The sequence below is a fragment of the Megascapheus bottae genome, chromosome 22 (assembly GCF_031878675.1).
Source record: "Megascapheus bottae isolate mThoBot1 chromosome 22, mThoBot2.hap1, whole genome shotgun sequence".
In the NCBI taxonomy this organism is placed as follows: Eukaryota; Metazoa; Chordata; class Mammalia; order Rodentia; family Geomyidae; genus Megascapheus; species Megascapheus bottae.
Genome location: NC_143530.1, coordinates 4,771,321 through 4,843,409, shown reverse-complemented (window position 1 = coordinate 4,843,409; position 72,089 = coordinate 4,771,321). Strand labels below are relative to the sequence as shown.

The following is a 72,089-nucleotide window of genomic DNA, read 5'->3' as shown; positions in this document are numbered from 1 at the left end:
CACTGGATGCATTTTCTAAGCCCAAGCTGAGAAAAACAAGACTAAGCCAAACTCAAAATCAGGAGATGGAAAGAAATCATAAAGATGAGGGAAGAAATGAATGAATGGAAACTAAAAGAACAATATAAAGAAAAATAAGAGTTAAGGCAGGGAGATTGGCCTAGTGGTAGAGTGCTTGTCCAGCATGCACAACGACCAGAATTATCAGACTCATAATTATGGAGATTAGGAAGTCCAAGACTGAGGAAATATCGCTTTGCTATAACGTAACTCTAGGCATCAGATAGTGGAAGGGCAAAGAGAAATTGAGAGAGAACTACATGCAAAAAAAACCCCAAAACAACAACAACAACAAAAAACAAGTGGTAGAACTCTAGCCTTGAGAAAGTCCAAAGACAGTGCTCAGGCCCTGAGTTCAAGGCCAGGACTGGCCAAAAAAAAAAAAGAAAGAAAGAAAAAAGAAGAGTTAGTTCTTTGAAAAGATAAACAAGATTGAAAAACCCTTAGCCACACTAATTAAAAGAAAGAAGACCCTAATTAATAAAATTAGAGATGAAGAGTGAGGGTGGATTACCACCATTGTCAAAGAGACTCAGAAGACATACTTTGAAAGCTTATGCTTCAACTGGGAGGGCTAGAAGAAATGGCTAAATTGCTAGATATATACAACCTACAGAAACAAAACTGAGAGGACACAAACAACTTTAAAAAAAAAAAAAGTCTATGACAGGGACCAGGAGTTTGGCCTAATGGTAGAGTGCTTGCCTAGCACGCCTGAAGATTGGGGTTCAATTCCTTGGTACCATATATATAGAAAAAGCTGAAAGTGATGCTATGGCTCAACTGGCAGAACTCTACCCTTAAGAAAGCCCAAGTAGAAAGTTCAGACCCTGAGTTCAAACCCCAGGTCTGGCAAAAAAAAAAAACTATGACAAACAGTGAGATAGAAACAGGAATAAACAATATCTCTAATAATAAAAGTCTAGAGCTAGATGGATTCACTACTGAATTCTACTAGAACTTTAAAGAACTTACCCCAATACTTCTTACATTATTTATTTAAAAAAAGAAAGAGAAACACAGAAATTGAGCGAAGAGAGAGAGAGAGAGAGAGAGAGAGAGAGAGAGAGAGAGAGAGAGAGAGAGAGAGAGAGGGAGGGAGGGAGGGAGAGAGGGGGGAAGGGAGGGAGAAACAGAAGAAGGAAATAGGGAAGAGAAGGTAGAGGGGGACGAGGAGGAAAATAAAAAGAAGGAAATTGAAGGGGACAGAAGCAGAGGAAGAGGAGGAGGAAATAAAGGAAAGGAGTGGGAGATGCAGAAAAAGAAGGCAGAGGAAGAATAAGAGGAGAGAAAGGAAAAAGAGGAAGAGTAGAGGAGAGAGAGGAAGAGGAGGAGGAGGAGGAAGAAGGAGAAGGAGAAGGAGAAGAAGAAGAAGAAGAAGAAGAAGAAGAAGAAGAAGAAGAAGAAGAAGAAGAGGAGGAGGAGGAAGAAGAAGAGGAGGAGGGGGGAGGAGAAGGAAGAAGATTATTGTTGTTATTTAATAACAATTCCAATGTATTTCACAGGCCAAAAGCAAACAACTAAGGACACAGACACTGGGAATAATAGGAGTGCAAACAGTCTTGATGATCCAAGAGTAATAATGCACTTTGAGGCACTGCTACTGGAATGCAACCCATCCTAAGCAGATCACGTGGGATGGGGTGAAACAGAGAGGCCCTGGTAAGAGAAGGCCGAATGCTCAGGCCATCAGTACTACGTGTGTGCACATGTGTGTGTTGTAAGTTCAGTGAAGAAGTCCACTGCCTGAACCTGTTTATGCTGCAGGCCTTAAGGAATTGCAGGAGCTGTATGTTCATCTAAATAAAGTTGAAAAGAAGACCAAACAGACGCAATGGTTTTCAGGACCGCACCGGGCCTGAACTAAAAGTTGGGACGTTTTGACCAATCAGCATGCGATTCTTTTCCAGGGATGCTCAGAGCTGTACAGTTCTCAGCCCTGGTGCTTAGGAGCACAATCTGGCCCTGCCCAGCTCTCCAGGCACCAGAGCAGCTGCAGAGCCCTGCGCAGCTCCACTTGCTGAGCCCCTCCACCAACATGCACTTGACTCACCGCAGAGGCTGGCCCGCCCCGGGGGAGCTCATGTTCTGTCTGTAGGGCAGGGAGGCCACGCCAGGCCATTGAAATTGCTTAACTTCTTAGTCAGATGTGGGAGAAAGGCTTGGATTACAAAGGGCACTGAAAAATCTCCAGAGGATGGAGAGGGTCTGTCCTTTTCTTCACTGGGAAGCTTGAGCACTTCACAGACAGTACTTTCCACCCTTCCCTCCCAGACAGGTTTTGAGCAGACATCAGATCAACACCAGGCCACTGGGTCCCGAGGGCTACTGGCAGCAGCAGGAGAGTGGTGTCTGGAGGAGTTTGGAGATACTGTCCAGGCCCTGATGTAGCAACAGCCATTACTTTTGCTTCTCATTCCAGTCATGAATATTTCTCCAAGGAATACAGTCATACTTGTTGGAATGTGGAGACAATGCAACATGCAATTGTGGTACCCCCTGTCCAAAACCTTGCAACATTTCAAGACGATGTAGGGGCCCTGTCTAGTGCAAGGTTCCATGAAAAGGTGCAGGCCGCGGGTCCATGCAGATGGTTCATTACTTGCTTGCTGCTTGTCATGAAATAGCTAGAATTTAAACCATATGTGCAGAGCCCTTCCTCCTTCTGGGCCTTTCCATAGCTCTGTATCTATCTCAGACTTCCACCTGGAGGTCCCAAGGCAAAGAATAGGTAGTAGAGAGAAGAGGTTCATAGCGGGGTTGTCAGGCTCTTCAGAGAAACAGAACCAGTAGAATGGACGGAGATGACACAGGTTGCAGGTAGGTTGGTAACTAGGTAGCTAGGTAGATGATGGATGTATGCATGCATGCATGCATGCATGGATGAATGCATTTAACAGCTAGGTGAGCAAAGGGCTCGCATAGTTGAGAAGTATAAGTCCTGTGATCTACAGGAGAGCCCAGGGAATCAGATGGTAAACATTCCAGTTCCCATCCAAATCCATGAATCAGGAGAAGATACTGGCCAGCCTGCCAAGTCTTCCTTCAAAGGAAGGAAAGGATCCACGTTCCAACTCAAACTCCTCTTCTTCTACCTTTTGTATATTTGCACTTCCAATGGATGGGACTGGATCCACCAACCTAACTGAGGCACCATCTGCCTCACTCATTCTACCAATACTAATGTCATTGTCCCCTGGAACTGTTCACAGACAGTTCTTAGAACGATGTTTCTCACGATACCGGTTACTCCGTGGCCTCGCCTGCCAATAATAATAATAATAATAATAATAATAATAATAATAATAATTAATAATAATAACTGGTCATCACTAAGCTCTTCTCTCTTCCCTCTACCCAGTGCTATAGCTCCTGTGGTTGTTTTGCTTCCTCTGGCAGTGAGACCCAGCAAGACTTTCCACCAGAGCCACGAGGTCTAGGAATAAAACTTGCTGCCAGTCTCTGGCCTCCAGTATACCCATTATACCCAGGAATTGCCACATTGATCATCTATCTACACTCTTCTGGAACTTTCCTCCGATCTTCTGAACTTCAGCCCTCTCACATCAAGGCCAGGCAGGCAGGCAGGGCTTTCCCTGAACCTAACTCCCTGAGGCAACCAGCCCAGCAGACAAACTCTCCACCTCCCCACTTACCACACGTAACCCACGGAATAGCAACTTCTTCCTATTCCTGCTAACAACTTTATATCTTTCTGTGATAGTGAAGATCCAGCTTATGTGTCAGGCAAGAAGTGCCATGATAGGGCTGGGAGTTTGGCCTAGTGGTAGAGTGCTTGCCTAGCATGCACGAAGACCCGGGTTCAATTCCTTGGTATCGCATACATAGAAAAAAGCCAGAAGTGGTGCTGAGGCTCAAGTGGTAGAGCTCTAGCCTTGAGAAAGTCCAAGGACAGTGCTCAGGCCCTGAGCTCAAGCCCAGGACTGGCAAAAAAAAAAAAAATGCCATGATGAACGGCTGGAGTCAAGCGGAAGCAGATGGAGTATTGGAACAACTGGACTTACATTTCCATTTTTACTCCTCCTCACAACAGACCAGCAAAGTGGCTTCCCCCACGTGCCTCTTGGCTGAAGCAAGAGAAGGAGACTTTTCTCGCATTTATTGCTCACTTTCTGGGCACATTCTGGGCACGTTACTAAATGCTTGCCTCTGGGCTCCAAGGACAGGGCCAACGCCTTCAGGAGGCTGCCATGAAAATGGTAGATAATGTCTAAGGAGTTGGCACATCGTGGAGGCTCTAAGACCAACTGTTCCTACCCCACCTCCGCATCTTTCTGCTCAGCTCTGCTGATTCACTGGGAAGGAGGGGAGAGAGGGAGTGTTTACCCAAGGGATGTGCCAGGTGTGCAACACATCTTCAAAGGAGAACGCTGGGGCTCCACTGGCCTCGTTTTGTCTTTCTCCAAATCACTTCCACTGTTGACTTCCATAGCTAATAGCAACCTGGAACCATCACTGGAGCTAGCTACTCCTCCCTCCCTAACCTTTATCTCCTCCAGAGGAAACATGTCCACACTTGGGGTTCAGAAATCCAGTTTCGGGGCTCACCTGGCAGTCACTGCTCACAAAGGAGCAAGTGGCCTGGATCCATGGTTGGCGATCAGAGTACGTGGATCTGCGTGGCTGAGATGCATGAGCAACAAAAATAAAGCTGCTTTCTTCCCACCTCCATGAATTTGCCAAATGTTGCATGGAATTACATCATAATTACATGCAAAGACCATTGTCATTTTTATCCCCAGTTCTCTCTGCGTTTATGGATTGAACGCTCAAGCCTCAGGGGCAATTACCACTGATTTCCCCTGGCTCATAAAAGTTAAGACGCCAAAACTTCCCCACAGTTTCTCCAGGGTCATTCAAGGTATCGCATTGGCTGTATTTAATAGACACCTAAGACTTGGCTTCTGTTCTCTTACCAGGCCCGGGACCATCCAACAGAAGCTTTAATCAGCCCACTGCCCTACAGTCCACCCAAGCTCTCCAGGGGCCTCAGTGTCCATGCTGCTAGAGCAAACATTGGAAAAGGCTTTCTATACAGGGTTAGCTAATAGGAGCTTTGTGAGCCTAAGAGAGAGAGAGGCGGGCGGGGGGGGGGGGGGGGTAGGGGGGTAGGCTTGTCAAAGCAACCCAGGCAGGAACTCTCTCTTCTCAACCATAAAGATGTCAGCGCTGTTAGCTCTTCCCTGTGTGACTGGCTGAACTAGCTATGACCTGGATTTAGGCAGTTTTTCCCACCAAGATTCCGGCCACATTCCACTCCCTCTACTCCTGGGTAGTCTATACTATTTGAGTACTTAATGTTTATTGTTTCCTGGCTAAACCAGTTTTCAATGTTGATATTTAATATATCTGCTTAAAAAAAAACTCAGAGGGAACTTTCACTTGTAAAAACAAAAGCAAAAAGTTGAATAAACGAGCCTTATGACTTCCACTTGAGTGAGTTCATGTCAGTAGCATGGCTCGCTGTCTCCAGGTCCCACACCGTGAGCCTTCGCTTCTAAAGCCTTCCTGGAGATTCATGTTTCTTCCCGTTACCAGAGCATATTCTTAATTATTTAGACATATGCAAACCTAAAACCTACCATGGCCTCTACCTAAATCAAGAAGCTTCTTTTGCTTTCTTTTTTCTTTCTCTCTCATCCTTTCTGTTTTATTTTTCTTCTTCCTTTCTCTTTCCCTTGCTTTCTCTCTCTCTCTCTCCTTCCTTTCTCTCATTCTTTCTTCACTTTTTTCTTCCTCTTTCTATTTCCTTCCTCTTTCCCTTCTTCCTTCCTTCCTTCCTTTTCTTTCTTCCCTTTCTTCTTTTTATAATCAATCTGATGGTCAAGCCCAGATCGTCACACACACTAAGCAAATACTTTACAATTTATCTATACCCTACACACCTATGATCAAATTAGTAAATCATCCTAACTTATAAAGATATAATACATAGTAACAAAATTAGCAAAATCATTAGAGTAAAATATGATAAACTCAACAGCTCACAGGGAACAAATTGTACAGACTGACCTGGCATCCGTTCTGTCTGGAAGAAAAGTGAAGAAATCCTTGAGATCTGAGCATGGTGTACATACATCTAATCCCAGAATTCAGAAGGCTGAGACAGGAGGATTATGAGTCGAAGGCGTGAAGAAGAGCAGAATATGATGTGGCTTCTGTTTTGGTACCTCAGAGTAGTTGTGTCCACACTTTCCATTATAAGAAGCCTATGTAGCCCCCAGATTAATCTATAGTAATTGAGAAAAATAATCTCAAATGCAAGCCACAGTGACAGTCTAGGGTTCCATTTTCATAAGTAGGAATAATGGGAATCAAATTAGATTGTGTTTGGTCCCTTTGTTTTATGACTTAAGCAAAAAGAATAAGTGGACAGTAACATCATTATAATGATCATTTTAAAAAATCATTAAGTCAGAATTGCTTTTGAGAGAGTTCCAAAACACTGGATGCAGTCAGAATCAAGAGCCCCTAGTGCCTAAGAGTTAGAAAAAAACGAGCTGCCCAGCTAGAAGTTACCAGCTTTAAAGCCTTAAAAAGGAAGTTACTAATCTTTCTCATTCTGTTTTCTTTCCTCCAAAATGAGTGTAAGAATGTAACAATAAATACATAGCAGATCTGTTTCACTAATGTCCAACCCTGAATCCTTAGGGAATGCCAAAATGAATTACACACGCACACACACGTGCACGCACACACACACAGAGGAATCTGTGTCTCAAAAGGTAACACCACTCAAAGAAAGCCAGAAATGATTTCTAGCTGCAGAACAAAGCACGCCTGGCTAAACGGAAGGGAGAAAAAACAAATCTAGTCAGGAAGGACTGTATGAAAAAGCTACAAAAATATCTGAAGGTCCACTGAGTGCAAGTCCAGTGGCTATCACCTCATAGATCCAGACAAGGACAATGGCGTAAACACAGGGCATAATTTTGTCTTAGGGAACTGACCACAGTTAGAATAAATTGCTGCATGACCTTGAATCTGTTTATTCATTTCTAGAGCAAGATCAGCAATCTGTCCCTCACTAATTGGTTGTAAAATGTAATGTAATTACATGTGGTGACATGTATGAAATGACATTGTTTGTCACAGATGTCCAATAATGGTCCAACTGAGTCTCAATTTGGCCCTACTTTATAATTAAAGACTGTTGACTTTGTATTGAATTGGCTTTACAGAGGGCATTATTGATACAAAAAATAGAATAAAAATGTATTAACTCATTTCAAGATGAAATCTGGCTTATCAATGCCATAAGAATGCTGTACTGCCTGCAATTTTTTTCCCCCGGGGAATTCTCATTGTACTTCTGAGGGATGTCAGAGAAATAGCTAGTGTTTATTCAAATGGCAGCATTCAGGCCAGCTGCAGACTCCTCAGATGTTTATAACGAAAACTTTGAAATCCCCTGAGAAACTTCCTTTTGGATTCTGTCTCAAAAGATTTTATCTGGTTAACAAGCAGTCCAAAGGAGTCTAGAGGCATTTCAGCCCTTGTTTTAAAATCAAGGATCTGCCTGGCAGCGTAAACTGCAAATGGACTCCATGTGGTTTCCCAGATTCACGCCAGCAAATACCAAGTGGCTGTGAAGTGAGTGGAGGCTCCACTCAGGAGGTGTGGTCAGAGCGTGGAAGGTTTCTAACCCTGGGAAGCAAAGTGAACAGCCAGGCCATCCATAGGAAGCAAAGGTTGGGGCCTCATACCTCGCAGGGAGCCCACAAGGGCGTGTCTTGAAACTTTTCTGGGTGAGATTTGAAATTGGAAATCAGATCTTGAGGTTTGATAAGTCTGGACAAGGAAGAGGCTTATCTGTCACCTGGAATCTTATCTACAGATTAGGACAGGCCTTTTGTTTACAGCCCCATATCTTTTCCAGTACTGTTCTCTGACTCTTGATTCTTCTCTCCTCCTGCTACTCCCGGGCCAAGGAATTCAAGTAAACCCCTAAGTTCAAATAAGGCAATTGTCCTGGGTTCCAGGAAGTGAGGGCGTGAACCAAGATTAAAAAAAAAAAAAAAACACCCTGAGGGCTTCTATGTTGAAAGTGCAGCTCTGGTAAGTGAGGAAGGGAGACAGTTTCAGATGCCTTTGGTCTGCTTGGCGAGAGATTTTGTTTTGTTGGGGCTAGGGGCTTTCTAGAGTCATAGAAAGTCACGTGTTCCCAATGGAGCACTGAATATTTGCTCTTCTTTCTCCTCCACCCTCATCCCGTCTTTCACTTGTTGGAGCTCCCAGACTTATAACAGTGCCTTCTTAATTGATTTCATACATGTCCCCTCCAGGGTTCACGCTCCTTAATGGTGGACAGCTATGATTTTCTTCTATCATATTTGACTCCAATTTTCATGGGCCTTCCAGTTCATCCTCTGGGTGTCATTTTCCTAAGACTCAAACTTGAATGTTACACTGCCTGTTGAAATCCAACTCAATGTCCTCCATAACCAGCATGATCATTCATACCACTCACGGCAGGTTAGACATTGTTTTAAATATTTAACTGCATTGCTGCAGATGGGGAAAACTAAAGTGCAGAAGATGATGTCCCTAGCTCAAGAATACTAGCTCATAAGAAGCAGGAGGAGGATTTGAACCTTGATCATGAGGGAATCATACCAGAGGTCATGACACTTGAATTCAGGCTCTGGGTTTGACAACTGTTGTGCTGTCTAGCCATTCCGTGGACACTACAGGTGTAGGCTTTGAGATAACTAAATCGATGCAAGGTCTAAGCAGGCAGGCTAGGGACTGAGACTGAAGGCAGAGTGGATTCCAAGATCCTGATGGCTTGAGCATCGGGCAGGAAGAAAGATCAGCTCAGTTATGAAAGGCTTATATTCCACATTAAGGGACTGGATTCTATGTTCAATACGGGGTTAAAATGTACAGCCTCTAGAACTGTATCTACAAGGCTCAGAGTTACTGGCGGAGCCTGCTTCTACCTACTTCCTCACTCCCCAACCCCAGCCACATACTGTGCCTTTCCAATTCGTCACCATCTTTCTAGTCTTCCAGTAGCTACATGACCTGCCCCTATGGTTTCTCATCCAGAGTGACTCATGCATGGTTCACACTGCACCAGCTAACACATAGCAAGTACTAAGGGAGGAGAATGGCTCAAAATGACCAGTATTCATCCAGAGCTGCCGAACTGGACAGTGGTTAAAATGTTGGGGAATAAGGAGACAGGGAAATCTTCTAGAGGGAAATCAGAACTGAGTGAAGACCCAAAGGTTAAATAAGAGTTATTTGGATTTAAGAAAGGTGCAATATCTGCTTGCCTACAATCCCAGCACTTGGGAGAACAAAGCAGCAGAATTACAAGGCCAGCCTGCGGTACATAGCTAGAATTTTTCTCATATAGGATGGACAGAAGTGTGATACTGAGGCAGATGACAATGTGTTCCTAAAGATTTAGGGTGAGACGGGGTAGACAGAAAAGAGGGACGGGAAGAGAAGGAAGAGGGTGCTTCAGCAGCTAAGGATGAGGATGTGTAAGAATGCAAGGGTAGACAGCGACAGGGTTGCCAGACGGGAAGTTAAGTAGGGATTTGAGAGCGCTCCCAAACTAGTTTCCTCCATTCTTGGCTGTTTTCCCTATGCTCCCTACAGCATAACTTATCGAAGCCCTACTCATTTCTGCAAGACCACATCAAATCCCGTCACATCTTGACCTTTCCTGTACTCTGACAGGCCAGTACCTCTGTGCTGGAGAAACCACCTGTTCCCATCTTCCTGACCACATGGCATGGCCTTTGCACAATGGTTATAAGAACTTCCTCTCACCTTGTAATCTAGTTAATTACACATACCTGTATGAGTACACAACCTGATAACAGTGAACTAGCTAAGTACGTGTTAGTCATTGTAACCTCTGATCAGTCCCATCTAAGGGCAATGGCACCATTGTCATTGGAACTGAACCCCATGGACTGTTCTATGGCTTGCATGGCTGTAAACATGTGACACATGACACAACTGTTCTCAGCATACAATGATTTATAATGGTATTTATTGTGGGAATGGAAGATCTTAGAATTTGCTGAAGCCACCTTTAACTCACTACTTTTCACACACGTTGCCTCCTCTTCTAAACTTTACAAGTCTTTTTGTCAGATGGTTTCATTCAGTAGGTATGAACAGATCTCTACCAACCAGCTTTGTGAAGCAAGTGAAACAACTCACTTTTTCTTGAAGTTCAGAGTCTTTAGGTAGCAATGCATGAATGAAGCCAAGTTAACTATTCACTCACCTTTCCTTTCCCAAAAACCAACCTACTGGGTTGTGACACTGAGCCCAACTAGAAAAGAAACATCAGCCATTTGGGTTTATAAGGCATAAAACCCAAGGGAAAAGTCACATTCTTAAATTCCATGAGGAAGCTGGGCAAGGTGGCTCAGGTGTGAAATCCTAGCTACTCAGGAGGCTGAGATCTGAGGATCGCAGCTCAAAGCCAGCCCAGGCACAAAAATCCATGAGACTCTTATCTCCAATTAACCACCAGAAAACTGAAAGTGGGACTGTGTTAGCCTTGAGCTGAAGAGCTCAGAAACAACGCCCAGGCCCCGAGTTCAAGTCCCACACCAACAATAACAACAAAAAAATTCCATGATGATCATGGGGATAGAGCTGGAGACAGAAAGAGAAGACAATAGTTACAGTCAGAGATAAATTTACGATGTTCTGAAGTAAAAGACTTCTAAGATGTTTCAAAAAAAATTATCACTGGAGAAATGAAGGTCTCTTGGATCTATAATTACTACAGTAGAGACACTATTTGAAACATTTCTCTTTTAGTATTTCTCATCAATGTATTTCCTGACTCTTCTGTAATAGAATCTGGACTTCTGTCACTCCCTTCATACCCAGCAACCTTTTAAATACCAAGCATCGAGGTATTCAACTCATTCCTGGCCCTCGCACTTGAAGTAAAGCACAAAGGTTCATTTCTTTGTGAAAATCAGTTCGAGGGAACTATTCCTAAGAGTTCCTTTTTTTATGAAACTGGGGAGTGGGCTCCAAAGTGATCGCTGTACTGCCCATTTCGTTCCCTAGGCATGTACTTGTGCTTTTAAAATAAGAGGGACAACATTGAGTCCACCCAAATTTATTAGTCGCTGAAACACTTTCTCGTGCTGATGTTTAGTTATCTGTTTGTTCCATGAGTATACAGAGCCCAGGCTGTGGGCTGTAGCAAGGTCTGAAGCACCCTCAGTCTTCATTAACCATGGACTAGGGCTCTTGTGGAACAGACTAGCACCGAAGAGGGTCAGGCAAGACAACAGGGGGAGGGCAGGTGAGGACTGATGTGGTGATTACTGCAGACATGGAGCATCTTTCCCCTCAGCCTGGTCTGCTTGAAGGACCTTGGGAGGTGCTCAAGGACGTGAGGGAGAACATCCACGGCTTGTGTTCATGAAGGAGGTGGAAACTGAACCCATCCTGGCTGGAGTCAGAGGGACTGAGTCAGAGTCCAGGAGGCCCAGGGCGAGTGTCCGTGTGTTTGTACACAGCACGTGTGCTCCCGGGGTTCCTGCAACTCGCTTCTCCCTGGCTAGACCTGAGAGTCCACCCAGACCAGCGCCCTGAGATGGAGCAGCTTCCTGGAGAACCGGGGTGCTGGCTCGGGAGAGGATGTGCAGGGCAGGCTGTCACCTGGGCGCACATGCAGAACTGGAGCCTGGACATGGGGCAGCGCTTGGCCCGTGGGGTGAAGGATGGAAGCATGGCAGTTCAGGTGCCCCTGACCTGCCTGGGGGTGGGGCACACCTGCCTGCAGGGGAGCTCCTCCGTGACCGCCACCGCCAAGGAAAGGAGCCACAAGGAGACTCGCTGTCTTCTTAACTTGCCGTCCTGGGCTTGGCAGCACACGGTGTCTTTTCAAACTTTGCCCCTTGGCCCAGCAACAGAATTTTTCCTTGGTGGCCTCACATGAAGGAGTCTGAAAGGGGTGAGGAAGGCTCATGCATGAACAGGCAGAGAGCCAGGCTACCTGGAAGGAGATGGGCACCCAAAGGGAAGCCAAGGTCGGTCGTGGCCCTAGGACCGGAGCTAAGCCAAGCAATGCATCTTCTTCCCACTGCAGGGAAAGGAAGGCGGACCAGGAGGGTCTGCGCATCACCCCTGAACTCCCAAACCTGCGTGGACTAACACTGCTGAGAAATCTTAGCTGAGCAGACAACCAGAGACAAGGCTGGCAGGGGGAGGAGAGCCAGGGACAGACAATAGAAAGTCCAGCTTTCCCAAGCAGGCTGCCAAAGCTGCAGGTGGGAGCCAGGTGCTAGTGGCTCATGCCTATAACCCTAACTACTTAAATGCCTGAGATCTGAGGATCACGGTTCAAAGCCAGTCCAGGCAGAAAAGTCCATGAGACTCAGCTCGTTAACCACCAGGAAACAGGAAGCAGCTCCTCTGTTACTCTGAGTGGTAGAGTACTATCCTTGAATAACCAGCCCCCTGCTTGTGGCTCTGCAGGTTGGAGTCTGAAGAATGGATGAACAGTTCCTCAGGGATTTGTCAACCTTTGGTCTGAACCTGCCCAAGCCCACAGCAACTGTGTCTCCTGCCAACCTAATCCTTCTGGAAAATACTTTCATCTCAACCCTCGCTTGGCTTCATGTTGCCTTCTACTTCAGGCCTGAACAGTTCACTGTCTTGTTGCAGGCCCCCAGGGTCCAGTCCCTCCCCATGCTACCCTTGTCCCCTCCCCTCCACATGACTTTACCCTGCACACCTCTCCACTGTTTCCTGCCTGCTCTGGGCTCATTCCCGGCCCTGTTGCCTTTCCCTCTTCCCTTCTCACAATCTTGTCTTTTTCCTCCGTCTTAAAATAAGCTACTTGTCCATCAAATTGGGACTGCATTCCTCCACAAATCCTTCCCCATCCATCCATATTGATCTATCCATCTCAAAACATCACTTAGAAAAACATTTCCACCTGTTGGTAGAAATGTAAGTTTGTTCAACCACTCTGGAAAGCGACATGAGGTTCCCTAGAAAAATAAGCATAGACCCAGCAATCTCACTCCTGGGAATTTCTCCAATAGAGCATGAACAAAGTTACAAGAAAGCCAACAGCACAACCATGTTCGTTACAGCACGATACCATAGCCAGGATGTGAAATCAGCCCAAATGCCCTTTACTAGATGAAATGGATCCAGAAAATGTGGTGTATATATACACAATGGAATTTTACTCATCCATCAGAAAGAATGATAATGTAAGGAAATAGAAAGACTTGAAAAAAAGATATTAAGTGAAGTAAGTCAGACTCAGAGAAACAAAGGTCACACGGCTTCCTTCATTTGTAGTGGCTGGAAAGGCCATATAAATCTATAACTAAAACAGACTGCATGGTATACAAATGGTTATTAATGAAAGTATATAGACTCTGGAGAGCTCAAATAGTGTCATTTTTAAGAAAGATAAAATCAAAGCCCAACAAAATAAGTACCAGGTAATGGGGCACATGCAAGAGGGGCAGGAGGGCTAAGGGGAAAAGGGTGGATGAATGTAGGTGCAGGGAGAATGCAGTCAAGAATTCATTGTGTATAGCACAAAATTAAGACAAGTGTTAAGGGAAGAGGTGGGCTGAAGGAGGTGAGAATGTTGAAGAGTGTGACATTAACACTTTGTTAAATAGCAACTACTTAAAGACAATAAAAATATTTAAAATCCAAAGCAAAATAAAACAGGACACCGATGGAAACTGGGATCTGAGGATCATGGTTCAAAGTCATCCAAGGCAGAAAAATCCAAGAGAATTAGCCAACAAAAAGCTGGAAATGTAGCAGTAAAACATACTAGCTAATCATGTCCTAGACTACATTTTGGATAATTTGCATGCTAATTCAGTTAATCTTCCAACCATCCTATGAGATGAGTATTTTGATTATCTGTTTCCCATCTCTGAACATAAGAAATGGAATTTATCCTGATTATGGCAAAGTGCTGTCAGACTTGCTGGATATTTTAGCATATAAGGGGTTCTCAGAGGTGAGGTCACTGGCGACTTTTAACATCTTCCCCGAATCATCCCTGAACAAGGCCAGCTTTGAGAACAATCAGGATTTCAGCTGAGGAGAAAGAAACCAGCATGAACCCAAGGAGGATGAGCCTTGTCAAGTGCCTTGTCACGTGTCTGACACATCCTTTGTGTGCATCACATCTTGTTGAAGTCACACATAAACACTCAGTTCATATTTAATGGCCTCCCCTGGAGAAGAAAGTTCCCCTGATGATTTATTTTGTATTTTTTTTTTATTACAAGGACTTTCAAGCACACACAAAAGTAGAAGCGTTTCCTAAACCCCAGGGTACCTGTCACCCAGATTCAACAATGATCAGGCCAGCCAGACTGTTTTCATCTACATCGTGCTCTCTCCCTGCCAAGCCCAAATGGTTTTGAAGCCCATCCAAGACCCTGTATCACATCATGATGACTATATTTCAAAAAGAAAGAGAAAACATATGCTTTCTGTAAGTTTGCTTTTCCTTAAGCAGGAGAGATGAGGCCTTGAAAAGAACCAAAGACCCAGTTTCAGGATGGAAAAATAAAAATAAAAAACAAATGATTCTATGCTGTTTTGATTGTTTCTCCACCTTATACTTATGCACTTCATTCTTTATCAATACCATGCAGGTTCTCCTTTAATGGTCTCACATGGCTTGATCTCAAAAGCTCCAATTAAAGTGGTGCTCTCTTCTGACCAGGTTCAGCGTTGCATGTTCTAGTCTTCCATGTGACATCTGGCTTATTCTCCTCTCGCCCTTCCTTCTTCCTGTCCTGCCTTCTTTCCTAACCCGTCTAACTTCCTCTGCAGTGATTCCCAAACATATAGGAGTCACAGCTCCCGGGTCACACCCCGTGCGTCTGACCGAATCGAGGTGGGAACACCTGGAAATCCACTGGGAAGTAAGAGCTGGTCAGAAGGCATCACAGAGGTAGTGGTGGCACCTCAAGTCGCATAGAGTATGAGTGAAGTGGGGAGCAGTTGGTGGAGAAAGCGGCACTTGAGACAGAGAAACAGGCCCTAGAGGAAGCCTGAGTCTGTTCAAGGAACTATACAATGGACCACATGGCTAGACCAATGCATTTCAGCAGTTAGTGGGGCTAAATAAAAATATGAGGGGAAGAGGTTGAAAATGTAGGGTAGGCACAGACAGACAATGCTGATTGGAGTGGGAGAAGTGGTTGCAACAGAGCTGGTAGAAAGAAACCAAGCTGTGATGATGGATGGACAGAATCACTTCTCACCTCTGGACATCATGTCCGATGGGAATAGATTCTCCCCAAACTAGTATATATGTCCTGCATAGTAAACTGAAGACTGGTTCCTCTCCCAAAGATGTGTCCTTACAGGAGAACCTAACTGGCAACTAGGTATATTCCCCTTGGTGTGTATGTTCGTTCAGTTTGCAAACATTTACTTTCCCACAGAAGGTATCCAAAGAGAAACTAGACCAGACCTTATTTCATGTGCTTGTTATTGCTTGACACAACAAAGCAAATGTAAAACAAGGATGAGATGAAAAGATGGAGATAAAAATATTTGTAGTAGGGTGGATTTTCCCCCCGAATTAGGTTGACTGTATCTATATTAGCCTTGTAGAAATGTATTTGGGAATGTTGTTTTCATAGTGAAAGGACAGAAACTTGCAGAGATCGACAGGTCTCAAGATGGAACCCAGGGTTTTCAATAGCTTGGTGAACTGGGGTTGTCCCCGAGACAATCACCGCTACACACCCTTTTCCTGCCTCTACTTGCTTGGTGGAAAGTTCTACGTTTTTGAGTTGTTGCAGTTGACTGGCTACAGAGCTTAAGGGCTTGATGGGTGATGTTTTCAGTTCTAGGGGTCATGAGTTTGAACTGCAGTCAAGTATGTACTAGAAATCTGCAGTGTGAAATAATATTTGCCTAAATGACCTCTCAGGGACCTTCCAAGGTCACAGAAAAGTAGAGCTATCGAGTATATAATGCTTTTTTTTTTCTGAGCTAAAAATCAGTCAGTGGATGACTCAATGACACATTGGATCTAGTTCCATACTTTGTAAGACTTCAGTCCTCCTCTAGACTTGTGTGGTTTAGCTTCAGGCTCCAGGAAGAATCTCATCCCAGCACAGGACAATGCCGCGTCCCAGCTTCCAGATGGAAATTCGTTTCTACTCACTGGGAAATGGGTTCCTCCGTTTTCATCCAGGCTTCTCTCACCTGTTGTTTTCCAACTTTGCAGCCCATGGCTCGCCAGCTTCTTATGACATGAGCTCCTCCAATCCCCCGCTTCATCTGGAAGCTCAGGTGTGGTCTTGCGAGGAAATGTGTTGGGTGAATACTGAGGGCCTGGAATCCTTGTCAATTCCCTTCCTTCAGACTTTCTACTCTCTGCCTTTGGGCATGGTTATGCCAGGACTATGGCTGGGTTCTAGACAGGGCTCGTCTCCCATTCTCCATGGATTCCTCTCTAGATTTCAAATGCTAAGACCTTGGAAATGGACCTTACAGTGGACAAGTCCTGGAGCCCCAAAATACAGCCCTACTCTGGAACTTGTCCCAACGTTCGCCCCTCCTAGGCTCCTGTGTGGACTTCAGACTGCCCACCCCAGCTCTGCTGGGCTCGCTACTCTGCTCCATCTGCAGTCCACGGGCTCTGGCAGTCAGGCCCAAAGCTCACCTACGTCCCTCAACTTGTTTTGCACCCAAAGATCAAGTAAAGGTAAAATTTCTAGCCTGGCTTAAGCCTGCTTAAGTCCTTAGTCATCGATACCACATTATCATTGTCTAATTGCTTTTCTCTGGCACCAGATTTCTTCCTTGTATGTCCTGTGAATTGTGACCTGGTGTTTGCTTGACTTGACCTTGGTAACAATGTCTGTCTCGTGACCCTCGGCTCACAGATACATGTTTGCACAGAGCAGCAGTCAATGAAGTGTTTCTAACAAGCTCCCTTGAGCTTGGATCCCCGGCAAGGATCTAGCTTTCCAAGTGGAGTCCCCCAAAAGCCAGTAAGGGAGGCTCATTCTGGATTGCACCTCCAATTGTCTGGGAATCAGGGGACAGACTGTTGGTCCTGTTACTTACCTAGAAGTCTGTGCACCATTCACTGATGCATGGCCAACGTTTTCCCAGGGGAAAGGCCATCCTCTCGGTGGAAAGCAGCCCCATCTAATTGCATTTAGACAGCATTTGCCTAGAGAGAACGATTTCACTCTAAACATAAATTGAGGTGTTGTTTTTTTCCCTTAGCCCTTCTAATTACTAAAGCTAGTCTTTCTCCTGCCTACATAATCTAGTTTGGCTTAGCCAACCACCACCGCTTCTTTCCGTTACACACTCCCCTGCCTGTCCATCCATCATCACTCTCCTTCCTGTTACGCACTCCCCTGCCCATCTATCCCCTCCCTGGACGCCTTCCAGCCAGCCTCACTTCCCCAAGGAAGACAACCTGCAACAGAGATTGCCAAGGTACAGATGAATTCACCATTGGCTCTGACTGGAAACTTTTTATCACTTTTAAAATTTTTTTGACAATTATTACTTTGTTTTCTGTTTATTTCTTTGTTGTTTTCTGTGTATCTTGTTATTTAGGCCAGGCTGTCCTTTAACTCTTGGTTCTCAGCTTCCTGAGTGCTGATTACAGGTAGGTGCTAACACACCTGGCCTGTGCATTCCAATCACGCAGCTCGAGGTTGCACTTGCTTCTAGAAAAGCTCCATAATTTCTGTATTATCACAACTGCCTTGGGGCAGCTACACCGACCACCTGTTCCCAATACCCACCATTTTAGCCATAAAGGCCTTCTGGTTGCTGATCTTAAGCAGTATGAACAAATCTTGGGTTCAGATACTCAGAGATCCCAGATTCATGTCTGTCTGGCTGGCTTTTTTTTTTTTTTTTGGTTGTTGTTTTGTTTTACTTTGCTAAGAGACCTCAAGCAAGTTTTCCGTTTGCTTCGATTTGTATTCTGAAGTAGTCACGTTGTAGTAATTCATGTGCTAAAGGTTTAGTGGAACCTCTGAGAAGTGACTGGATCATCTTCATCATCAGTGACTGCATTTGAGGAGCTGGTTCTACGTGCATGGGCCTCTAAGCAGCAGGGCTCGGTGGAAGTCTGTCTTGGGGGCATGCTTCCAAAGGGATATTTTGCCCCTGGACCTTTCGCCTCATTCTGTTCCTGGCCACCATAAAGAACACACCACCTGTCCTCCACCATGCCCGAGAGCCATGGAGCCAGCTACCCACAGACAGACGCCTCTGAAAGCACCAGTCAGACCAATGCCTCCTCCCTTAGGCTGGTACTCACTCTGATGTTTTGTGCAGGACCCCTAGCTTTGTAGGTCTACTGTCTGCACAGCAGGCATGATAACTATACCCTTTTCTCCACAGTCACGTGGATCTCATAAAGTAAGTGGCACGGTGCAACATGAAACTGTACATGTGGTTTGTGAATAAAAGCAGCCGCCTATGAAGAATCCCTCATCGCCACGGTAACAATCATTTCTTCATTATGCTGCCCCGTCCCACAGAACACTGGTGCAGTCTTGACGTCCTCAGAAAAGCAAACTGTGGCCCCGCCTGACCACCCCAATTCCCGTCTCCTACCCACAAAAAGGGAAACTTGTGTGAGAAGCAGCAGCCAGACAGAATGTCACAAGGGTTCTCTAGAAGCCAGCCATGTGGGAGAAGACAAAACCAGAACACGCCACGGTTGTTCACACGGCTGTCCAAGGGCACAGAGGGGGCACTGTTCCAGCTTCTCACCAGTTCCAAAGGAAGTGAGAAATGCCGAGGCGGCTGGAATCCTCCAGAACCAGAGCTCTGAGTGAAGACGAGGGGTCACGCGATGCACAGCGGCCGACACCTCTGGCCTCTCCTCCACTGACCCCTCGAGCTACTCAGGGACAAAGATGTGACATGGAGCCTCCCAGAGGGGCAAGTTTCTTAGCAGGAAATGAGTTACAACACACTGCAAGGCCTACTTGTTACCTGCACACGTCTACCTCCAGGTTCTCAATTCTTAAAACAGGGATCAGTCTCAAAAATAGGAGACTGAAAGTTTAAGAAAGGCTTGGTATTGTCACCTAATTCCTTCCTGAAGAACCTCAAGTACTTTTCCAGACAGGACTTTGCTAACTTGCACGGTTCACAGATTAAGAGGGTAAAGGTTTCACAATACACATACTTTTCTAAATGACTAATCATAGGGTTATAACCAGAAGACATGTACAAAGAATGAGTGTTAGGGATTAAATACACCCAAACTACCCAAGTAACAAACACCTAATATTTATTAATAAATTAGTACACTTGAAGGCATTTTTCTGATCACCAGTCCCTCAGAATTACACGCAAACCCCACTCACACAAAGCTAATCCACACCATCTTTGCATGAAAACCTGACTGAGCACTGGCGGTAAGTTCACAAATGGGAGCATAGTTGTAAATATATCAGACAAGAGTTCTTACAGCCGCAGCCATTTTTAATTAAAGTGATTGAACGATGAAGGAAACCCAGCAAGGTCTCGCGGCCAGGCTAGACCTATTGACTATATGTGTATAAAAACAAAGATATCTTTGAAAGCAAAGCTGGGCAAATTTTCTAGGGGAAAAGGTACCATGGGCACACTATTTTTGTCTTTCCAAAGTGCAGCAATGTTTTCCAGAACGACTCGTTCCCTAAAAGATGAAGTTCAAGTTCTTTGGTGGCCCAGGTGTCAAGCCACTGAAAGAGCAAGTAAGTCCTGATGGCTTAAGGATATTTCATTTCACCAGCCCAGAGCGCATTAGCGTTAAGAAGAGCACAAGTAGTCAAGCATTCTACACAGTGCAAACCATACAATCAGCAAGTATGTCAAGTGTCAGCCATGAATATGAAAGAGACAAGGCGTATCGAAAGATAATGCAACATCTAATGCATTACAGCAACTCAACACGGTCTTCCGTTTGCGTAGTCCTTAAGAACATTTGTCAAGGACGAATAATAGTATGAAGTCTTATTTAAAAAAAAAAAATAAAAGGTATGTATGGATGAAAGACAGGATGCTTAGAGAATTCACAAGATGCCATTATTCTTTGAAGATGAGCCCCAACAATCCAGTGTGAAAGAAAAATCACACTGCACTGAAGGCAAGCTAAGTGAATTTAAAGTGCACAGAACAATCTTAAAAATACATCAAGAAGGCAAAAACAGAAACTATGAAACTTAAAAACTTTAGTGATGGGTATTTTGCAACAGTTAAATCTTGAAAAGGCTTATAAACGAATTTCCCATAAGGAAAAGGAGAAAGGAGCCAAGAAAAGAAAAGAACCAAGAAAACAAAGACTCAAGCACTGTCCATATACTCCGTTAAACATACACACAATGCACACACACACATTTAAAGGGGGTTAAAGAAATAAAAAACAGAAACAAAAGAAAGCCACCCTGCCCCTAAGTTGATTTCCAGAGTGCAGTGTCTGTGTGCTCTACAACAGGTCGGGGAGATGGCTGTACACGGAGTCCAGCAGGGTCTGGCTGGCTTCTTGGCTCTTGACTCCGATGATCTCGAAGAGCCGGTCCAGCTTGTCCTCGGCCTGGGGGATCTCTTCGATGATGCGCAGCTCCTCGGGGTTCAGGATGTGCAGCATGTCATCGAAGATGGGCTGCAGGTCACAGGGGTCCAGGCGCACCTGCCGCAACACTGTGTCTTTCTTTTCTGCAGCAACAAAAGGGAGGGGAAGAGGCCGTGAAGAGGGCCGTGCTGGGAGAGGGGCTTCCCAAAGGGGAGAGGGAGGGGTGCGGGGAGAGGACCCGGCTGGCAGAGGGGCTTCCCAGAGATGACCTCTACCCTCTCACCAGCCTGACGAGTGTGGGACACTCAGGCACAAGTTACCTAACAGGGTTTTACTTGCTCTGCACATTAAGACAGCAAACAAGGCCTGCCTGGCCTGAGTGGGTTGTTAAGGTGGCATCTGGCTAGTCTTGGGTGGCTTCTCCATCTTCCTGATTGCCAAAGGAAAGATGCCAGAACACATGTAGAATACATACCCACATCTTTTTCCATCCGTCATGCAGCTACACACACTATGGCCCTCTCTCTCTTAAAAATTCCAAGCCAATGTAGTTTGTTTATCAAGGCTTTATGACTACACTGCTATACTTAAACACCTTTTCATTAAAACATAAGTGGAATTACTTAAAAACTGGAGAAGTGCTAACGCAAATCTAGTGTCCACATGGTGTGTACGCTAACTCTCTACTTTTTAGTTAATATCTGTTAAAAATTAAATGTGCTGGGCCGGGAGTTCAGCCTAGAGGTAGAGTGCTTGCCTAGCATGCATGAAGACCTGGGTTCGATTCCTCAGTATCACATATATAAAAGAAAAAAAAGCTGGAAGTGGTGCTGTGGCTCAAGTAGTAGAGCTCTAGCCTTAAGAAAGGCCAAGGACAGTGCCCAGGCCCTGAATTCAAAGCCCAGGACTGGCAAAAATAAATTAATTAAATTAAATATGTCCATTTACTAAGCATCCAATCCATTGTTTGTAAAACACTATTTGCTTTAAAGGGATTTTGTGTTGTACCAGTAACGGGCTCCAGCTCAGAGCTTTATGTTCTTGTGCTTTTTAAACTCTGGCATACAACCATGGGAGCCACATCTCCAGTCCCAGTGTTTGGCTGGTTAATTGGAAATAGTCTCAGCATTGTCTCCACTGGCTGACTTTGACTCTCAATCCTCAGATCTCAGCTTCCAGAATAGCAAGGATTACAGGCGTGAGCTACTGTCAACAGTTAACGGCAATTTTAGAACCAAGCTTACTCACTTACAGTATTACTCTTAATTCAAGACGGATTATTCTTGAAATTCTTGGGGTTAGTGAGCCTGGTAAATAATTTTCAGAAATCCTGCCCTACTGGTTTGGATCACCTGTCCCCAGAATCCACAGCAACCAGAGGACAAGGGTGACACACACACCTCCAGGCCCGCCCTGCGGTGAAGATTTCCCAGGTGGCATGGGTTCCCTGAGGCTGGTCAGATCCTCCTGCTCCCATCACGGCAGGGTTCCAGTGACCTTAGACCCAACCAGGAAGAGCCCGAGGCCCCGCCCATCCCTTGGGTGAGGTACCTTTGGTAATGAAGGAGCCGGTCCTGCTGAGGGCCGAGGACCCGCTGGACGTGGAGTCGCAGCGGAGAAGGGGCTCAGACTCATCCACGAAGAAGCCCTTGTTCTTGTCCAGTGGGGAGGGCTCCACGGTCAGGAGGGTGGAGTTCTCAAGTTTCGTATTGGGACTGGGGATGGGGCTCGGGCTCGGCGGGCTGGGGCTCATGGGGAGGGCCAGTTTGTCAGTTTCCAGCTGTGGAGGAGTCAAAAAGAAAAGCGTTTATATAATTATATATAGAGAAAACCAACAACAACCCCATGGAATGAAAACCCCTCCTCACACAGTTTTTACTTCCACTCGATAGTGGTAAATCCTTCCATGTGACTTGTCCGTAACACTGTATTACTGTGAGATATACACATACATTAAAAACAACTCTACGCTTTAATGTTGATACAACAAGGAATAGCTGCATATATTACTTGCTTGATCATTTATGGTCCTGGTTCTCTGGCATTTTTATATTGTAGTGATTTGTGTGAGCTTGTTGTATTATAACAATATTATTCAATACTGGTTTTATTAAGTTAAGCAGAGGCTGGTCGGTTAAAATACACTCAACTACTGAGTGACTTTTCCTTTTACTAACTCAAACCTCTTGAAGCTAAAAAGGAAAACTATATGCACACAGTTTTCACCTACTCAAAAGCATAGGTGAGCAGATGTCTGAGTCTGACAAAAGCTGGAGACACAGCAGACACCAGGAATCGTGTCTGCAGGAGGCGGATCTGAGGATCTGAGGATCATGATTCCAAGCCAGCCCAGGTGGGAATGTCTGGGGGGATCATTTCAAATTAACCGTCAAAAAGCTCTATGTGAAGCCTCGGCTCAAGTAGTAGAGCGCCCGCTGAGAGAAAAAGCACAGGGACAGTACCCAGGCCCTGAGATCACGCTTCATTATCAGCGCATGCACGCACGCACGCATGCACGCACGCACGCAAACCCATGAGAATTCCTGCCTGTAATCCCAGCTACTTTGGAGGCTGAAGGAGGAAGATTATAAATTGAAGGCTGGCCTGGCAAATTAGCACAACTCTCTCAACAAACGTATCAAAAAAAAAAAAAATTAGAAAGCACACACCCCAAACTGTTACAACAGGACACTGGAGCTAGACATGGGTGTGAGGCCAAAGCGGCCACATTTAAAATACCATTCTGTACAGCTGAACGTGATCCTCGATACCCAGTTTATTCTCCTCTTATGAGCGCTATATACTGACATCAACACCTGCCTGACGTCTCTACTGGAGCTCCAGATTTGAGGAAATACTGCAGAGCTCCAGCACGTCCTTACAGTATCTCCTAGTTCTGAACCTGGTGTTCTAGCCCGGATGAGCATCTGCCATCAGAGGCGCAGCTCACACAGGACCAGAGTTTGAGGAGTGGTAGGGGAGTGATGGACTCTATTCTTCAGCTAGAACTTCATTCCCACTGCTGAAATAACCAGAAGCTCTTCAACCAAGCTTGACAGTCTCATTTCCAAGAATTTCTGTGAGGACATGTAAGGTCTACCTTTTGTCTCAGCTTGCAAGTCCTGAGAAGTTCATGCCACCAATTGTGAAGGACACTGATGAGTGCACACATTGAATATGCCACCAGAATTACTCCACTGAAAAACCACCCACACCCCACTTCTGCTTCAAGGCCACTTCCCAGAGAGCATGCATAACGAGTATGATTTACATATTTTAATTCACTAGGTCCTAGCCTACGCCAACACACTTCTTTATGCCCCCAGTAGACAAAGAACACTTGTCTCCATTCTGGTTCTCGGGACATGGAGCCCATTGCTATAGCACATTGTTCTTCCTTTAGAAAGAAGTTCCCACGTGCAAATCTATGACAACAGACTAAGTCTGTGTGTGTGTGTGTGTGTGTGTGTGTGTGTGTGTGTCCCATTCTGGGCAGCAGGAACTGGCAGATCTGCTCACAGAAACCTCTTTCCTCCCTTAGTAGTTACAGTATATCACAGCTAGTCTGCAGTGCTATAACTGGATCTGGCCTTGCTTTTCAAGAGATATCACTAATCAGAAAGTCAACTCATCAGGGTCCAAGAAACCAGTTTTTTGTTCTTGTTTTTAAATCAATTATGAGAGTTCAGAGTTTGTCATTACAGCAAGAAAAGAACACCTAATGTAAAATTGAGATATTAAAGCAAAAGATAAATATCTAAATAAGAAAGCCAATTTCCTTACAAGAGGGTCTTACTTTCCTTAAAATGCTCTGAGAACAAACACAACAATTTATTCCTTATGTGTCTTCAAGCCTTCCAAATTTCTATGGGGACACACTAACTTTACAATCAGAAAAGCAGTATGTTCGTGTTGGTGGTAGTAGTGGGTCTGGTGCTGGGGTTTGAACTCTGGGCCTTGTGCATACAAGGCTGTGACAGTCCTGCTGAACTACACCTCCAGCCCAGTTTTCCACTGCCTATTTGAGGATGGGGTCTCGCTTCCTGCCAGGGCACATGCTTGAGCTGCAGTCTACCTACTGTGGGCCTGGGTACGGCTGGGTTACAGAGGGGCCAGTGTTTCCAGACTCATGGACGTTTCCGCCAGGCTGGCACTTTGCGTCTCCCAATCACACCCAGGCACACACCACTGAGCTCACTCACGGGCTGAGAGGGGTCTGACCCACTCTTCTGCCTAGACTACCCTTGACTTGTGATCCTCACATCCCGAGTCTCCCGTAGCTCAGATCACAGACAGATGGGCCTTGTTACCCAGAAGCCAAGCTATCCCCTGACCTCACTGCAGCCCTGGCTTCTGTGCTGAATGTCACAAACACTGGTTCCACAGAGCCCTCTGCCTCTGATCTAACGAGGCAGACACAGGACTGCCTCAAATGCGGAGGGTGAAACACAGGAAGGCTATTCAAGTTCGCAGCCGTGCTCAGGACAAGTTGTATCTGGGTATTGCTGGGGTGAGCCGCTGCTACCACCTTCTTCTGCCTGTCTGGCGGACTCCAGGCCAGTACCCTCACCCCCAAACCGAACCGCCATACTTTTGTCTTCAACCAATTTACAACCAGGAACTCCACTTCACTTACCAGACTGGAACTTGCTTTTCCAGACAGGAAAAAAGGAGGGTTCCCCGGCACCCAGGGCTGTCCTAGACGGGACTAGTGGCAGGAACTCTTGTGACACTAGGTGACAGTGGTTTAAGGGTGGCAGGGACATGAAACAAGCCTTCTCTGCTCACGCTCTCCCGTGTCCACGCCCCAGCAGGAGTGGGCCAGAGTCCCACACGGTCTCAGCACACGCTCTTCGATTCCCACAGTTAACATCCCAGAAAACCACTTCGCGGGACAAGAAACATGATGAATGGCTAACTAGCTGTGCGGCGTTCAAAAAGAAAAACAACAACAAAAAACCAAACCAAGGGCCGGAAGCCTGGCCTAGTGGTATAGTGCTTGCCTAGCATGCACAAAGACCTGGGTTCAATTCCTCGGCACCACATTCACATTAAAACAACAACAACAACAACAGAAAACACACCACACCACTTCCTTGTTTCTAAAGTAAAGGGTTAGACTAGGGGGTCTCTGGCAAGCTCCTTCCACCTGAACTATGGAGCCTCTTCATTCTGCTCAACCCTTACCGCCCACACAAACCCCTTCTTCCTTCCCAAGTTACCCCAACTGGCTCAACTCAACTAAGGTTTACCACTGATTTATCTTCAATTGTGCCCAATTCCAGTGTGCCTGTGGCTGTATAATCTGTTTTCATAAAAACTAAATGAACAACTGTGAGGCATCAGGGAGCCCCTGAAATGAAGTATAAACTACCCAGCCACGGTGCTCCTTGCCAGCCTGCTAACAGGGTTTGACTTAACCTGCTGGCTTCTGGTACTATCTACTTGGTTACTACCAGGCCTCTTCTTCCCAAGATTTGCCTAAGAGTCTCCAGAATAAAGCTTCTTCCTGATGATTAAGAGCCACCCCCCCCTTTTACCTCCCCTAGATGCCACCTAAGGCATGAAGAAAAGGAAAAGTTCTGTTACATTTGAAGGCGTCCTTATCTCTTGAATCGTGGCTTGTTATAGCCTACTTACTAAATCAAAGTGAAACTGATTGCTATTCCATGAGCGGACCAGTGACAAAAAAAGAGATGGTTTAAGAAAGAAGTCATCACCAACACAGTGCCAGATGACTGAAATACCTGTGACCTATGGTCTACGGTCTGAACCCCAGGGAGAGTTGAGGAAATTGAGGCTCTTGCCCCAGGTCACAGAGCTGGGTTCAAGGCAAGGTCTGTCCAGCTGCAAAGTTACCTACTTCCCAGAACCTTGTCACTTCCCTGCCTGGAATGCTATAGGCCATTTAAGGAAGGTAACGAACTGTAAGCAATCATAAGCAATCACATGACCACCAGAAATTAACCAAAGGATCGGCAAGTATCTGAACTCAGCAGTAGACCTACACTTGGCTGCATGCCTGCCCTGAGAGAAACCTGAGAGATTCTATAAATACCAGACACTTCTACTCAGGCCCAAACATTTTGTGATTTGAAAAATATTTCAGATCCTAACAGACAAGTGGCCAGCAAGAAAAACAAAAAACTTCAATTTCCACCAAAGGTTTATCTCAAAGGCATTACAGAAACAAATGACAACTACGTCAGGGTTGTGATATTATCTTCCACTTGTTTTCCCCACTCTCCCAGCTATTCATGTAACCACGATCAAATTAGATCCGGGATCATTCACAGGTCTACACAGAACTTCAGAAACAATTCTATATGCATCTCTTGATGCCAAGCTTATAAACTCCTATGTCAGAAAATGAATTCAGATAACGAGGAATGGCTTACTATCTAAATCCACGTAGCTCGGAGATGTCACCTATAAATGGGGTTCAGATAAGAAAATCATCTGAGTCTATTAACTCCTAAGTTCAGATAAGAGACAAGTGATTTCTGAATTATTACTTCAAGTGTGAATTCTTGGTAGGCTGGAACAGAGAAAGGGCCCAAGCAAGATGTAACCCATATTTACCCTCAGCAAAATCTCTTGGGGGAAAAAAAAAAAAAGAAAGAAAAGAAAAACACTTTAAAATGGAAATAAGGAAACAATGATACCTATACCTTTCAAAGAAGGGTTATTGCTTCTAGTGAATGGGGGAGGCCTTACAAATGGGATTAGGGTTAGAAACAGACATCCATAGATAAATACATTGCCATGTACAGATCTGTTAAGTCCACTTGGTAGGTTTATGAGGGTTTGTTTTCTGAGTTTCACTGATCCTATTTCTAAAGGTTTTATGACCCAAAACCATAAAAAATAAAAAGGAAGGGTTAAAGCCAAGTAATTGTAAGATAGAAATTCCCAACTTTTCCTAAGCTTCTGTTTGGCCAGAGCTGCGGTGTTTTTTCCGTCTTCCTTCCCTCCTGCTTGGCCAAGACCTCAGGAGACAGTACAAGGAGGAGCCTCTATTGCATAAGAAGGAAAGCGAGCTAACACTGACTCTCAATCCCCACTTAACAGGTTGACAGCAGAGCGCCCCCTGCTGTTTAGGTCTCCCCGGGTTCAGGGGAAGTCCAGGGGAAGACCAGGAACAAAGAATGCCAACATGCTCTGCTTAGCTTCCCCAGGACTCCTGGGGCCAGACCACAGGCAGCAGTCGACTCAACACTGAGCAGGAGCCAGGGTCACATCTGCAAATGGAGCCTGAGAAGCCAGCTTTTTTAACCTGGTTAACAAATGCCAAACATGACGAGTCCATTACTTGAAGGAACATAGCCTCCTTCTTTCCTATATCCCGTGGGGCATGCAACAAGAGAAAGGTCTTTGTTCCACCTAGAATCGTACTGACGACAGAGCACCAGCTTACCTGGAGATGGCATGCGGTTCTTCAAAGCCCCCCAACCCAAGCCAACATAGCTGGCTACAATACCGGGCATAAATGATTCACTGACAGATGCGGATCATTTCTAAGAGTTAAGTTTCAAAACTGAACCTTAGAGCTATACTTTTACACAATGTATGTTGGCCAATCCTTGCCAGAAGCAAAAGAATTGTTCCTGAACACCCAGGAAAGGCCCGGAACAAGGCTGCTGAGGCTGGTAAGAACCAGTTGGCTCCAGAGGGAGGGGAGGGGGAGGGAGGGAGGGGGAGGAAGGGAGGGAAAGGAGGGTGAGCGTCCACCCAGCTGCTGGGGAGGCCTCTGCAAGCAGTCTACCCTGCCACATTAACCTTAATGCTGACTCACCAACTCACTTTTCTCAAAAAAAAAAAAAATTAAAAATTAAAAGGAAGTAAAGGTTGTGACTGAGCTTTTTCAGTTCTAACCACAAAAACAAGTTGTACAAACCTCTAAGTCTTGCCTGAAGACCTGAATTACACAAAGCCACTTCACAGGCAAAAAGACCTTGACATGAGAAGGTTCAAGTCTGTCTTTGTTGCTCAGGGTTGTTTGTTTGTTTGTTTTAAACTTGACAAATTGTTCTTACTCGCGCTGTTCCATAAATCCATCCACTGGGTTCACTGGATTCATGTCATTAGAACGGCAGAGCATGATGTGCCCACTTGTGGCACACAATTCTACAAGTACCCTCTGCCTCTAGGGTCTCAGCTCTCCTCCCTGCAGACCGCTAGCATGGTCACCAGTTCCCAGCACCCACTTCCAGAGACTGTCCCTGCTTACTGCACAGCAATGAAGAGGGACAGACTACTCTAGAGGTGAGCCGATAAGGAGCTGACTCACTCCTGTTGAGGACGGTAGACTCTTCCTGCGAAAGGTGTCTGTGACGTATGTCATCGGTCGTCCAGTGCAGGACAGCCTTTTGCTAGCAGGAAGGGCTACTCATGAGTCCTCCAGAGCCTGCTCGCTCTGCGCGTGCGCGAATGTGGTGGCCTGCTCGAGTGGAGCTGCAGGTCAAGCTGGATTGACCCCTGGCATGCCAGGAATACCACCCCTTTTCCTCTCCACTATTTGGGAAGGCTCTCCATCACACTACATTTACAAAGATTCCCTTTTCAGCATGTTGATGACACCGTCCATTTTCTCCTTATTTCATAAAAAGTTTTTTCCCCTTTCAGAAAGCTGACCCCCTCTGGCTTCTGTCTGATAAACAGGGTGATGTTTGTTGCCTTTATCCATGTAATGTCTTGTTGTCTTTATTGACTTACTGTTCTGGAGTGTTGTTCTTCTATTTTTTTTTTTTTTGCAGTACTGGGGTTCACACACTTTAACACTGCAGACAACACCCCAGTCCCCCACCAAGCTAACCTGCAGCCCGGGGTTCACGGTTAAGCCAGAGGATCTGCTTTGACTTCTGTGGTTTATATTCTTCTCTAAGAACCTTACCTATGCTTTTGATTATCAAAAACAAAGTCCAGCAGGTCTCCTGGCAATCGCATTATTGAATTACTGACCATTCTGGCCTGGCCCACTGCAGAAATCAGGAATGCCATCTGTCGTTTTCCCCCAAGGAAGGAAATCAGCGAGGAATAAGCCAGTAAGACCTGGACAGCACGGAGGTACAATGAACTCTACTGTCCGCGTCGGCCAGCCCTCACTGAGTGAGTGCTCACTCAATACTGACGCGGGGCTATAACTGATCCACAAAGGCTCTCGCCACAGCGGACAGAAGTGAGGCTGAGATGGAAGCTAATCATCTCATCTATGTTTGAATGAAAGTACGTAAATATGTCCTCCAAGCACCGGTAAAAGATGGTGAAAATGTTCCTTTTTTTCCCCCCTTAAATAAGAAATTGATTCTGCTTTCCTCCCTATGCACTTTTTGAGAAGCCAAAAAGGGAAAGATTGAAGAGATGGAAAACATCAAGTAATAGATGACTCAGCCTCTCTCTTCAATGTTTGGACATGGTCTCAGTCTCAGAGACATAGGAGTAGAAAGAGAGAAAAGGGAAAGAGCCCACTTCCATCTGTTACACAGCAGCTTCACAGAACCTGTTCTACCGTGTGGCTCACATCATCCCCTACAAAGCCATCTGCGTCTGGAAGGGCAATCCTCTGTTTTGATGTTCTGTTCCTCCCCACTTATATGGCAGGGTGTTAACGCTTACTCATCACACTGTCCATGTTACGATATTTCATTATTACTATGATGGCAACAGTAACAGCAATAATGAAATCTGTTCCCTAGAAAAGGAGAGAATAAATGTATAATTAATAAAGAGCCTGGGAACCAGTTTTTCCCAGGGTGTTTTCCTTGTAACCAGTTCCTACATCATCAAGTTCAATTTCCGTACTTTAATTTGATGAGGCATCTTTTTTTTGACAGCTTAACATCTCTGAGGCAGGGTTGTTAAACCTGTAACTTATAGGACCACAGCTTACTACTTTCTACAATAATTCACAGTGCTTTCCTTTCTTTCCCAGGGGTATGCATTATAATGTACATCCAGCTAACCCAGGACCCAAAGAAATACTGTAGCATGTCTTTAATTACAACACCTACTTAGATACCCCAGGGCCACAAAGCTTGCTGAAAAAGCAAAGTCAAAGAACCCATTCAGTGTTTGGGGTACAATAGATACTCAGGAAACACATTGGGTGGCTGTCTCTGTAATGTGCCAAAGATATCTGTTCCAACCTAGAAAAGTCACTAGGATTCCCCGAGGCCCCTACTCAAAGTCATACACAAGACTAGGTGTTTCTAAGGGTCTTCTCTAATTTTCCTGAGGCTCTTATAAGGTAGCGCTGGAGAAACTGAGGCCTGGGAACACAGTTGGACTCATTCAAGGTTACACAACCAGGGATAAGATCAAGATGCACACTCAATCCAGATGATGAAACTCTTGGACCTGCCGCTCCCTTTTGATTCCTTCTTGGAGATTCAGTCTGAACCCCAGCACCTGATACGGAGTGGGCCATTAGAACCTTTAATTCTGCAGAACAGTTATGGCTTTCTAAACTGTTAACTACAGGAAGAAAGATAGACAAGAGTCTGCAGAACATTAAATAGGCAGGTGGGCTGCCTACATAGAAACAAATGGAGAGGTCTGGGGAAGGAGCCCCAAAGAAAGTCCTGAAACATAAATAAATAAAATAAAGAGGCTGTCAAATAAACAACTATGCATCTGCTCTGGTTTTCTGTGTCTTTCTCAGCAGGTGGAGGGGTCAGTCCCTCCTGAGTCCATTTAATTCCTAGTGCACCTCTCTGCTTCATGCATTGCAGCTCCATGTTTGCGTCTCACATGGAAGCTGTGGGTGCCAGCCAGCTGCTGGTTCTCCACAGAACTTTACTGACCAGCCAAACAAAAGCCTGCAATGTGAAAACACTGAAAGATTGGGCCCAGACTTTGGTCTTTCTTATATGGTGACCACTTTAAACCCAGAAATCACCAAATACGCCAGGCCTTTTATGTCAGCACTCCCACCCTCCTCAGTGTCTTTGTCTCTTCCCAGCCCAGAAGTCCCTCCACAGCCTCCTGCCACACCCTGCCATTGAGTAACCTGTCCCCAAATGACCCCAGATACCCCAGTGACACAAGACAACACGAGGCAGAGACAAGTAAGTTTAGCTAGCATCTCTCAGGGCTTCAGGCTGTAGGTCTCGGGACAATAATCTCTATTTTTGAGGAGATGACCACCTGGCAAATCGAAAACAAGAAGTCATTTGAATAGTGGAAAAGCCAACAGCTGGCACTTGCCTCAACTCACCCTCACTACACAGCTGGGCTCAGTGAAACCACAGATCAGACCAGCTGCATCCTGCAGCTGAGAAGCAAACACTCAGGACCTGCAGGCCCCTCAGAGGACCAAGCAGGAGCACAGTGAGAAGGTTGCCTCAGCCTCATTACACGGAGCGGAGCGGGGGGCCACCCAGTTTCCAACAAAAGGCCATTCACTATGGGGGGGGGGGAGAGGGAGAGAAGAGAGAGAGAAAGAGAAAGGAAGGAAGGAAGGGAGGGAGGGAGGAAGGAAGGGAGGGAGGGAGGAAGGGAGGGAGGGAGAGAGATTACTGACCAAGAGCTCCGCTCCCGAGACACAGGTCTCCTGTGCAGTGCAGGGAAAGGCCCTCTGGTTCCCCATAAAGACAACACAGAAGCCACATCAACAGCTGCCGCCTTGACTCTGGGACCCTGGTTCAATGACAGTGTAATTTTCATCAGCCTCATCTTTGGGAAGGTGGTACTTCATGATGGCTCAGTTCCTTTCCATATGTAAATCAAGGCAGAAACCTAGGCACACCTTACATTATTTGTTTGCGTCTGTGTTTTCTTGCATAAGGAACTGAACTCAGGGCCGGACGCACACGATTCATTCAATAAGTTTACCACTTGGGCCACATCTCCAGCTCTTTTTGTTGTGATTCTGTTTCTGAGACAAGGTCTCACTCCAAACTACCATAGTTAGGCTGGTAATAGACTCATGATCCTCTTGCCTTGGCCACCAGAGAGGCTGGGAATGTGTGCCTGTGCCACTACTCCTGAACTGTTACCATTAAGTGTACAAAAATTCCTTTTTTCTCTTCCGTTCAAAAAGAAACCATAAGCTGGGTGCTGTGGCTCACTCCTGTGACTGTAGCTACTCAGGAGGCTGAGATCTGAGGATCGAGGTTCAAAGCCAGCCGGGGCACAAAAGTTCGTGAGACTCATCTCCAATGAACCACCAGAAAACAGGAAGCGGTGCTGTGGCTCAATGAGAGGGGTGTGTCCTGAAAGGCTGTGATGCCCAAGGTTTACTTTCCATGCTTACTGCCTCATTCTTTGGTTCTTACTTCCCCATTCTTTTGGAGCCTTCTGCCCCTAACTTTGTTGGCAGCTAGAGCTGAAGAGCTCAGGGACAATGGCCAGGCCCAGAGTTTGAGTCCCACAACCGACAAAAAAGAAACCATAAACGGGGCCCAGAACGCAAACCAGGATGGTTTCAGAACCCAGTCACTGGCAATCCCTCTACCACCGCAACGGCTGTGCCTTGCTCAACAAGCCACTACCTTCGTTCTGACGACCATTTCAGTGTCAAGAGCCTGCCCTTAATGCCCACTGAGAGGGAAGGAACAGTCAGCCCAACATTCCCTAGGAAGGAGAGCAGAGTCCCCTCCTGTACCCCAACCAGGGGGAAGGGTTGAGGGGTGCAGTCGGTGTACCCACAAAGAAACCTCGGCCCCGGTTTACCCCCGATGGTCGCACACAGAAGGCGAGGGGACGACCCAGCACGGGGAGGAAACCTGGAAGTTCTGGGAAAGCTGCTTCCCTGTGGGCCTGGGCAGACGGACCCCACCTCCTTCCATGCCCACTTGTTCCCCAGCTGCCAGCCTAAGAACACTCGCTCAAGTGGGGAGAGCTAAGCGTTTACCATGAGCCGGGGTTCCAGTTCTCTGGACACTGGGTACCCACAACCCTCGGGCTTTAACCCCCACTGTCTCCAACGAGGGGACCCCCGCCCCCCACTGCAAGGCAGGGACCCTGGGTGCGGAGGCCCTGAGGCTGGAGATCCTCAGGAGCAGGGACGTCACCGGAGTTAGTAATACTGGCCAAGGCCACGTGATCTTCCACCCACAGCAAACCCCAGCACAGGGAGCCCCGCTGCCCCTGCTGTGGGGGACAAGAGGTCACATGATTTGCACAACCCCCGGTAGGGACTGCCCCCCCCATGTGTTTGCATCACTCCTGCCCCTGCTGGAGCCCTCATCCCTCCCTCATGGCTGGCCAGCTGGCTGGCCTTGCATCACAGAAGTCTGGATAAGGGTCTTCTCTGACTGCGAGTGCCTTGATTGCTCTGACTTGGTGTTGTCTGTCTTTGCAGGGCCCAATGTAGCTGGCATAGTATTGGGTCCACACTGTGATACCAAATACAGAGTTAAGAAGAAAAGCGCATCCTCACTCTGCTGCTCGGCCAGGGGAACTTACACCCGAGCTCTGAACGAGCTTCCATTCCTCCCCATCCTGCAAAAACTACGGGGAGGTATCAGTATTTTACTTTTATGTGTTTGTTAGGTATTTTCCAGATAAAGACAAAGACAAGCTTATAGTTGGGCAGTTGCTCTTAGAAATATTCTTTAGGCAAAAGAGCAATGGAAGAGGCTGAAGCTGTAGGAGGATAAAAAAGACAATATAAAATATTGGCATTCACGAGAGGTTACATAAATCCTAACTTTAAAGACAATAATCGCTGGGAGAAAAACAAGGGAAGAGGTGACTATTCAGAAAGAATCTGGGCTCTACAGCTAACTTATGTAACTGTAACCCCTCTGTACATCACCGGTGCAATAAAAACTTGATCATCACTGCCTCCGATGGGAACTGAATGTATTGAGTTACCATCCACAGCGAGGAGAAGACCCAGCAGGGCGACACTGTGGCCCACACGTGCAGTTTCCGCACTCAGGAAGCCGTGAGACAAGACAGCCATGGCTCAAGTGGTACAACATCTGCCTACCCAACACAAACCCCAAGATGGCCAAACACAACCAAAGGAAAACACAACAAAAGGAAAATGTCTTTTCCCGGGCCCCTCTGGCTCACACCTATCATCCCTAGTTACGATTAGGATTGTGATTGAAGGCTAGGCCAGGCCCAAAACAACAACAACAACAACGAAACAACCAACCTCCAATTTAAAAAGAAAAAGAAAAAAGCCGGGAATGATGATGGGCACCTGTCACCCCAATTACAGGGGAAGTGCAAACAGAGGATTATCGTCCAGGTTGACCCCAAAACAAAGACACTACTCCAAACAGAAAACAAATGATAACACGGTAGACTTAAACCCAAATGTGTATGCAATTACATTTTAAAAAATGTCAATACATTGACATTCAGGGGCAGAAGTTGTCTAAGTTTAAGAAAAGCCTTATGTATTTCCTCATTACAAGAGACAACCTTCAAAGGTACTCACAAAAAATCAAAATCAAAAGATGGACAAAAGAGGTAACGTCCAGTTCAGAAAGCTGTGTTAGGCGTTTGTTTTGGAGTCCGTTTAAACATTTACCTCGAGAGAAGTAATGCCTGAGAAGTGCGCCTCACAATTCACCAAGGCTCACTGGGCACGGGGACTAACAATGCCGATAATGCCACACCCTAGTGCTAATCTTGTCCTAGGAACCTAACACAACTGGTCTCAGGCCATGAACAGGCCAGGCACTCACCATTAAAATGAGAAAAGAAAAAGAAAACCCCAGCAGTTTTGCACCTTGAGTCCTTTGACCCAGAGGCAAAGCCTCGAACTCTGGTAGCACTACAATACGGAACGACGGGAGAATGGGTCTCGATGATGCCCCTGCCTTCTCATTCTCTTGCTTGACTTGCCCAATCTCAGAGACAAACCATGGACACACAGTTCCATACACCAAGCAGTTAAGAAGAACTGGCAGGCAGAAGCCTGGGCGTGAAAGGAGAGCTAGAACTCCATTCAGAATGCTGTTGGATAATGATACACACTATCAGCACATGGTAAAGGCACCCACCGTTAACACACAGGCCACAGAGAGCCACACAGAAAGCCACAGGATGTCCACACCACCATTCCCAAAACATAACTAATAAATACCGTAGCTACAATTAGGGTCTTTCTGTATTACAGAGGAGAAAGGAGGAAGGAACAAGAGTGTGCACAATGGAAACAGAAATGGACATGGAAAGAAGGTGCTTCCTTTACTAATTCATGCTGATTCATTTCTTATGGTTTTCAAGGGGTGAATCATTCTGCTTAGGATGTACTCTCCTCTCCCATAAGACTTCACAGGCTCGCTATGGACTTGACTTAACCAAACCCTAAGGTTGCATCAAACACATCTTGCTTGTAGGCAATCATTAAGGAGATGTGGCAATTTATTCTTAAGTATCTAGTTCTACTTCAATTCTATTATGGCTCTTTTTCCAGGTCTTCCCTAAAAATCAACACTTCAAGAAAGCACAGTAATGCTTTGTCTCTGGATTCCCTTTGTATAAACTGCAAAACGTTCATCTGATTGGTCATTATCTCCTTTGTTTCTTCTCAAATCCAGAGACTGAACTCAAGTTCAGCTTTTGTTGTATACCACATTTATTGAAATCCCTTCTCAGAAAATACACACACACACACACATACATTGGCATGTGTGCCTTTTCATGATTATAAGTCTATTAGTAAATATTTTCCCTGAAATTCCACATTTTAAAAAAGTTAAAAATATACCAGGAAGCCAGGCACTAGTGGCTCATGCCTATAATCCTAGCTACTCAAGAGGCTGAGATCTTGAGGATTGCGGTTCAAAGCCTGCCCCGGCACAAAAGTCTATGAGATACTTATTTCCAATGAAATACGAGAAAACCAGACGTGGCACTGTGGCTCAAGTGGAAAAGCACTAGCCTTGAGCTGAAGAGCTCAGGGACAGCACCACCCATGCCCAACATTCAAGCCCCACAACTGACAAAAATGTGTGTGTGTGTGTGTGTGTGTGTGTGTGTGTGTGTGTGTGTGTATACAGGAACTTTAAAAGACCACCTTTCAAAGCTAACTCCTATAAATTTTTATCCACATAATTATACGTGGATATGATGAATGTTTAATATATTTCATAAGCAGTATTACCCTATTAGCATAAAGAGATATAGGCATTTAGACTTCTTATGTATAGAAAATCGAGTCTCTTGACATACAAATTCTGGTATAGAATGATAGAGTTGATGTGGGAAAAAAAAATCACTCCACCTACTTCTTTGAAGGAATTTAGATCACTGGAATAGTAGCAAAAAAAAACAATGAGATTCTAAATCTCCAGTGGGTTTATCAAGTCTTAATGGCAGAGTTTTGTTTATTTTGGAAACATATGCCTAAATTTTAAATTCAAAGTCTACAGAAACTATGATCCAATACCCAATTCTGTACTTAATTGGTGGCCCTGCAGAGAAGTGCATTATAATTACACAGCAGCTCAGTAACAGGAGTTACAAAATGATCACCACTACCAATTGTAGAAGTCATTCTGTTCACCGTGTTTACAGCATTAATAAATCCTATAAAATAAGCTTACAAACACGGAAGGGTAACCTTTGATGTCACCCAGCTAGCAAGCATCAGGGGCAGCCCAAGTGCTGGGGCCCAGAGCTGTCGGGCCCTCTAAGCAGGGGGTCCTGCATCCCCTTCTCCATCTGCTACCCCCCGCGGGGTTGAACCACCGAGGAGGAAAGCCCACCCGTCAGCACCTGCCCCGCAGCAGAGGAGGGGGGTCAAGAGTGAGCCCCCCAAACTCAGCCCCACAACAGGGAGCATTCCCTGGAGAAGGGAGTGGGAGGAGGGGGAGGAGGACGACTTCCTTCCTGGTTTTGCTCCGAGGGAGCGCTCGTGCTGGGGACTGAATCCCCGTTCTCCCCCTGGAGATTCTAACTGGACTGATGTGCCCTGGGGTCCACGCATCGGGGCCGTGGTCTAACGATGCTAGGGCTCCAGACCCCCTGACTCCCAGGCCCACCGTCCCAGCGGACTTCCCTTCCACCCAGGCGGAATGGAGCACGAGGCCGGCCCCAGTGGCAGCACACCGCACCTGCGTGGTGTCCTCCATGAGCCCTCGGATCTTCTCCACCACGTCGTTACGCCGGTGCTGGCGCAGGGCGCTGATGAGCTGGGCCAGGCTGGCCTCGGGGCCCCGGATGGTCCAGTGCTGCAGGGCCGCGTAGGCCCGCTCGTGGTCCGCTGTGTAGCCATTGGAGAACGCGGCCACCTCCCTTTCGCTGGCATTGCAGAGGACCTGATAGATATCCTTCCACTGGCTCCCCACTTGGGCTGCTACGAGCTTCAGGATGTCGATACCTGGGCCAGGGACAAAACAGAACCCACTGTAAATACCCGAGAAGGAAGCCTTCTGGCTGCTCTGTGAAAGTCACAGAGCACTTTCCAGCTCCAACTGTGTGATGGGCAGACACTGCTCCTGGGGACCCTAGCACAAAGGTCACCTCCCAGGCTGGGGGTGTGGCTCAGTGGTGGAGTGTCTGCCTGACAAGCAAGGGCCCTGCACTGGATCCTGGCATCACAGAGATATTAGATAGAATAAAAGCAGTATGCTGACTTCCGCACAAACGAAGACAAGCAGCGGGCCTTACCCAGCTCTGACTGGTAAGGAATGTGCAGACTCTGAGTCCACTGTCAGTCCTGATGTCAGCTGACCGCTGTACCCAGCGGCTCCTCTCTCGCAGAGGCATTCCTTAAGAACCGTCTACCTTCTGGACCCTTATCTATGCGCAACAAGCAACTTTCTTGGCTACTGTGCGGTTTTCATGAAGACAGAAGTCACAATGACAGCACAGTAGTATGTAGCTGTATTACTGAAAGGCATTAGCTCAGCAAACAGTTGTATAAGGCATTAACATTCCAACTGCACAAGAGGAGGAGGAGGAGGAGGAGGAGGAGGAGGAGGAGGAGGAGGAGCAGCAGCAGCAGCAGCTAACCTACTGGCTCAATGTCACACAGATGGGTGTTATGTACTCAATCTACCTCACCAGTTTGGTAATTCTGATTCAAACTCTCAAAAGTGCAACCACTACCAAATGTGTTAAAAATGCTGCAGCAGTCCAAGAGAAAGAAAACACATTTGAGCACACAGCCTAAGCTAGAAATCTGGCCCCTTTCAATAACTTAATATCCACTGGTCCCCTTTTATACACAGGATTCAATCCAACCAAAATTCCCACAGAAGGTATGTAAACCACTCAACTGTAATTTTATGCGGGCACTTACCACACACTATGGCTGTACTGTTCACAGACAGAGGTGTGACGATAAAACAAAATGTATTTTGTTCCTTGCACTTTCACAACACAGAACAGGAGCAGACTCAGCATATGGCTTTCCATTTGCTATTACATTGAGAATTTCTGCCTTTTATGATTTCTCTTTTGCATACTGCTGGCACTACCACTCCTGATGCTTTGATCCTCGCTAAGTAAAACGAAGACTACTTGGACACACGCACTGCACCCCATCTGAATGGTTCTTCTACACAAGGGGGCTTTCAAGTGCAGGAGGGGGCCAGAGAGGACAGTGGACCTCACAACGCTACTCTGAATGGGATGCAACTTAATACTTGTTTATGGCATTACATTTCCTTTAATAAGTTTAGACTTTAGTTTACCACTGGGAGCTAAAACCATGAAAAGAGAAACTGTGGACAAGTGAGGGCTACTTAATATATTCTTACTTTGGCTGGCTATTCAGTGGTGTGTGTGTGTGTGTGTGTGTGTGTGTGTGTGTGTGTGTGTGTGTGTGTGTGTGTGCATGCCTACGATCCTCAAGTCCAAGGACCATAGGGTGTAATGCCAAAATCCCATCTCAGGAGCCACAAAGTCAGACAAGCACCTCAGTCAGGTGAGGGTCTCAAGTAACACTCTTTGGTGGCTACGGCTCTGCAACTGCAAGATGACTTTGCCTGAACTAATGCCTGAGTGCAGAGGCAATCCTTATGTATGAGCAGTGGCATTTTTAAAATCAGTAGGTGAATGAATTCTGAATCAATGCCATGTCTTTTAATGAGGCCATATTTATATTAACCTGATAGAGCGTTATTATCATTAACAAGGTTTAAAAAAAAGATGAGCAGGAGCTGATGGCTCACATCTGTAATCCTAGCTTTTCAGGAGACCAAGCTGTGAGGATGCCAGTTTGAAGTCAACCTGACCAGACAAATCCAAGAGACTCATCTCTACTTGCAACCAAAAAAAAACAGAAGCGGAGCCGTGACTCAAGCTGTAGAGTGCTGGTCTTGAGCAAAGAAGCTACAGGAGAGTGCCCTACCCGAGTTCAAACCCTGGACTGGCACACACGCATTAAAAATAAAGCAGGGTCTAGTTTCCATGTGAGACTTTAAGGAAGAGAAGAAACAGGGAGAATAAAGCAGAGCTTGTTTAGTTTTGCTTCAGTTTGCAATTCAGTTGTTGAGGAAAATATTTACAAAATGAGCCAGTAATTTTTGCCTAAGAAAAAAAAGATCAACTGACTGCACAGGCATGCTTTTCTGAACGTGAATGAGCTGGGAGTCCCCCCGCCAAGTCCTTCCTCGGCCACGGCAATTCTACTGAGACAGACGCTTACATCACATCCTAGATCGGAGTCAGGAAAACGGTCTCCAAAAACCTAAGTTCCTAGGGGAAACTACTTCCTCATCAATTGTGAAAGAACTGTCACAAGAAAGCAGTAATGTATCCAACTGACACACATCACCGTACCTCTCACACGTCCTCCCTGGCAGTGTGAGGAATTTGAACCGGCAGTCATTAAAGGTTCAGAGTGGTGTATAGTCAGGGGCAGAGCTTTTGATTTCAAGCAAAACAAACTCAGAGGAAAAAAAAAAAAACCAAACCCAATTCCTATTTAAAACCCCACATGTAACTTTAAGAAACAAGCCAGCTCTTTACGGTTACCGTGGTGAGACTCTTCCACACACGGAGTCCCTGGATCTTAATTTAGGTCAGTTTGACTAAGGCCCACAGTGTCTTACATGAAAACACGAGTGTGTGTTCTTCTAAGCCGAATCACCGCTTACATCTCTGTGAAGCCCATGACAGGGTGGCTTTGGCGAACCACTAACTATCATGCCCATTTCCTCAGCCACAGTGAGGGCACTCACTGCAGTCCCCGGGGACGGGCCGATTAACATTTTCTACAGTTTGTTTATTTCTGGAAGCACACCCATGCTTATGAATGCTCCCTACATACGGAGCACTGGAACTGAAGGCTCAGCGCACATCAGATGCAAATCCACAGCCTTTGAAGTGTAATTACAGACTGTGTAAAGCTTCAGAAAAAGCTTCTTCTTCCAAAATCTAGTATTTATATATGTTTTAAGCCACACAATAAAGGGGGGGAGGGGAGGAAGGAAGGAAGAAACAGAGAGGGAGGCAGGCCCCACACTAAAGAATGATGAAGGAAGGAAGGGAGGGAGGCAGGGAGGGAGGGAAGACTGAACACACTGATACTTATTCTAGAAGCCAAGTTTAAAGCCTGCGGGCTGCAGGTTGCCCTCACTGGGTGAGAAGTTCCTCTGTGAAGCATGGAGTTGACTCCATGCTCTGTCCCAGCTCAGCAGTGATCTTCACCACCCTCTCTCACCCTGGAGAGCTGACAGATGAAAGATGGTGTAGACAAGAGCTCCGGGGTTTGAACACACTCACACAAACCCCAGTGGGAGAGCAGTCAGAACTAGTCCCTGAGACGGCTGTACTTTGTCTTCATTCTGCCATCACCCGTGAAAGGAAAAGGAACACCTAACCACGAGTTAGCTGAAAACCCCCAGGAAACTGAAAACAAGAAGAATCGCCCAGAAAACGAAACAATACCAGGCAAGGAAACAAATTTATCAGACTTGGGAGGTTTTTTCTTCCATATGTTTTTGGAAAAGAAATACAACCATGACAAAAAGCAGTAGGCCAATCAGCCACAAGGGCCCCGTGACCCGTGGAAACAGGAAGACAAAAGCCAACAGAGGATTCAGAGACTCACAAAGCACGATCTGCTAGGCTGGAAGGTGTGTGTAGGGGAAGGTATCTTTTAAGAACAATTTCGATATGTATCTTATTCTTCCTTTCTAGACCACGTGTCTACATTACTTGCCCATCCAAAACACACAACCTTCTGTGTCCACGGACGCCACGCCTGTGGATCCACACAACCGCAGATCAGGAGTATTTTCTTCACGTGCACCTGAGCAAGTTCAGAGCAGGCTGCTCATCCGTCCCTCGGCACGACGGCGGAGTCACGATGCACGCAGTATTCACACTGTCTGGGATGTCATCATAGGTAACGAGATAATTCATCACGTATGGGCATGGCTCAAGGGGAAGTGCTCGGACATCTCACGCTAAGGGACGTGAGCACACACGAGGGCAGTCTGGGACCAGTCAACACGTGATGGTGTGCGCAGGTGTGCGTCATGAACACGGACATTCAAGGGCGTCTCATTGGAGAAGGCTGGACCCAGTCAGTACCTGGTCCCCCAGCCATGGATGAACTCCCTCTCCTCACTGATTCTAAGGAGCACTGCCACTGTAGTTATGCCATGGAGTCCAGCACCCAGGCTAGCCAGCCTGAGCAATATGTCCCTGGGACAGATGTCTCTGAGGCTAGGAAGTTCCTGTCTTCCTTAAAGGGCTGGCAGTGTAGCCTAGTGGTAGAGGGCTCGCCTAGCACACATGAAGACCTGGGTTCCATTCATTGGTACCACATCCAGAGAAAAAGCCAGAAGTGGAGCTGTGGCTCAAGTGGTAGAGTGCTAGCCCTGAGGAATACCCAAAGCAGTGCTCAGGCCTAGGACTGATGGAGCTCAAATGAGAGTGAGGGGGCCGAAAACTTTTTCCTGGGATGGCAGTAACGTGGATCCCCAGCTTTGAGAACGTGGCAGCACCTCCAGTGAGTGCAGGCTGGACTGTCTGTATCTGGGCAGGCCTCATCAGTCCCAACCAGACTCCTCCGTTTTAACCACTGACTTCCAAAAACAGGCCCAGGATGGCTGGATATGGTGGCCATGGAAAGAGAATAGTACAGAACTGTCAAATAGCATATACATTTTAAAAGAATAAGCCAGGCTCAATGGCTCACACCTGTAACCCTAGCTACTCAGGAAGCTGAGATATGAGGATCTTGGTTCAAAGCTAGCCCGTGAGATACTTAGCTCCACTACAAAACCAGAAGTGGTATGGTGGCTCAAGGGGTAGGGTGGTAGCCTTGAGCTACAGAGCTCAGGGATAACACCCAGGCCCAGAGTTCAAGCCGCACAACCAAAAAAAAAAGTATATTGTTCAGAAACAAAACCCTCCCAAGAAATAATAGAAATTCCCACTCTGATTACTAATTGAAAAAATAAAAGTCAGTGAAATAAAGACCACCAAGTCTCTGCTTGCTTCTGTTCCATCCAAGTTTCAAGTCTGGAGACAGTCGGCTGTGTAATGAACTAATTCAAATTGCTTAACTGAATAACCTGTCTAATCTGCTTTTTCTCAAGCTAACGCTCTTCAAGTAACTGAAGGGCTGGCAGTATTTGGAGGCGTCAGGCCCTAGGAAGGAGAGACTGAAGTTGCCAGGAGCTGTCTGTGCTGAGCAGCCCTGGCTCCTAGGCAAAAAACCACGCGAAGTTTAAGGATGAAGTTGTAAGACCATCACGAAGCTGGCAGTCACAAGCTATGGTTCAAGCTCCAGCTCCATGGCTCGTTAGCGGTGTGACCCTGACAACCTCTGAGATTTTAAGGCCCATACAATAAAAGTGGAAATACCATCTCTTCTCTAACAGCTGAATATGATTCCAGGTATTAAAAATTCTCAGTACACTTTGGGTGATCTTCCTCTGTCCGAGTGAATGAAAGACATATACCTAATGAGTGGGAGACGTTCTCTGTGCAGACAGATGCTAGACCAGCCGCCCCACACCCCTCGGCCTGGGCTAAGTTCTGGAGGAAGCCAAGGAGAAACCAAGAGAAGGGAAGCACTGCCTACCCCGCGCGGGAGACACAGTGGTCTTCTGTGGGCTCTTCTCCGAGCTCACACCTTATCCACAGCAAGAGCGCAGAACTGAGGCATGAGGTCATCCAGGGTCAGGAAGGAAGAAATGACACTTTCCAGTGCTTCCTATGGCCTCAAATCAGATACCACCTTGGTAACAACTAAACTTCAGCCCTACTTTGAAAATGGCCAACTATCAGCTTCAGTTCACCAAAAAAGGAAAGCAAAAAAGTTCTCTTCTTTTGTAGAGCTGAACTGACCTTTATAATGGCAGGAGGTACTAAAGTTCTTTCCCTTACGGAAATAAATAGCAGAAATACGTGTCATCAGGCAGAGCCCTACGAAGCTTGTGTGTCCACAGAGAGCAATCACCAAGCAGCAGGGCACATCGCTCGGGGCTCACGCTGCATGGCCAGGGTTCACCAGAACCGGGGTTAAGACCTGGACATGGACACCAGCGTTTACACAGTAGCCAAGACATCGCTCCAAAGAATTCAGCACTCCCTCTGCTTCTCTCACACAATACATATGGTTTCAGTTCTCATTATTCTACAAAGAGAAGACTCCCATGGATGCAATTAAAACCCAACATCCTCTAGGGACAGAGGATCCTCCACACTGGCTTTGCAACCAACACTCAGCAGTCTCCTGAGAGGTCCGCGTGGAAACAGGATTTCTCATCTGCTACCACTTTCACCCTCCCACAGAGACAAGTGTAAAACAGGCATGAACTGTGTCCATACCGCTTGCACATACAGGGGGCAGAATGGACACAATACATGCAATGTCAAGTTCAGAGGCAGAATGGAAGCCTGGTCAGAGCACTGCTAGGAGGGATGCCCTCCCCCAAAGCACAGTCAAGTCCTCAGAGACATTCTTCCTAGCTAACTTCCAAGTCCTGGATCTGCCTTGACTACCACTGTCCTCTTCACCCACAAGCTTTGCAAATGTTAGGAATACAACAAAAACCTTTCATGAATGATGAATGAATGAATGACAGCCTTTCTGTCATTGCCACCCTCTTACCCAAGTCTCTCTAACACTTGTCATCTCAGCCAGTACTCTGGAATCTTGAGTGGCCCTAAGCCTGTCATACAAGTTCTTGCCATGTGGCCCTGCCACATTTCCAGGTCCCATGATAATGTGAGGAAGGGAAGAATCGATGTGTTCAGGCAAGAGTAGAACCTGGGCTTCCTGAAACCCACTTCCTGTTCTAGAACCTCTCCCTCAGACAGGCTCTCTCCTCCCACAGAAGGTGGCTCATGGTACCCAGCGCACTCACAAGACAGGTCTCTGGGCTTCTCCTGCACAGTGGAACCCTTCTGCAGAGGTCAGCAGTCGAAGCCCCATCTGCCCTGAGAACAGAAGCGTCCCTAAAGCCACCAACCTACGTGTGCAAGAGTCTTCTAGAAACCAGCACCGTAAGGTGACTACAGATAGCCAGCTCAGCAGGGACAACTCCCAGTACACACAGGACCCAGGACAATGCTGTGTCAGCCAGCGCTGGGAACCGGAGATGCCTCCAAGCCCAGCACAGAACGCTGAAGTCACAGCTGAGTTCTTTTGTTCAGTTCACCCCAAAATGGCTTTGGGATCTGAATTAACCACTACTTCATTGAATAACCATAACTCAATAATAACTATAAAATACTGTAAGCTCTGATGAATCTGAGAATCCATCTCCAAGAAAAGTTCCACCATCTCCAAAATAGCCATCAAAAAAAGCAGGGCTGGAAGAATCACTCAAGAGGTAGAGTACTAGCCTAGCCAGTGCAAGGCTCTCAAGTTTAAACCTAATGGCAGTCAAATGAGGGGAGAAGGAGGAGAGGAGCGAGAAAGGTAGGGAAGAGAGGGGAGAGGAAAGGAAGAGTAGGAAAAGACTTACATGAAATAAGCTGTGCAGACCCCACAGAGAGGAGCTGCAGACAGGGTAGCAGTGAGGGTTCACAGGGATAGAAATGTGGGGAGGAGGGTGGATCACAACACACTTCTCAGCAGATATTCTGCATTCAATCTCCAGGAGTTTAAAGAGAAAAACAGCACAAGGCGAACTTGGCACTTGAATGGTATCTTAATGGCTACTGTGTCAGGAACAAACCAACAAGAACACAGATGGTAAGGAAGCCACAGCAACAATCCAAGAAGCAATCTGACTGATCTAAATGTGAGGGGAGAAAGACACAGAGTCGGGGATGACTCTTGAGGCTTTGGCCTGTGTACTTACAAAATGGGAGGACCACTTTTCTGCATGCATACGAGCTGTGGAGGGGGTCCGTACTATAAATCTTCAGGGTGTGGTAACAATTCCAGATCTGTCTGGCAGGCAAAAGGGTATTTCCACCTGGAGTTAGGTACAAGGTACAGACTGCGATATATGCACCTGGGAATTACCAGGAGATAAAAGGGTTATTTAAACCCATGGATCCTCAAGGGAGGGAAAGTGTGTAGGCTGGTCTAAGCATGAAGGCCCCTTCCTAACACCACTGCTTAAAGGTCAGAGAGATGAGGAGGAATCAACCAAGGAGACATGGAAGAAGCATCCAGCAACACTGGAGAACTGGGGATGTGCGGTGCCCTGAAAAGAAACAAGTTAGAAAGTGTATCAAGAAGAGAACCTAAGACTTGCTATTGACCAAGAAGAAGATCCTGGGAACCGAACGGTGAGGTTAGAATTGTGTCATCTGATCATACGGAAAAGTGAGCTTGTGAATGAAATATTACCATAGTCCAACCATCACATCACCGCCACCACCACCACCACGACTACCCCTCCCTCCCCTCCTCCTCTTCTTTTGTGTCAGGGTCTCACTATGACTAGCCTGGAACTCTCATCAGGTAGCCCAAGACTGGTCTCAACTTGCAATCCTCCTGTCTCAGACTCCTGAGATTACAGGCTCAGGCACAGTTCACTAACTCTTAACACATCTAAATTTTTATTTCATCCTCTGCCTTCATATCTGCAAACAACTATGCTGAATTCTACACATTCACTGCAGCATTAACCACCGATGACTGTAGAGAGCCATCAATATAAGCACAGAAATTCTTCCTCCTCCACAAAAATCTGCTTACATAACACCTGACCAGGTTGATTCAAGGACGCCCATATTCTTTTCCCAGCATTCTTTTTTATTTGTGTTTGAGGTCTATGTGGGGGAAATGCTAAGAAGTTTTTCACGAGTTTCAAAGGCTGGTAGTTAAACTGGAGAATACAATATACATTCTGCAAGTGAACACCTTTCCCCTAAACCTACTGAAAGTCTAGATGGGGACGGGGGAGTAGCCTCTGCTCGGCCCAGGGTGTTAAAGGGTTATGGTGTCCGTGACCACTGTGTAACAGAATGTTATGTACGACTACATAGCTAAGGAGCAGATGATGAGCCATGCTCTACCACTAAGCTACACCCCCATCCCTAAGAGATAATGCCCTGACTCTAGCTGCACCAGGCCATGTTCCTGCAATAGTCTGTGTGCTTCATAACTCTCAAGCACCCTAAGACGCCAGTGGAAGGGGTTAGGGGTTGTAGCTTGGCGCTAGAATGCTTGTCTAGCACATTCAAGGCCCTGGGTTCTATTGTTGGTGCTGGAAAAGGAGGGGAACCAACCCTAAGCCGTTAAATAGGAAGGCAGTACCTGCTGGAAATTGCATTATGGGAGGCAAAGAGAGGGAGATGGAGGTCTGGGGTGGAGACCCTGTCACATGAGGATGGGCTCCTGGGGCTCAGAGGTTGGAATGGCAGAACACAGCCGCCTCTTGAAGGAAAGAATCCGCTCTCTTCAGCCCAGCTTCCTGGTGTTTACAATTCAAGTCTCCTTCCCATAGGAAATTTGGGCTCACCGACAGGATGACTGTCTGGAATTCACAGTCGAGGCGTCTCTGGCAAAGGGCGAGCAGCTGCTGCTAAGCAAGGTGAGGAAACACAGATGTCCGCTCTGCTCAGGGGGAGCCCTTCACCTCTGAGTTGGAGGAAGTCTTCCGCTTTTACTGCAGCCCCGGGGCCCGCCAACCACTCAGAGTCTGCTGGTAAAGTTTGTTCATTCCAAGCAATTCACAAAAAGTCAAGGAGGCAGAGTGACCTCTACAGAGGTGAACTCACGGTTGGTGACAATTTCTAGGTGCTTTGCTTCCAAACAAGCTGGGTTTTGTCAAGGGAACTACATTTTGATCATCATTTTGTGCTTTAAACACCTGTCGCCCAGCCATGGCCACCCTGGGAAGTGTTTATATAAGAAACATTACTGCAATTCATGCTCACCGTGGTGCTGGGGTGGCAAATCAGCACCCCGAGTGGGCTGGACTTCCTGCTAGTGGACTTCCAGAAAGACACTGTCCAAGCCTGAGTCAGCCTGCAGGCTGCAGGCTCACAGAAGAAAGAGAGGTTCTCTATGGACATGCATGGTTCTCGTCCACACGATCTAGCTGTGGCCATGACTACCACATAACAAACTCCAGGGATATTAGGTTAGAGAGTAATTACTCCCTGTCTTTATGATAGTTCTCCCTCCTTGTTCTGCCTTTTGCTGTATCATCATCTCACGGTTGAGAGCTGTTGCACAGTAATAAAACGCATGCCAACATTTCCACGCTCACCTACAACGATCTGGAGGAGTGTGGGAGACACTGGTAACAGGTTCACTTCCAAGGGACCCCAGGTAAGGAAAGACAGTGGATGTCTTACTAGTGAAACAACTTCACTGGTGATGTCTTCCCTAAATGACACCAAGTTCAAAGCACTGTTCTAGGAGTAAGGCTAACAAGAGTTTAAACATGGAAAGGAGTTGTTTTCTTACTCAGTTCCTAAAACATTGCATAGTCAGTTGACTTAAGAAAGTCAATTATGAATGTACAGATACACAGGTAACTCTGGAAAGCCATAAAAAGGCATGGTAGGCAGAGGTCTCTGTTGGTGAGAGAGATGGGAACCAATGGCCTCTCATCCGAGCACTGGGCGTCTGCACAGGTGCCAGGAGCATGGCAGGTGCTCAATGTAAGTGCTCCTGTAGAACCTCTAACAGAAATCCACCAAGGGCTGAGAAATTTAGCCTGTGCCCTCAGGCCCATGAGCAACTCAAGCAACTCAGTGTGAAATGGACAAGAACCAGGAAGAGATCCCGTTATCCAGGATAATCCACTGGCCAGAAAACATAGCAGCCCGATCAACAGGGCATTGTTTCTAGATAACTCTGAGCACCTAAAATGGCCTTTCCTACACAAAACTTCACTTTGTAATAGGATTTTTACCTGGTCATACCTTCCCAACTAGCAACTTGGCAAGGAAAGACCTTCCTTAGAAAAATACCTTGAACACACACACCCCAGTGCAAAACCCTGGGAGAATGGGGAAAACCTTTTAACAGAGCACTGCTGACTGAGACTACTCCACTGCTGACATCCTGCTCCACAGAAAAGCAGCCATTCCTCTCCAGAAGAATAGTTTTAAGGACACAGGCATAGTTTAAGATGCTAACAATGATCTTAAATTCATTGCTTTTCTGCTAGACTGTTTTTCACTTCAACAATTTCTGTGTTTTACCTGATTAGTTTTGTACCAATCAGGTAAATAAGGAATAGAATAAGCACTTAAACTGGTTATGAACAGTACACTTTAATGCAATATAAGAATTCTAGATTGGATCCCCTACTCAATGGAAAAATATGATTTTTAACTAAGGTCCTTGCTGAGACAACACACAACACCAAAAGGTAGAAAAGCATTAGACTTCTGTTAAACTGGCTAAGGTTAAAAACTACAGCATGTTTTCCCAGAGAATATCTTCATTGCTAGAAAATACACATGAAGTTATTAAGGCATAAAAGGCTATGGAAATGAGGGCCAGGAGCATGGCCTAGTGCTTGTCTAGCATGCACAAAGACCCAGGTTTGATTCTTTGGTACCACATATATAGGAACAAGCCAGAAATGGTGCTGTGGCTCAAGTGGTAGAGCTCTAGACTTGAGAAAGCCCAAGGCCAGTGCTCAGGCCCCAAGTTCAAGGCCCAGGACTGGCAAAAAAACAAAAAAAAAAAAGACTATGAAACAATTTGGGAAAATTATTTTGTGCATGTATGCTCATGTACATTATAGATTGTCTTGTCATACTAAATACATAAACAATTCTACAATAGAAACCTTATTCTATGAAATCTATATATGACTTTAGAAACAGCAAATGATAAAGAGTAAAAGGTGAACGGATCAATATGGGCCTAGGTCTACAGATATTCTTGTAGAATGCTTGCAGTTATTTTATAAGATAGAATGATGTGTGTCAGGAAGAGTGACAAGTCTGGAGGTATCTCTAGCCAGTTTCAAGTAGATTGTCTGATCTGAGCCTGAACAGCCTATATACTGCGTACGATGTTTGCCGCAGCTTCGCTTTCCATGCAGCTTCTGACAACTCACACAAGTCAGAAAAGGGAGAAAAATGAATGACACTATGTCTTCTAACATTCCTGTAAACTTTTGTTACAAAAAAAGTATTGTGCATCACATGAAACTTGGAAAGTACAGAAAACTCATATAAAGAAGGAAGACACCCATTCCCAAGTCTCATCACTGAAAAACAATTGTCATTTTGCCATATTTCCTTTCAATTTTAAAATACCTTGGGTATTATAGAAACTATAGACTTGATTTTGTTTTCTTTCACTTAAACGTTTCCGCTTTGACATAATGAAAGGCAAAAACTTCACGAAATCTTCTGTGTAAATATAAATATCCCATCATATGGATAGGTCTCAATTCACCTAGATATTTCTCGAAAACTGGGCTGTTATTTCCAGTGCTACATACAATGCTGAATTGAGAATTTCAAACCTCTGTGCTTCTACATTTCAATAGTATTTGTCTGTATTTTGATTGATTCATGAAAATGGAATTGTAAGGCCAAATGGTATAAGCATTCTTAAGTCATCAAAAAGGCCAAACTGCTTTTTAAAACAGTAGGAATATACCTTTAGATTGAAAGGAAAATACTCCAATGGGATTTACCAAAAGAGAGCTGGAGGCTGGGAGTCTGGCCTAGTGGTAGAGTGCTTGCCTAGCATGCACGAAGACCCCGGTTCCATTCCTCCATACCACATACATAGAAAAAGCTGGAAGTAGTGCTGTGGCTCAAATGGTAGAGCTTTAGCCTTGAGAAAGCCCAAGGACAGTGCTCAGGTACTAAGCCCAAGTCCAGGACTGGCACCAAAAAAAAAAAAAGAGAGCTGGAATTTCATTTGGGATTTACAGGAAAGGAAGTTACTACCACAGCTGCAAGATTGTGAGACAGGCTGAGACAAGTAAGTTCTATGAGCTAGTTTTTCCCTTTAAAAGAAGAAAAGACCCAAATATTCCAGCCTATGTCAAAGACACACTGGCTACTAAATAAAAGATGACAGACCCCTTCCTCTGAGGACAAATGCACACTCTGGTGTCACCCAGAGGGTAAAAAATGAGGTTCTAAAGTTTGAAGTAGAAAATACAAATTATAAGAAAAGTGATAAGAACTGAAAAGCAAGGCTCCAATTAAAACTTTGCAAAAAGGCCTGTGCTTACAAGTTGGGCTTTGCCCCTGCTCTAGTTTCTTAGAAAAAAGGAAGGGCCCCAACAGTCAGGAGATAGGCTGTCTAGTCCCATTTGTCCCGAGCAAACAACTGGCCTCTTGTTTGGGTCAAACCTATTGGAATTCAATTTTCCTCACTTGTTAAGTAACACAGTCCAGCCAAGTCCCTAGGGTAACTCTCAGGTCTCGGACTGTACAGCGTTCTCCAGTTTTATAGGTGAAGGGGTGGGGGGAGTGGATGAGAAGTTTTGTCTGAATACCTCGGTCTTAATGAAATGGTGAGAACATTTCTCCAATGTGGCAGACCCAGGATTGTAGTGGGCACCGCCCAAGAGCAGGCCTGGAAGAGCACCCCTATCACTGAGCCAAAAGATACCAAATCAGGATGCAGCGAGGACAACAGCACACCATGCTACTGCTGCACCATTCACCACAGCCAAGTTATAAAACCAGCCCAGATGGACAAACAGATTTTTTTAAAATGTGGCATGGTGTGGTGTGGTGTGTACACATGTACTTGGAAAAAGGCATGTTAAGTAGCTCAGAAACAAAAGGGACACCTATTTTCTCTCGTGTGGAATTCAGGTCTGAAGTATGAACGTAGATGTAAACAAGATATACAAGGTCATATGCACAAACGCATACCCACAAACACATGCAAGAGAGGAACCACTCACTCACAGTGGAACAAAATGAATACCAAGCTGGGACAGGGGCTGTCATGAGAGCTGGGGAGCTGTGAGGTCAAGGGGTGGGGAACAGAGGAATGGAACGCAGCAGCAGGGTGGGGAAATGCAGGTAACAGCCAATGCGCAGGTGTGAGCACGGAATGAGGTACGCTGGGGGCAGGTGGGGTTGGGAGGCACGGCGGGGAGAGAGGAAAGGGCTGACACCAGTCACGGAGCCCTGCACTGGACACTGGCACAGGAACCGATGCTCAGGGACAGAAGATCAGCGCCCACGCGAGACACACGCAAGACTCACCATGGCCGTTGCAGTAATAGACCCACTTCTCCCGGTTCTGGGTTGGCGTCACAGACTTCTTCAGCCCGGCCTTTTCCACGATGGCGCTGGGGTCCTGCCGGGGCCCCTTCTTCAGGGTCCTGGAGCTTTTGCGGACGCTGCACACCACGATCACCACGAGCACCAGCAGCAGGAACAGCACGATCATCCAGGGCAGGTGCTCGTTGATGTCGAAGTGCCTGTGGAGGTTCTGCCTGGGGGGGCCCCTCTTGGGGCCCTTCACGGGCGTGCTGGACTTCTCCCCCCCAGTGGCTTCCATGGACGGCAACAGCTTCAGGATGTGTCTGTGCAGGGGGCCTTGCTGGTGAGTGCCCGGCGGGAGGGCCGGGGGGGTCCTGTTCCCGCCTTCCTGCTGGCTCGCTGAGCTCGTGTTGTCAGGGACTGACCCTTCCCGGGCCCCGCTTGGTACCTTTGGTCTAACAGAGGCAGAAGAGTTGGAGTCTGTTGAGTTCATGCCTAGAAAAAAAGAGTAAGGGGGGGGTGGGGGGAGAGCGTTTCCATATTTGGGCAGCTACATATTTCCTGTCCTTCCTGCTCATCTCAGGCTAGGCTAGATCAGGAAGACATGCTGGCTGGAGCATAACAGTAAGCTGTATTGCCACGTTTTCTACTTTTTTATGTGAGGCAAAAATCTGAATAGCCAAACTCACTTTCGCATACTCAAAATGAGGACACCCTGAAAAAAGCAGGGCTTCCTGGCAGCTCCTGCTAAACAGAGGCATAGTTAGCACTCTAATCAAAAATTAATTGCTTTGAGTATTCAGGAGTGCAAAGTTTAATTCTTGGTTCATTCTCTTCCTTTCTCCCCTTTAGATTATTTCATGATGCAATAGTAAATGTGAGCCTATGGCTACGCTAAACCAAAGAACTCAAATGGAACAGGTCAGTGACGAGAAGACAGAACTTCCTTAGTAGCAATCATCAGCAGATTAGAATGGGCTGGCCGCTCAGCAAGCTCCTCTCCCCATGGAGTCTTCATGGGGATCTCGAGCTCCCACATACAGGGCTGGGACTATGTCAGCCCCTGAGAAAATCTAGAGTGAGCGATCTCTTCATTTCAAAATGGCAGCCAAGAGAAGGCTCCCCCTATAGGTGGAAAAGCCAAGTCACCAGACAGAAAAGAGCATGAGCTAACACAACTCAAGGCGGTTAGCATCTCAGAAAACTGAAATCAAAAAGAATGTGAAAAGGCTAAAATTTACATACGGCTTGAGGTCCAGATGGAATCTCAGGAAAAGTCAAGATACTTAATCAAAAGGAATGCAACCAAGGTGACTAGAAAAATATTATATTAAGACTTCATCTCCTGAGTTGGGTACTACAGAATACGTTTGCTATTTCCTGAAATTTCTAATTTCCCTTCTTATTCTTTGCCCTAGCTTGAGTAAATCATTCATCCCTTCCTTCTGAATTTTGTGGCACTTTCTCTCTTTCCATCTCACTAGGTCCACCCAGGAGTGACTATGTTAGAAAATCTTTAAACTGGAAGTAACCTTAGACATTTAAACTGCTTACTTACTTCAAAAATCAAAAAGCAAGGCCGAAGATGGTAAGACACTTACGTAAGATCAAACACTGTCCTGCTCTCAGTTCTTATTTTCTAGCTTGATTATAACCTAGTTTTGAAGTCTCTCCTAATTAAAAAATAATAATAAAGTTTCCTGCGTTTAAATCTTTCTAGGTTCAGCCAAAGAGCCAGATTTAATTAGCAAAGAGGAGAGAATTCCTTCTCTAAAGGATGACTTTGGGAAACGCAAAGTGAGAAGGCATCCCTAGCACACACTCCCCTTGGCGTCTCAGCGGGCTCAGAGGCCACTGAATGGCACGGGAGCCATTCACGATGCTGGGTTAGTTACCTTTGGAAGCATAAGTGGAAGAGAGGACTTCATGGGATGCCACGGGCCCCGAGTGTGAGAAGATGGCTGTGCCGGGAGAGGGCTGGGCTGTGCTGGAGAAGGACGGGCGTGGGCCACAGACGTTGTCTGCCTCCTTAGTACCTGGCTTGATCACCACCAGGTTCTGACTCAGACAGTCTGTGTATGCTCTGCATTTCCTCACAGTAGAAGGCACATCAGAGAAGGTACCCCGAGCACACTGCTTACACCGCACGTCCTCATTCTCTGTCCCTTTCTTCCGCACACCCCAACCCACAGGACACACAGTATGGGGGGCGCAGGTACCATTCGACTGGAACATGCCAGGTGGGCAAGTGCATTCTCGGTCAGTCAAGGCAGCACAAGGTAATTTCTCAACCATGGGCCACGGGCATGGCTGGCTACAGTCATGGCATTTCTCTATGCCATTCTCATGCCTGGTAAAAGTCCCTGGAGGACAACTGGTGCACACACGCAGGCTCGTGCTGGTACAGTGCTCGGAGACGTAGGTTCCTGCTGGACACTTGTTGCAGGTTAGCACCTGGCCCGTGGCACGATCAACATGGCGGTATGTGCCAGTGAGATCTGGGACTCTCTGCTCTGGCTGAGCTGTGACGGTGCTAAGGAATCCAAGCTGGAAGAAAACAGGTGGGAGAACAAAATCCAAGAGGCATTATGTGGTGACATGGAAAGGACCATAAGCACTCCCACTAAACATCTGGCTAGGATCACATCTGCTCAGTACAAATGCTAATAAGCACAGAACAGGAGAGAAGCCAAGAGTCAACTCTCCCCTAATGCCTGATCTACCAATACGAGCCTCAGTTTTAGTTTTCCCTCCATAAAAATGAAGCTGACAATAACTGTTAAACTGATTATAAAACATGGAGAGCCGGGCACGGTGGCTCACACCTGTAATCAATCCTAGCTACTCAGGAGGCTGAGATCTGAGGACTGAGGTTCAAAGCCAGCCCAGGCACTAAAGAACATGAGAGTCTTATCTCTAATTAACATCTAGAAAACAGGATGTGGGGCTGTGGCTCCAGGGTAGGGTGGTAGCCTTGAGCTGAAGAGCTCGGGGACAGCTCCCAGGCCCAGAGTTCAAGCAAAACAAAAAGTAATGGAGAGCCAGGAGGCAGCAATGGGTTGCATCTGTCCTCCTAACTACTCAGGAGGCCGAGATGTAGGGATCAGGGTTCAGTCACCCTGGGCAGGAAAGTCCATGCGACTCTTCTCTCCAAGTAACCACCAGCCAGCCTGAAGTAGAGCTGTGGCTCAAGTGGTTGAACACTCAACTGCAGAGTTCAGTGATATGAGAGCACTTGGTAGGCAGGACTAAAACTGCTGACCTGGGCGTGGCGAAACACACTTGTAATCACAGCACTTAGAAGGTGGGGACAGGAGACCAATGAGTTCAAGGCCAGCCTGGATTATATACTACAGCTCTTCTCAAAACAAAGCGGAGAGGAAAAACAGGTGAATGCAATTGTACTATTTGATGTACGTATGTGGAAATCAGGTAAAATGAAGGCTGGGTGGGGTAGGGACAGATGTAGAATGATGGAGGAGAGACACCGACCAAGGTCCATTGTACTCACAAACTGAACTGAAATCTCTCCGTACAACTACTTTAAGATAGTTTAACAAACAGATAAAAATTAAAAATAAAACAAAACCACAAATACTATGAGAATACTGTGGAAATACTGTTTACTTCGTATGCAAAGATCCTGCCAAAATAAAATTTTTTTAATGCTAAAGTCAAAATGCTAATACATGAAGACAATAGCTGTATAGTTGTCTTCCCCTTCTCAACCCAAGTGCACACGAGGCAATCTTTACAAAACCCATGTGCTGAGACGCAGGAAGGCTATTAACTGCTAACGTGGTACTGTCTACATGAGGGCTCACCTATAGAAGGAGTCTGACTTTCTCTTCAAAGCTTCTTCTCAGGACTAGGATGCTGTCCTTGAGCTCTTGTGCTCAAGACTAGTCCCTCTACTTGAGCCACAGCTCCACTTCAGGCTTTTGGGTGGTTACTTGGAGACACAGACTTTCCTGCCCAAAACGGCTTCAAACAGTGATCCTTAGATCTCAGTCTCCTGAGTTGCTAGGATTACAGACATAAGCCACCAGTGCCCAGCTTAGTCTTTTGTTTTTATCTCTAGGGTTTGTTCTGTTTTTAAGCACTTTATGTGCCTCTGGTACCCAACTAAATTTTGAACTCCCTGAACTAAGCCAGGACCCCCCCTTTTTTAGTTGTGATCTTCTCAGATTCTGTTGGGGACCAACACAACTGTTGGGGACCTACACAACTGTGTACACTAGAAAGTAACTCTTATCAGGATAACTTTAAGCAATGTCAATCAGTTCTTATCAGGATGACTTTAAGCAATGTTAATTCTTTCTCATTTATCCTATATGTGACTTGTTTACTATTTTGTATGAATGTAGCCTCTGGCAGTTCCCTAGTTTTAAGAAGAGTATTTAAGGTCGGAACTTAAAATAAACAGGACAGTCTTAGGTGGCAGTCTGGAGCTCACAGCCTTCTTGGACTGCTGACTTGGGCTGTAGTCCTCCTGAACTCCATCTGTTTGTCTCTCTTTTAATTTTTCCTAGTCCTTGCCCCTATTTCAGGAATCCCAATCTGCGAACCCTGGTTTGCTGCCGGCTGGTCCCGGCAAGATTCTAAGACACATTTTCAACACAACTCAATCCCACTGTCAGTCACTTCTCCTGCCCCCATCTCTTGCCCAATCTGACATTTCTAATGGTCTTAATAGTTCTCATTGGTATGTTCTGGAACAAAAAAATATTCTTGGAATGCTTCTTATAATCAGAAATATAGAAATCCCCTTTGTACAACTACTTAAAGATAATACAATAAGCGTTTAATAATTAAAGAGAGAGAGAGATACAGAATAAAAGCATTTAAATCTGCTCAAGTCCATTCATCCCCAGAGACTGGTTTATTTTTCTGAGGATCTGAGCACATGTTCTTTACATTAGCAATGTCTGTTGCTTTTGGTTTGGTTTGGTTTTATATATGGGCGAGGCCTTCACATGATTTGCTTCCATTCAACTTTTAGTTCTCCATTAACGCGCTCTTTCTATGTTAGAACACACGGCCATTTCATTCCAACTGTCAGGTTCTCTAGACCAGACTGCCTCTTGTCTCTGTCCATGTATCCATTTTTCTATCTTCTCTTTCTCCTTCCTTTCTTTCTCAACCTTTTCTTTCCTTATCTCAATTACCAGATGGTCTTTTGACAAGTTACTTTCTTCCACATCAAAAGAAGTCTCCACATAATAAAACTATTCATCTTCTCGCCTCTATTCATTAGTATCTACTCTATATGTAGGAAGACCGAATCTAGAGTAGAAAGAGAATATTTGATGACAGAAGACATATTTTTGTCCAACCTCTGTCTTCGGATCAGCTTGACATCATTCTACTTACTCATCAATACAACAGCAGGTCGTGTTAGCTACAGCTGTATTCAGCCGTAACCTCCGAAGTGCTGTGATTCCTTACATCCTGGTTCTACTTTCTTAGCAAACCTTCTAGACTGTTCCTAGACATTCGGATTCCAAACAGCCTATTTCTTGTTCCTGGCCATCCTACTGGTGACTAATTACAGACTATTTTGTGATGTGTGTTGATGACACACAAATGTATATACTTACGTTCCTGTAATGACTGCAAGGAGCTCAAGGCCAGGGACAACCCTTTGCTTGCTCAACCACCTCAATAATGAAGATTAGGGAAATAATCAGCAAAACATCCTCTGAGCTTGGGGGGGGGGGGGAGCAAGGGAAAGCAACACACCAACTGCTCTCATCAACAACTTTATCAGAATCCAGACATCACTTATGGAAGGATTGCCTGCAGTTGCTTTCATGATGTAGCAAGAGGGCTGGGTGGTTATGAGAGACCACGTGACTCACGTTCACGTAACTAAAGAAATACAAATACAGAGGCCAGCAGAGCTCTCAGGAACCCTCAGGCCTTCCCTAACCACCTGCCACGGGTGCTGAGTTCTCTTCCGTTCTCTGTACCCACTCTACTCACACATCACATCTGATCCAGGAAGCTTTTGTGCTCAGGGCTAACACTCTACCATGTGAGCCACCGTTTCACTTCCAGCTTGTGTGTGTGTGTGTTTTGCTGGTTCACTGAAGGTAAAAGTCTTACAGACTTTAGTGTCTACACTGGCTTTAAACTGAAATTCTCAGATCTCAGCTTCCTCAGTATGTTAAGCTTACAAGCGTGAGCCACTAGCACCCAGTATTTTTTTTTAAAGAAATTCAGCTATTGTGAAGATTATAATTCAGCCAACTTGTTTCTGCTACAGAAGAATCAAAATATGTTCCAGATGACCAAAAGGCCAAAGCCAGATGCCCTCAGAATGTCTCACTATCTTGAGCAGTATGCTAAATGTCTAATATTAAAACAGTGTTTGGAATTCTTCAGACCTGAGAAGAAGAAAAAAAATGAAGAACACTTCAAGGATAAAGCTTCCACAAATCACAGCAGAACACTTCCAGTTATGTTATATAAACTTGGTCAGCTCTCATATCCTACCATCCGCTGAGTGGGAGAAAAAAAAAAAAAGTCTGCTGTTGCCAGGGCAAAAGCAAGGACTGTTTCTTTTAAGCTGGTGAATATGGAGAATGCCAAGGAGAGAATATGCTGACTGCAGGGCCAGAGGGGGGCGAGCTCCGGACACTGGGCGGGCAGAGGGGTGCAAGGGGGAACAACACACCATGCCAGGCTTCACCTAGATGCTGCTTCCCCTGGAACCTGCAATGCAGAGGCCATGTGCCACCAGCTCTCGGTGCTGGGCCACAGAACGTCACCTTGCTCGGCCACCACAGCGATTTCGTTCTTTTCATTTTTCAGTGTGCCAGCACTGGAGCTTGAACTTGGGGCCTGAGCACTGTCCCTTAGCATCTCTGCTACTCTCCTACTCTCCTGCTCAGGCTGGCTTGGAACCACGATCCTCACATTTCAGTTTCCTGAGGAGCTACAGTTACGGGAATGAGCCACCAATACCTGCTCACAGCAAGATCTCCACCTGTCCAGGGTTGCCAGGAGTTGCTGCTGATTTATTTATTCACTGGGCTGTAAATGAACTGGCATCACATCCAAGACTTCAGGCAGTGATATGGGGGGGGGCCCACCTATTCCTCGCTAAGGACGTACAGACCAACAGTTGCCAGCTGGTGTGGCAACTTTGGCATTAAATTAAAAAAAAACAACAACTATCTATTTGAACTTGGAGTGTGCCATGTAAGGCCAGCTCTACCAGGTATTAGTGGATGTGATTCACAAACAGCTCCTAATCTCTAGAGTGATGTCATCATTTTTTGCAGGATTGAGGATGGATGACAGGTGGCTCAAGACCCTTGGGAGTTTGGGCAACAGGAAAAACTAAGACTTGACTATGGAGTTGTAGCTGTTAGCCACTCCGCTACCCAACGAGGGAGGCGAGAGGCCGGAGGCTGAGCGAATCACCAGTAGTTAATGATGTAATCGACCCTGCCTCCATAAAACTCCAGAAGGACGAAGTTCAGAGCTTCCAGAGAGCTGAGTGTGTGCCTGGGCCAGCCCTCTCTCTGCCCTGCTCTCTGCATCTCCTCTATGGAGCGCTCACGGCATCCCATGTAATCACCTTTATTAATCCAATGGTAACGTACGCAATGTTAGTGAAGTATTACTGAGATGTGTGCACTCACACTAGGCCAGTGTTCACTGACCCCAAGGACAGGGGCAGTTTTACAGAACTTCTACTCCAGGGCTGAGACCGAAGACTATAGGAACAATTTCAAAGGTAACTATTACAGACATTAAATGTATGATGTCCCTAGCAAATGTATGTGACCAGAGACCTTTACATGTCTAAATTACAGAAGCATAAATAAATTAAAATTACAAACTCCAGCGCTGGCAGGTTTGTGGGGTAGAAATCTCATTGAGAGGTGGCTGGCGGCCCTCTAAACTGTCTTCCTGAAGACAAGCTGGCACTAGGTAGCAAAAGCCATAAAACTGCTCATTCGTTTCCTTTGACCTAGAAATCTTACTTTGGGGAACACACCTGTGGGAAACAACCTAAACGGTCTGGATAAGCCAGCTAGGAGGAGCAGCCAGCCACAGGATGGCTTCACACACAAGCACACGCACGTGCACACGCACACACACACACACACACACACACACACACACGGAGGCCAAAGCCTGCCTGGGCTTTAAACAGTGGACGTGAAGGCCAGAAATGGAATCCACCATGGCAAGCTCAAGTGGTCCAGTCAGCCTGGACCACTGCTTCCCTTCACCTCCACCTGCCCCGCCATCTCCTGCAGAGTCAGCTAGGAATCCCCATCCCCAGCGCACATCCCAGCTCATCACCTCTCCCCAGAACTACCCTCTCGCCCTTCAGTTCCAACGGGCCTCTCCAACCCATCTTCCACAGGGTTTCTAGCATATCTGTTTACAGAGCTGAGCAGAGCTGGGGATGCGGGGACACAGTTCAGTGGGAGAGCACTGAACTAGAAGGCCCCGGATTCAAATACACAGCAAAAGATGGTTTTATGAAACGTGAATTGGGCCCAGGTGATCTGCCCTTCCCCATCTTCCCCAGCAGCCCCAGCCCCCATCACCTGGTCCACTGAGCCCAAGAACAACGGCAGCCCAAACACCAGGCTCTCCACTAGGCCTGCTGCGCTCCCTAGCGACTCCACACGCTTCTCTCTCTTGCTCCTCCTCTCCTAATGGCAGGTTCCTGCCCCACACCTTCCCCTCTATAAAAACACAGAGGAAGAGACCACAGATCACCTCTCACTTGTACATAGACGCAAAGACTGATGATGCCCGATATTTAACAGAGGGTCCACAGAGCTCCATTAAGTGAATGAAACAACACAAATTTAACTCTGCAAGGAAAAAAACCTACACACACACACATACACACACACACACACACACACACACGTGTATATACACACAGGTTAAATTCCAGCTTTCTGCCACCATTTTCCTTTGGGTTTTTTTTTTCCTCCAGCACTCCTTATTGGACGGAACTGCCTGTTATCTAGGATGAAATTAGATAACTGGTCTTGTACCAAAGCCTCTTAAGGAGACCAGAATTCCAACTTCTTTTCTAAGACAAATACTTAAATGAATCCCCTTTTGCCTTTTTTCATCTGGCCTATTTAGGCTTTGCAATCTAGAGAGATGTTCAAAATCTTGCTTAATCATGTAGTACCAGTGACAAACCACACACACACACACACACACACACACACACCACCACCACCACCACCACCACCATCATCATCATCATCATCATCATCATCATCATCATCATCGGCACCTCTCACATTACTGACATCAGTTTCTAAGAGACCTGAAATGAAAAGTGAACAAAAGAAATGCAGGTAACAGATGGCACAAGCCCAGGTACTTCTCCTGTTCAAATAATTAGGCTGTCAGCAAAGAACCCCTAAAATGTTCTCAGAGTCTCATGAGTGAGGCGAAACCACATTACTCAGCACAAAACCCATGTCACACTGTTACTCACTAAGCAATTTTTTTTTTTTTCCAAAATGAGCCACCTTGCAGGGAAGCACAGCCTCCGTTGCCTGTTTATGACAGGCCCGCTGGCAGGAGGAGCTCCCCATCTCCACGGTGCACCACTCTGTCGTCAGTCACCCCCCGGAAAGTGCCCGCCCTCTCTGTCCCATCCCACCCCATGCACACACGGTGGCTCTGACCAGCAGATCTGCCTAAACTTCCAAACACCAGCTCCAGGCTCAACTCTTGGTTCAACTGAAAGGAAATTAAAAATCCCCCTACCTACAACTCAGCAGACCAGTGTGTTCAAAGCCGACCTGACCTGGCTTTGAATCTTTCCAATTACTTGAAAATAGTGCTAGTGCTTCTACTTCAGGAACTTGTAAGATATACGGAGATGGTTTGCCCTTACCACACCCCCAACAGAAATCCTCAAAAGCAAGGGCCAGCACCAGGGATGACTTACCATTTATAACCACTGTTGGAATCCCTCCCCTGGCCTGTCAGTGATGAGGCTACCGTGTTGACTCCAGGACACAGGAAGTCACTCCTCATCTCTCTTCTCCTAAGTCCATAAGACTTAGGTTCCCTCTCCCAAAACAGACAAGATTTACAAATGGTGCCAGGCAGCAGAGCTACCACGTGGTTGTGGGTGGCAGAGGAACACATGGAAAATGACATAAACATTAGCTAATAAACCTAGTGGCCCGGCTCTGTCTCAGCTCTCCAAGCATCGCTGGTTTCTTTTGGTTTGGGTGTTCAACAGTCTCAGGCATGCGTTTCAAATATGCTGAAGAGATGCTGAAATGACACAGTGCAGTCTGGACAGCCCACTTGTGTCCCGCACGGGGCTGAGATCACACTGCATACATCTATCAGTCATCTCAAAGGTCGGCAGGCTGACCTGAGAACCCCCCCCACCCTCAAGGACCACGACCCCACCCCTGCCCTGAATCAACAGAACCCATATGCAGAGCCTCCCTCAGCGCCGTAGAGCTACTGCCTGCTCACAGGCTTTCTGCCAGGTCCTCGGATTATATAACCCCTGTCCAAGCTCCAGTCCTCTTCACTTCAGGCTAGAATAAAAAAAAAAAAGACGGGGTGGGGGGACCAAGATGGCCAGGTGGCAATATACAAAGCCCATTTCAGAGTCCCTGTTGATTTCCTGGTATTGAACAAATACAAACACGGGACAGGCCAGAGTATGTTCATGGCCTTGCCCTTTTCCTGACTCCTCCTAGAGTTCACCCAGACAGGCCTATCTGCATCCTGCTCTGCTGCTAATGACCCTGGACCTGTGTCCGAAGCTCTGAGGTGATCTGGCATCATCTGTCACAAAAGACGAGCACCTTAGTATGCCAGGAAGTGGCGGGTAGCCTGGCACCACTGCAGTATGCCGGGCCAGCCTGAGGAAGAAGGCCAGCAGGGTATTAGCATTTACTGGAAAATAGACAGAGCGGCATCCACTAGCAGGAGTCACTCACTCCATCCCAGTCCCTGAATACTCCGATGATGCATCTGCCCACTTCCCGTCACCAAAAGAAAAAATAAGCTTTCCTTGAGCCAGCTCGGGTTTACGTACTGCAGAGGGCTGGCTGAGGAAGCACTAAACCAATCTGCTGCTGGATTGTGGCACTCAGGCCTGTAATCCTGGCCACTCAGGAGGCTAAGATCTGAGGAATCACGGTTCAAAGCCAGCTTAAGCAGACTCATCTAAGAGACGCTTACCTCTAATGAGCCAGCAAAAAGCCAGAGTGAAGGTTGTGGCTTGAGTGACAGACCACCAACTCTGAGCGGAAAAAGCTAAGCAACCGCTGGAGGCCATGGTCAAGTCCTAATACCAGCACCAAAAATAAATAAAAGTGCAAAAGTCCAAGTATAATGTCTGCCTCCTGGCCTGTAAGTGAGAAAGTACAGGCTCCTCACCAGAACAGAGTCAGCCCAAAGCCCACACGACTTCCTCCGACCAGCCAGCAGGACCCAAGAAAGCTAAGCCACCCAAAAAAACATTGCAGGAAACAACCCTCCTCTGCAGTTAACGTGACGGACTTTATCAAATCAGATATACAATAAAGAAGGAGATGTGTCACGTTCTCAACCGCCCAGTATATACATGAATGGGAGTACATACGTACGTACGTATTTATCTAGATGCTGCACATGAGCCTTATGGTACTTTTCTCTCAAGCGAAATAAGCATACGTTGGACTAGTACGAAGTGTGCAAGTGTGTGAGATATTTACTGTGTGTACACACTGCAGGCTCGTTCCTTTGCTCTAAGTCAGACATGCGATGGCTCCCAACGCATGCGTTCCGTTCAGATGGGCGGTTTGATCCCATCCTGCACCTTCTGACTAGGGGTGATTGTTACACCAGGGGTCCTTCATTCCACTGCAAATCCGGGCCTTTCCTCCTTCCCCGTTCCTCACGTCCCGTAAGTCACTCCGCCTACCGAGATGAACAAATGCTGAAGCTGGACACTACCAGCTAAAATGACTTCCGGTATGATCATCAAAATGTTCACATCCATCACAATTTCTATGCCGTTCTGAGTCTGGAACTTTCATCCACTCGTCCAGGTGACCTAGCCTAGCAAAACCCAGTCAGCCCTGAGTTACAAACATGGCCGTGTAAATGGTACCTTTGCCACAAGATCCAATTTCTAATGTCACCCTGGGTTTACGCTGCCCAGACCAGCGCCTCACTGGGAAAAACAGTGATCAAGGCATCTCGTTATTAAAAATAAATAAATAAAACTAAAAATAAGCTAAGAAGTCACTTTCTCAGTGCTTTTTCTCTCAACCAAGAAATCTAAGTTACTACACCAGAAGAGATTCAGGTTCCCTTCAATTTTCAAGCCCTAAGATTGCAGAGTTTATAAAAATCACATCAGTGCCCGGCACGAGCAGCTCATGCCTATAATCCTAGCCACTTAAGAGGCCCAGGGTTCAAGCCTCGCAAATGACAAAAAATAAAATTTTTTGAAAAAACAGATAAAAATAAAAATCATTTTAAAAGGAGAAGCTATTGTATAGGTAATACCAGGTTTTCTTTTAAAAACAGTTTATAGCTCTATTTACTCATACTAGTATTGGGGCTTGAACTCACGACTCTGAGCTCTCATGTTTTTCCCCAACAAGGCTGGCACTTCTCTACTTGAGCCAAATCTCCACTTCCTTTCATCCTCCAAGTTGCTAGCCTGAGTCACACCTCCCTCTGTGGAACAGCTGAGATAAGTCCTGAAGCACTAGATCAGGAAGCCCCGTGCTCAGTCCCACCCCTCCAGCCCCAGTAACAATGTCACATCATCAGATGGGCTGTCTCCGCACATGGTGCCGCGTGTGGAATTCCTATGAGGTGTAAGGTAAGTTCTACAAGCCGGGTGTAGTGGCTCGAGCCTGTAATCCTAGCTACTCAGGAGGCTGAGATCTGAGGATCGTGGGTCAAAGCCACCCTGGGCACTAAAGTGCCCAATTAACCACTAGAAAACTGGAAGTGGTGCTGTGGCTCAAGGGGTAGGGAGGTTGCCTTGAGCTGAAGAGCTCAGAGACAACGCCCAGGCCAGATAGGTTTTACAACTTCAGACCCATTGTCCTTACAATGGGAAGAATGGATGTCACTTCTCTTCTGGCCACCTGCCTGGCCAGTATTCCATCCACACAGCCACAGCAAGCCCCAGACATCCCTGACTCTGTACTGTCACACGGAGCAAGCCATCCTAGAACATTCTTTAAGTTGGCACAAACCTAAAAGGTCTTATTTTGACTTGGGGCCTGGAACATATCTTGTGTTTGGTTTTTCTATTTCCTCAATATGTGAAAACTCATCAGAAACAGAAATCTAGGTGGTGAAGAGTTCCTTCCAATACAGGTAATGCAACACACCAAGCCACCATCTCAACTTTCTCCAATGACCTGTGGTGACATTCTCTGTGGTGACACTTTACTGTCAACTTGTGCAACAGGCTGTGTGGCACAGGCATGAAGGAAAATAGAGACAAAGGAACCAAGGGGCTCAGCCCTGGGCCTTCACTCTTCCAAGTGACCAGTGAAACCCTTGTGGACTCTATCCTCTCCTTCACAGGAAGGCAGGAAACACACAGAACACTGTGTAAAAAGTACTCAGCACTGGGCCAGGAGTTGGGCCCAGTGGTAGAATGCTTGCCTAGCGTGCATGAAGACCCAGGTTCAATTCCTCAGTACCATATACATAGAAAAAGGTGGACATGCTGGTATGGCTCAAATGGCAGAATAGAGTGTCTTGAGAAAACCCAAGGACAGTGTTAGGCCCTGAGTTCAAGACCCAGGACTGGCCAAAAAAAAAAAAAAAAAGTACCCAGCATGTAGCAACTGCTCTCTGGCAATACATGCGTGTACAATCACTACACACATACAGAATGTAAATGTATGTATATATAAATGTATGTATAGATGTATGTGTGTGCATATGCATGAGTATATACATATTTATACACATATAGATTATACACAAACATAGATGGGCACTTTTGAAGTCTAGAATAAGCTTTCGTTCAAGTAGCCTGCTATTTTAAAAAGTTACTACAAGAACAAAGACTTTTAGACATAGAGGAAGAGACTTGAAACTTGAAAGAAGAGAGATTAATTTTGTAATAAATAATACAGGAGACTTCTTGCTGGCACTATTCTTTCATCTAACTGCAATACATGAGCTCTAATTCCCCCCACCCATGCCTTTGGGCCTTTTGCTTGGTTACTAAACATCCTTTGATTATATTGTCACCCACCTATAAATACCTTACAACATGGCTCTTTAAGCGTCTTAAAGGCTGTAATTCTAGCTGCTCAGGAGGCTGAGGTCTGAGGATCCTGGTCCAAAGCCAGCCTGGGCAGGAAATTCCAAAGCCTGACTGGACATCAAGGTCTGTGAGACTCCCATCTCCACTTAACCACCAGAAAACAAGATGCAGCACTGTGGTTCAAGTGGTAAAGTGCTAGGCAGGTCTAACCCTAATCCTGTTAAGGTCACTGTTCTCAGGCACGGAAGCCTTTCCCTCTACACCAACAATGTGGGGGCCGGCAGCTCTCCATGCTCCCCAGAATGTCAAGGCTACAAACCTAGCCTGTCACTCCGGGACACATGGACATTCTGGAGGGAGCCTGGCACTACTTGCTTGATTATACATGCTATGAAAGCCACCAACTTTTACTTTCCTCCTCCCCCATCCACAGAACCTCTGTAGAATGAATTCTCAAGCCGTGGCAACTGCAGAGCTCTGAGATCTCAGCAGATCTTGGCTGGCCTGGCTGCGAGCCCTCTGGGGAGAGGAGACAGCAAGCCTGCGCGTCTCTCTCACGCAGCCCTGCCATGAACACGGGCTCTCTTTTGGTTTTCTGTTGGGGTGTTTTGTTTTCTCAGTCCTTTTTAGTTCATCTCCACCCCTCCCTGCAGGGATGAAAAGGCTTGGAAAGTTTACGAGGACTCAAGGATTCGATTTCAGATTGCCTTCCTTCCACCCGAGACTGGGGCTGTGGGGAAGGGAGTGGAGGGGGAGACTGCAGGGGGGAGGGGGGCTCCCCACGGCCCAGCCCAGGCCGGGATGCTGAGGGCGCTCGCCCGGTCCTGGAGGACCAACCTGGGCGGCCAATCCACCTGCCTTCCCTGCGCTCTGCGCCTCCGCCTTCCACCCGAGCGCCGCGGCTTCCGCGATGCCCAGGGGTGGAGGTGCCGGGCTCGTCCCGGGGACCCCCGCCCCCCGGCCGAGCGGGGGCGCCCGGCCCGGGTCGGGTCTCCAGGCCCGGCGCGCACGGCCGCTGCGGGCGCATCTCCGCCGGACTCCGCACTGCAACAAAGCGGGGACGCGGGGCGATCGCAGCCCGCGGCGGACGCGCGGGGTCGGGGGGACGCGGGCGGGGCGACGGCTCGGCCGGGCGGGGCGGGCAGGTGCCCGGGAGAACGGAGGAAGACGCCCCGGGACGCCCCGCGCGGCCAGGCGGCCAGGAGAGCCATCGCCCGGCGCCTGCGGCCCCCGCGCCCCGAGCCGCGCGCCCTGCCCTCCTCCCTCCCTCCCTCCCGCCGCGCCTCGGCTCCCGACCCCGGCCCCGCCCCGCCTCCGGCCTCCACCCGCCGGCCTCCACCGCCGGCCTCCGGGCCCCGCGGACACTCACCAGGAGGACGACGCCCGCGGTCATCGCGGCTCCGACGCGGCGGCCTCCCGCCCGGGCGCCCATGGCGGGGCCCCGGGCTCGCAGGGGCGCGCGGCCCCTCGGCGGCTGGGCTCGGCCGCGGCTGCTGCGGGCGCGGCGCCCATCTACCTCCAGCAGCCCATGGCGCGGCTGCGGCCGGACGGCCGGGCGGGCGGGGGTCGGGGCGGCCGGGGACGGCCGGGGATGGCCGGGGACGGCCGGGGATGGACGCGGGCGGCTTCAGCACCCGCCCAGGGGCGCGGGCGCTCGGGCCGGGAGAAGCCGCGGCGACGGGGGCGCACGCCTGCCCGAGTCCGAGTCCGAGTCCGAGTCCCGGTCCCGCCGCGGCGGCCGAGACCCAGCCAGGAGCGCGGGCCGCGACAGCGCGCGGGAGCCGCTGCCCATAGCGCCGCCGCCCCGCCGCTCCGCCGCTCCGCCCGGCCCGCCGGCCAGCACTGGGCGCCGCGGCCGCCGGCGCGGGGACGCACGTGGGGCGGGGGCGGGGCGCCGGCCTTTGTGACGTCAGCGCGGGGCGGCGCGCGGCGCGCGCGGCCGGGGCGGCGGGGCGGCGGCCCCTGGCGGCCGCTCGGGGCGCTGCACCGCCGGGGCGCGGGGACGCCGATCGGGAGAGGATAGGGAGGGAGAGGATGCTGCGTCCCGCGTCGTCCACTCCTCCCGCGGCCCCGGAGGCTTCCCGGGAGGCCAGCCCGAGCCGGGACACACACACACACACTCAGCCGGCCGTGCCATCCGGGCTGCTCGGGAGGCTGAGACCGGGAGGATCGCGGTTCGAAGCCAGCCTGGACTACAGATTCCAGACAGAGGTCCTGGGTTCCTGGGATCCGTGAACCGACGCGCAGACGGGAAACGGCGGGGGTCCGGGGGGCCCAGAGCCTTTGGTGGGGTGGAGGGGGGCCCTGGGCCGGGAGTGGTGAGGGAGGAGCTGGGGAGGACGGCGTCTACCCCCCCCCCGGGCTGGGCTGGGCTGGGCTACTGCTCAGTCTTCTGTTTTATCCAGAGGTCCACACCGCCCAACACACAAGTAGCTTCTTTTAATATATATATATATATATTTATTATTATTATTATTACCCATTGTCTAAAGGAGCTGCCATCTCACCGAGCCGTGCGTGGCCACCTCACGCTCCTTGATCCCGGCACCAAGCATTCACCCCCACTGCATTCCTCTGTCCTTCCCTGTGGGCCCCCCTCCCCCTCACCGTGCCCTGTTCCTGGGGTTGATCCTGCTGGACTTTGGCGTGGTCTTTCTGAAGCATAGCTGCACGACTTGAGCTCTCCGTGGAGTCCAGTCACGGTGAACATACCTATACTCGCACATTCCAGGCGGCCAAGGCAGGAGGACCAACACTTCCAGGCCAGCCTGAGCTAGGCACCAACCCCTCTCCCCTCAAACAGACAAAACCTCACCTCAAGGTGAAAAGGGAGAGGGGCTTAAAGCGGGTTTTGTTCCTCTTTACATCTGCACTTGAACTTTTCAAGGCACAATCTAATTCGCCCCCTAGGGTTGTGAAGGTTTAGAACTGGATAGTTATGCCAGTATAAGGGGTTATCAATGACTCTCTTCCTAAAGCATACAAGGTTTTAGTTTTGCATACACCAGTTTCAAATTCTATTCGTTCCTGGTGTGGTATTGATTATATTAAGTTAAATTTTAATGTACTTTGAAAAATTAAAAAAATGATAATGTGATTCTATTTCCTACCAATCTCATTTGGTCCTTCTACTGGATTGCTTTGTTCCTATTGTATTTTCAAGCTTTTGGTGGGCAATTAGGAGTTGTTTTCATTTCCCTTTTTCTTTCATTGGATCTCTATGAATTAAGCCGCTAAGAGAAAAGTCTTTTGTCACTTCTACTGCCAGGCCTTCCTCAATGACCCCTCTTCTCTTCTCAACTCCTCTTGGGAAATTAATGTTCCTTTCATTTATCTCCACATAGTTCCCTTACTGCATGCCCCTGTGCATCCTTGGCCAAACTCTGAAGTCTCTGAGGGAAAAGTCCATGTCTTGGTCTTCTTCATGTCTCCTTCATCAAGATTCAAGTTAGGGGTGAGTGTTGATGGCTCATGCCTATAATCCTAGCTACTCTGGAGGCTGAGATCTGAGGATCATGGTTCAAAGCCAGCCACAGGCAGAAAAGTCCAATGGCGCTGTGGCTCCCAACAATAGAGTACTGGCCCTGAGCAGAAGAGCTCAGCAACAGCTCCAGGTCCTGAGTTCAAGTCCCACAGCACACGCGCGCGCGCGCGCGCGCACACACACACACACACACACACACACACACACACACAAAGATTTAAGTTAGTCTCCCTATTGAACACATTTGCTTGGAGTGACTTGAGAAGCCATGCAATAGTTAACTCATCTGAGGTGCCTCTTCTTTCTCCGAATCTGAATTCTGTATTATACAGACAATAACAAGGTTAATTTTGTACATTTCCAAAGAGCTGTGTCCCAGACTTGGATTTAAACAATTTGTCCACATCACTGTTTCCTTAAAAGAACTCAAGTAAGAACCTTCTGTTCTCTGGCCTAAGAAGGAATATCAGCCACTTAGCAACATATTGTAAGATCAAATGCATGAGTGTGAGTTTGATCAAATCTCCATGGAGACATGCTACAAAGACAGCCCCCTTGGATCAGATCTCATGGGGATAAAATTGCAAAGTGGGCATTGTTCCAGAAACGTCCTTCTGTCTTGGATGATATAAAAGGAATGACTTGAAAAATAAAATGGCCATTCCCTGTCAGATGGTAAAACACAGTTTGAGCCATATTTCAAGCATTTTTTGCTTTAGGTTTGTTCCCAGTGAATCCATTTGTTTGTATTTATATTATTATTTAGTTATTTATTTGCCTTTCGAGGCTGGTCTTGAGTTCCTGCCTCCTAAGTAATTGGGCTCACAAGTGTGAAATAGCATACACAGCCCCTTCATTGGGTTTAATTCCATAGGATTTTTACATTCACTGCTAGATAAAACTTCGTGCCTTCATCCCATTTCCTATTTGATCAGAAAGCCATTGGAAAAAGTTGTCGCAATTTCCTTCATTGTTACTTACTTACGATGGCACAGACTGTGTGCCTAGACTGATTTATCTAACCCAAAACAAATGCTCAACAAGTCTCACAGAACTGCTGATTGTATGTAGCAGTTATCAGAATAAAACGTCTCAGTTTAAAAATAAAAGAAGCTATAACTCTTCTGTCTCACATCTCAGATCATGGAAGGGATTAAATGATCCCCTTTTTCTTCTGAAGGAAAGAACAAGCAAAATCACTATCTTTGGACAAAAGAAGCTCCCTTGGGATTACCAGTCACCCATGTACCTAAGGTCTCACCTAGAACTTTTCTTTTTGCCATAGCTTTTCCCCACCCACCGTCCCAAATCATTTCTCCAGGAGTAGGAGAGGCTGTGAGAAAGGAGATCTTTTCTTTCACTCTTCCTTCCTTCCATGGGGCTTGAACTCTGGGCCTGGGCACTGTCCCTGAGCTCTTCAGCTCAAGGCTACTACCCTACCCCTAAGCCACAGCCCCACTTTCCATTTTCTGGTGGTTAACTGGAGATGAGTCTCATAGTCTTTAGTGCCATAGCTGGCTTTGAACTATGATCCTCAGATCTCAGCCTCCTGAGTAGCTAGGATTACAGGCGAGAGCCATCTTGCCCAGTTCAGAGTGCTTGATCTTCTATGCAAATATTTTTCTGCTTAGGTAGTTGAACCAGCCTCAAACAGAAGCCTGGTCTTGCACCCATGCTTCCCATCACAGCTCCCTGTATGCTCCTTGGTAATAATAATTACGTTCAGTTTTTCCCAGACAAATTATAAATGAAATTTCTCATTTCCAGTACTATCTTGCCTGGTAGGTGTTTTAGAGAAGAAACCCAGCCAGTAGAGCCATTTTTTCCCCTTAAAGTTAGAATTTAGTAACTTAACATCGCAAAAGGAGCAGAGAGAGGGAGATGAACTTTTGCGAAGGGAATGAGGATCACCTGCTGAAGAGGTCAGGGAGATGGCCTGGATTCTGCACTGTCCACTCCTGCAGGAACCAGAGGTTGTCCAGTATCTGTAAATCCTGGCTGAATGACCACAGGGCTACATCTTCCCTTCCCACTTGCCTGCACACACCCTCCTCCAAGACTTCATGTTCTAGTTTCCCAACCAATAGTTCACATTCCAAAAAGGAAAGGAAAAGGAAAAGCAAGTTTGGTTTCTCTTTACAGTCCCTTTCCTTGAGAATTCCATGCTCACAGAGCGGTGAAGAGACTGGAATTAGACAGTGTTTTGTACTGCAGTAACT

General features: G+C 46.9%; 1 protein-coding gene across 1 annotated transcript; it reads right to left on the bottom strand.

Annotated features, from left to right (window-relative positions):
* Positions 1 to 19,349: 19,349 nt before the first annotated feature.
* On the bottom strand, positions 19,350 to 68,126 carry Tnfrsf21 (TNF receptor superfamily member 21). The gene is made up of 6 exons (XM_090355518.1): positions 67,756 to 68,126; positions 54,019 to 54,670; positions 52,124 to 52,618; positions 37,654 to 37,919; positions 22,184 to 22,412; positions 19,350 to 20,775 (listed from the first exon to the last, which is right to left on the bottom strand). The coding sequence occupies exons 1-6, from the start codon at positions 67,816 to 67,818 to the stop codon at positions 20,546 to 20,548; spliced, it is 1,935 nt and encodes a 644-aa protein (XP_090211644.1). The 5' UTR covers positions 67,819 to 68,126; the 3' UTR covers positions 19,350 to 20,545.
* Positions 68,127 to 72,089: the final 3,963 nt, after the last annotated feature.

Coding starts and splice junctions, on each gene's coding strand:
- Tnfrsf21 (XM_090355518.1), bottom strand. CDS start 67,818: ATGGGCGCCCGGGCGGGAGGCCGCCGCGTCGGAGCCGCGATGACCGCG. Junction 22,413..37,653: donor TCATGGAGGACACCACGCAG/GTGCGGTGTGCT, acceptor ACTCCTCCACAG/CTGGAAACTGACAAACTGGC. Junction 20,776..22,183: donor CGGCTCCTTCATTACCAAAG/GTACCTCACCCA, acceptor TTGTTGCTGCAG/AAAAGAAAGACACAGTGTTG.